Here is a 72,089-nt window from a genome sequence, read left to right on the forward strand (position 1 = left end):
GATGATTGCAGTTTCTGCTACATACTGTACATATTGCCATAATTGGACATTTATTAAAGCTTTGTATTCATCTTATATTTCTGTGTTTTGTAAGATCATGTGTCACTGAGTATTTTCTCCTTTGGTATATTGAGAGTTTTCCAGCAAATAATCTAACAGAGCTATTGGGAGACACATTGGAAACACACTTGATACATTGAATACACGACAAAAATGCTCCAGAAGAATGCTCAGCTTGCTCCAGCACCTCTGTTATTACATCATGTTCAGAACAGGTAAAAAACTTTAACTAGAAACTTTTCCAAGACTACAAGGAATATCTGATTTTAATAGTTTTTTTCAGTTGAGTAGTTTGATATCTGAATATATGCCATAGTGGCATATCTGCCATATACAGTCCATTGAGTGGGAAAGTCCCAAAAATGTAAATGTGGTGCTGGCAATGTATGGATAAATTAATTGTGGGTGCAGTACCATCTACTATGATCACTACATCGTTGACTTCCAAGTTCCTTCTCATCTTGACCCACTTCTGCCTCTGCTGCATGAGTGCCAGATACTCCTTCGTCCACCTTGCCAGAACAGGTCTGCAAGGTATTGCACTTGTTTCCATCTCTTTCTGGAGTAGAGGTCATCTTTACAAAAGAGTCCAGGCGGCAGGAGGGGTTTAGAGTTCAACTGCAGCAGGTGGTTTGGTGTTAGGGCTCTAGATAACTGGGGTCTGTTGAAACAGTTGTGATTGGTCTATGATTGAGAATGCATTCACCCTCACATAGAGCTGTCTGTAGTGTTTCATCATCTATTGTTTGTTGTTTCAAAACAAAGAGTACTTTTTTGACAAGCCTGATCAACCTTTCCCACACTCCTCCAAAGTGGGCTCCATGTGGCGGATTAAATATCCACTGTATTTGATTGGTCAGCAGTGCATCATGAATCCTTTGTTGATCTAGCTGAGTTAATGCTGCCTCCAACTCCTTCTGAGCACCAACAAAATATGTACCACAGTCAGTTTGGCAGTATAGGCCCCCTCCAACATAAAAAGCGACAGACATTATGGTTACAGATGATTGCATTATTAGCCAGGTGAGCCTGGAGAAAAGTACCAGAGGTCGTGACCTTTGATTGCTCTCCTCCAACTTGTCTGCAGGTTTGGGTGTCACATCTAATGGTGCTGTTAATGTGAGAGTCCTGTGTTATGCAGGTCACAGTGAAGTTACAGGAGTCTGAGCTGTTGGACACAGAGTCCACTGACAGTTTAACTGGAGACACTGGATCTGAGGAGGGAAACATCAGGTGTGTGGTTTTTTTTAGAAACATGACAGCAGAAACTTAATCAGTGTTTAAAATGTTAACAAACCTACCTTGAACTGTGACATTGTATTAGGGTTCGGTCACTCACAATCCCCATGAGTCTTACTCATAGGTCTTACTGTGTAAACTCCATTGTCTGAGTCTGTTAGATTCTTCAGTTTCACAGAGTAAAGTTCAACAGGGAACTCAGTCCTTCCAGTGTAAAGGGATTCGACTAATGGATCTTTACCAGATGAAAATCTCACTAAAAAGTCATATTTATTGAGGTTCCACTCAACAAAATAAAGTTCCCAAGAACATCAGCTTCTCCAAAATCTTCACAAACAAAGGTGTGGGCCCTGTAAAAAAAAAACAAAAAAAAAAACAGCAGAGACATCATACAATACACACCTCAAGATCCATCTGGCTAAAATGTATAACACGAGTGGATGAAAATTTCATTTCACTTTTTTGACCTTGTTAAACTCATAATAGTGTTATTATGTTCATAATGCAAAGGCACATCACAAATAAATGTATTTGTGCATTGTTGTGCACTGAAGCATCCATGTGCTTGGATTTAAAATCAGCTTTGTTCATTCATAAAAATCATAGTTAATTTGAAATGTTAGTCAGATGAAACACAATTCTGCTATATTCTGTAACTGACATATTTGTGTTGAGCTGCTGGACACCTTGAATAAAAAAAGGTTTGCAAGCTGAAACAAAACATCAAACTACAAACATATTAAGCAAATCTACTGTAACTCACATGGATAAATTAAGTGGATAACAATGATGATTGCTGATTCCATATTTATCTTGCAGACATTGACATACACAGTTGTGACAAAAAAATTTTGTTCGACAGATTTGGCTCCATGTCACAAGAAACTAAAACCACAAAATGATCAACTGTTATCAGATGTAACTTAGCCGATACACTACACAATTTGGATTAAAAACAATTTAAACTGCATTTTAGCTCCTGATTTCCTGTCTAAATCATGTTTGGTCCACGCAAAATGTACCAAATTATATCGAATCAATACCTTAACCTAAATCAAACTGGTAGCTAAAGAAAAGCTCCGATGTGTTTCAGTCTAATTGAGGGGAAGTAGGTGTGCCATGATATTTAGGAGGATGAGGGCTGTGAAATGCAGAACTAAAGTCTTTCTCAATCACTTTACCACATCTAGGAACTTTTGTGTTGAGCTTTCGCAACTTCATGTTTTTCTCTGAGTAGGTTTTTGCAAAGCACAATTCCTCCTGATGGCCCTGCTTCTCATGCAGGCCGTCCTCATGAACATTTGTTATGATTTCCTACGAAAAGTATTGCCCTGGAATTCGTAGGTATAGAGACAGAACACACTTAATAGCCCCCCCATCGAAGGGGGAAGCAATCCATCTCTCCCTATTGACTTTGTATTGAAGAAGGAGTCTCATTGATTCCATGCTAGCAAATAACAGAAAAATGTCTAAAAGCTGCTGTGTGGTGAAATGCTCTACCGACAAGGTGAAGAACCCATAACTAAGATTTTATATGATGATGAACCAAAAAAATGAACTTTTAAGAGGAGAGTGGAACTACAATCTTGCACATATGCTATAATACTTTTTGTACATATGTCTGTTTTATTTCAACTGTGAACTAGCCCTCTGCCTTGTGTTATCTTCTTGTTTCTGTTTAACTTTCTGAAAAGTCACCTGCTGCTGCTACAACAACACAATCTCCCCTTTGGGATTAATAAAGTACCCTGTCTGTTTGTCTGTCTTTCTGTCACAACGGGGGAAACTGTGGGAGCCTGGAACCCAGTATATTTAATGTTTACTTACAAATGCAGTGCATTTTGTCACTAAGTCATATCCAAAGTCAGTTTTAGCCTAACTACAGTTCTGTAAATTAAGCTTAAAGCATTTGACACAATGAAACTTGTGCTGTAGTAGAATGTGGACAACTCAGAAAGTTATAAAGTGTTAAGTGCACTAGCTTGCTAACAGTCAACGTGTCCTCTCTGGTAGACATAGAGTGTTAAAATAATCATATGATATGTTTAAATCCAATAGTTTTATCTAGAGACAGGCATTTTGTTAGTGTTTCAGCTCATGGTTGTATATTGTGATACCGAGTTTTCCTCTCAGGTGGTCATTGTTTTCAGAGTATGACATGTGGCGCTCTGTCTCTGAGTCTAATTTTTTATTTAGATGCAAAGCAACATAATGTTAAAAGCTACTTAAATCACATACTGTACAGGCAGGAGGTGTGGTGGTCTATCTACAAGGAGGCTGATGTTTGTGTCCAGAAGTGATTTTCCTGACTTCAAGATAGTTTGGTGCCCAAATGTAACTGTTTTAGAGCATTAACAATGTATTTCAAACAGCAAATGTGACGTTTAAAACAGCTATTGTGTCATGCTTCTTACATCTCACATCTTGTAGAACATCATATGAATAGTGCTGGAAAGTTTCTGTGGGAAAATCATACAAACCCCTTCATGAGAAAACACTGTGTCATGCTTATCGCAGCAGTCATGCATAGAGTGATCTGTAATTGCAAGAGGTGTGAAATATAGACCTATGAGAAAGAAAGTGGTTATTGTTTTGAAAATGCAGTGAGCCACTCAAATGAGTTAAAGGGAAGCAAAACATGCACTAACATAACAAATACACAGTACATACTACATTATTTGGTAGTTTTATATGAATTAACACAGTTTAATGTTTTTCCTTCATTTGTCTCCTCATGTTATGGACTTTTTGTCACAATGATGGAAATTATGCTTAAGATAAGTGAAACATGCAAAACCAGTCGGCCCGAAGTTAATAAATAAAACAGAAATATACTATGAGTATTTATTCATTATCCTTAACTGCTTATCCCTGTAGCTGAAGCTTACCTCAGCTGACATTGGGCGAGAGGCGGGGTACACCCTGGACAGGTTGCCAGACACATAGAGACAATGGGGCAATTTATAATCACCAATTAAACCTTAGTGCATGTTTTTGGACTGTGGGAGGAAGCCGGAGTACCCAGAGAGAACCCACGCTGACACGGGGAGAACATGCAAACTCCATACAGAAGTGACCGGAGTCAAACTGGCGACCCTCTTGCTGTGAGGCAAGATTCAAGATTGCTAATCACTACACTGAAGAGAAGAACTGAGTTACTTCAAAAAGAGAAGTTTATATCCGTACATCTTAAACAGGTTTCTATTCTGAGAATTTATGTGGTTTTCACAGGAAAAGCAGAACTGTGTTAAGGCTTAGACCCTGTGGTGAGTTTGTCAGAGCACAGAACACACATATCATTGCATTGTGTAGTCAGACAGGATATCTGGACAGAGACTCTACCATGTCTATCTTTGTGATACTGGGACTGCTGGTCTGCATAAAGGCACAAGGTAGGATAAGGACACTGTGTAATAAAATGTTACTAATAGATACAGTAATCATATGAGGCTTCTTTACTGTAACGATGGACTGAGCATGATAAAGTTACTTTAGATGTTATCTAATTATTAGGAATACACATGTGCTATGCAATAGAATTTACTTTTTCAGAAAGTTTAGATTTATTAGCCTTCTTTTTGTATAACCATACACAAAATTAGTTGTCACGCTGAAGGTATTTCATTCTGCACTATGAAGCCTGCTTTAAACGATGACCAAAATGTCAGAAATACAGTATGGAGATGGAATATTATTCAGTACCAACCTAATAACTATTTTGGTGAGTGTCTTCTTTTTGTGATGGTATATTGTGTATATTGTTTTCACAGGATCCAGTGTTGTGACTCCTGTGTTTGTGAAGAAGGGAGAGGATGTGCTGCTGAATGTCACGAAAGCTTATAAGGAAGTTCTTTTGGTTAACTGGAAGTTCAATGAAGCAGGAATTTTATCCTTTTTTCCTAATAGAAAACCAACAGTCTCTCCTGGTTACACTGGGAGGATTGAGTTTTCTGAGACAAATTACTCGATGAAACTGAAAAATCTACAAAAGACAGACAGTGGATTTTATACTGCACTAGTGTTTAGAGGAGCAGACCCAGAAAAAACTGAACACACCGTCACAGTTCAAGGTAAGTTTGTTAACATTTCAGACACTGAAAGAGAGTTTCTGTTATCTAAATCTAAAAACACACGTTTTTCCCTCCTCAGATCCAGTGTCTCCAGTTGAACTGTCAGTGGACTCTGTGGTCATAAACTCAGACTCCTGTAACTTCACTGTGACCTGCAGAACACAGGACTCTCACATTAACAGCACCATTAGATGTGACACCCAAACCTGCAGTCAGGATGGAGGAGAGCAGTCAAAGGTCACGACCTCTGGTGCTTTTCTCAAAGCTTACCTGGCTAATGATTCAATCATCTGTAACCATAGCAACCAGGTCAGCTGGACCGAGGACATGAAAATAATTGAACATTTCTGCCCTCAACATGCCGGTAAGACTGAAAGACAAAACGACTGTCTGATAAATAAATAAAAAATGCATGTTTGGAGCTAAACTTAGAGCATATCAGCATTTTTCAAAGAAACGAAATGTCAAAGTAATTAACTTCTAAACATGATTAAAGCCCCAAAAGAGTAAAACAGAAAATACATAAATGTTACTTAAACTAGCATAATAATAAATAAACTTAAATGACATTAATAATCACATAAACCAATTAAATTAATTTCTGCTAATGCAGTTTTACTTATTAAATAATTAATTAATTTAGATGTACTTAGACTTGAATCTTTAATCTTTCTTTGCTACTTTATTAAACCACCGCTCTCTATTTCAGAGGGAAATGTACTTTTTTTTACTCCACACAGCTTAAGATACAGATTACTATTTTTTTTAAACACATGATGATTTCACATATTATGATACTGTGCTGGATTAAACAAACACAGATATAAAGTAGTTACAGTTGAACCACTCCGGCCAACAAGATTTTTACTCTAATACTTCAAATAGATTTGCTGAAATGCTTTTGTACTTTTACAAACACTGTGTTATTGCCACATTTATTTCAGTAACAGATATGAGTTATACTGCTGTTGTGTCACAATGTGGATCTGTTGTGTCAGTTTGTAATCTTGTGTTTCAGGTTCAGAGACTGACTCTGCACATATTAATGTGTGTCTGGTGAAGACGGTGGTTTTCTCTGTCGGTCTGTTCATCATGGTGTCTGCTGTCATCACTGTTCACCTCATGGAGAAGCTCAAGAAGACAAAATAAACAAATAGTTCTCTGCCAACCAATCTTACACATATATAAATAAAACATAAGAAAACTTAAAGGTACCATGTGAAGGGTTTTTCTTTTTTTACAAGTTCTCATTGTGTTTTTGTATTGTACATGTACAATAGCTCATTCCTGCCTCATGCTATGACACTGATGGACAGCTGGTGGCAGTAACACACCAAGAAATGGAGTAATGCACCAACAAAAGTGAGACAGAAGACTACAAGCCAGCAAACAGATGTAAACAATGAAGGATTCAACTCATTAAATCATTTAAATTAAAATTAAAAGAGATGACAATGTTAGAAAATTGTTTGCAAGAAACTTATACTTTCATATGAACAAGGACAACAATGTGCAAGAATCAATATATTATATGTAATACTGAATGTATTCCTGTTTATTTACAATATCCTAACAAAGATTGTATGTTTGTTTATATAATATGTGTTTAAGTCTGTGTTAATCTTTGGATGAAATCAGTTTCTGCTACATACTGTACATACTGCCATCATTGAACATCTATTAAAGCTTTGTATTCATCTAATATTTCTGTGTTTTGTAAGAGTTTTTTCTTCTCTGGTATATTGAGAGTTATTCAGCAAATAATCAAACAGAGCTATTGTCATATGAAAACACACTTCATACAAAGAATACACAACAAAATATGTTTAGAAAAATAAAGGATTTATTGACACTTTTTATTGACAGCATCTCTGTCAATATTATGACAGAACAGGTAAAAACATTTAATAGAAACTTCTTTAAAGACTACAAGGATTAAGGCTCCAAGCCAGATCCCAGAGTGATTTCAATCGAGTCCCACTGGGAACTCGATTGAAATCACTCAGAATTTTATTTGTATTATTCCATTGAAAAAAGTAATTCTGCAGCCTTTTCCATAAATGCCATAACATAACATGGCTGTTAAAGACTGCTGCATGCATGGCAGGCGCAAAAAAAAAACATTTTAGCCCATAAAAAAAAAAATCTTACATGTGCATGTTCCCTGAATTCATCTGAATCTCTGGATATAAGCCACGCCCACTACAAGGAGCATCCTATTTAAAATGTTTTTTTCAGTTGAGTACTTTGATATCTTCAAAAAACAACTTAAAAATATGACACACTTGCTTCACTAAACACATTGCTTGTGGGAATCAAATAAATTAATTCAAGTCTTAAGAGGTATGAAGTAATTCGCATTTTAAGCAGCATACCATATTTTTAATAATCGGTGTTGTATCAGAGTGCTGCAGTTCATAGCTTCTAATCCCAAAGTCTGAAATTCACACTTCCATACTGTTAATCATTGCTCCTAGAACAATGTGGCATCATTTTGTTCATCATGCTCAGATACAATATTCATGACAACTGAAGCTTTTACATCACACTGAGATAATGGTCACTGCAGTGAGTTTCTTCTGAACTGCATATTTATAACTGGACTGTAATGAAAACATCCAGACAAGTGAAAAAGTGAGATAAAGAGTAAAAAATTATTGTAAACAATATCCCAAGATAGAGCACAGAAATAACATACTAAAATGCATCTTCATGGCGTTGCTTTCTTGGACCTAATGGCTCAATATGTGATGATATAAAAATCTAATCCTGAGTGTGATGTTTAGTAACATTTCCTCTTTTAACAGTCTTTTCGTAGCAGAACAGGTCAGAGATACTTTGCTGGAAGTGGAATTCCTGATTATTTTTTTACAGATCTGTCAACCTGAGCATACAGACTCTCTGACTGAACCGGGGATCTGGTCTCCGTGGATCCTGCAGGTCCAGTGTGAGGGCCGACCATGCAGTAGGTGGAGTTTGGAGCATCATCTGTTGGATTCTGAGTCAGAGGTTGGGCTGTGACCTGGAAAAAAAATCATATGAACATTTTCAGCAAGGCTTGTTTGCCATTTTTAAATTGTGAAGTCATCTTTATATGACAAAAGGCAACATATTTATCAACCCTTCAAAAACTACAAACTTCTGAATAATGCACCTTAAACACAATTACATAAAGAAAGTATCTACACTCATTCTCTTGGTTTGTTCTAAGACTGAAAATAGATTTCTGGTTCTCATCAAGCTGTATATTCACTGTATAAGAGGAAAGCAGAAGCAGAAATACATTTAGCTGAGCAGGAAGTCACATGTAGCTCATGTTAACTGTTGTGTGCCAAAAAGGGAAGCAACAAGAGAAGTCAAATGCATGGCCTTCAGTAAATTATATTGTCGCAATCTTGTTATTTGACACCATGATGTGTTTTATGTAATTGCATGAAGGGTTTTGAGAACACAACAGCCTTGGATCATGCATTTGCAGTTTTGCGAATTGGGACACGTTTGTTGTGTTTGTCTTGTGCTTTAGTTCACTATAATGCATCAAAATGATGGGAAAACTATAATACAACACATGCAAATGACACACATGCAGCAGAGTTTGAGTGGACTTATTGCCAGACGAGACCTCAGCAGCAGGTTTGGAAGCCTGGATCGTGGCGCTTCAGGTCCAAAGCATTACATTTGAGCACAAGAGAGAACAACAGGTAGATTTTGTGTATGACGCATGTGAGAACAAGCAGCAGAAACAGGAACAGCAGGCAGGTGCAAAAGTTGGTGTAGCAGGTCATATACAGCCAATAGAGCACACTGTTGAGGAAATGTAAAAGGATTAGTGTCATATGGATAGCCAACAAAAGTATGTTAAGTTCCAGTTTATGATTATTTAAATACATTCTGCATTCTGCCTGTTTCCTCTAATATGCTCTTGATTGTTAAATTGCTCAATATCTATTATGTTCCTCTGTGTGTCTTGCAAATTTGGGAGAGAAATGTTTTTAAAAAATGTTGGCGCTTACCTGAGGAACTTCATATACTGTATTCTCCATGTTCTCTCTATTATCTGCAGATCAGTCATAAAAAATACATGTTTATTTGCTTGAATTTACATTTTATTGTGAGAGCTTTACCCTGTCTGACCACTTAACGGCACAGCATGTACATTACATTTAGCTGCAGCTACATTAAATTGAAGTTTGGGTGCAACTCAATTCCTCCACCTTCACACATACAGTATGTGTAGGATATACTATTTTGTGATGTTTGTGACTCTTATAGGTTGTAACAAAATTGTGCTTTGGCAAACAGCGATGTATGAAGATACCTCTGACGGGGAGATGCTAAGAATGAAGGACTAAAGTACAAAGACTGCAACAATTCTGAGATTGTCTTGTTTGTCTACAATCCATTCTAGTAATAGAATATTTTTGAAATATTCAATATTAAATACAAAAACAACATAAAGAGGCTTTAAGTCACACAGATATTTGGCCAAACTTTGGCTAATGTAAATAATGATCAGCTGCAGGTTCCCATGGTGTCTATACACTATACAGTAAAGAGTATAAAGTATGAATGGTCTGTGCATGTATGGACTTACTTTTTCTTTTCTTTAGACAGTACCACACTGTCACAGGAATGATGATGACAAGCAGAACTGGTATTACAACAAGAACCACAAAATGCCTGTTGTGAGGTTTTGGAGAATCTGTAAAGAAAACAAAAGCAATATTAGAAAATGATGCTTTATGGTTTAAATCATGTAACAAAGTCGAGAGTGTGCTTCTGAAACATCACATCTTGTTGGCCTGTGCTTTTGAGAGGTTTCACCTTCTGCCTCACTAACCTGCTAGAGGCTTGTGGTGACAGCTAGATAAGTACACCAGATAAGTAGATAAGGCTTGTCATGTTTTTAGGAGGTTTCACTGATATATAAAAATCAAGATTTTAAATTGACTTTACGTCCCTTCCACACACACGCACAAATTGTGTTTCCTCTCCAATAAAATGCTTTTCATGGCAGTCTTCAGTAAAAATAAATAAATAAATGTTATTCTTGAGATGAGGACATTAACACTGCAAATGGTGCTTTTAAAAATGCCATACTCAAGTCTTCAATGCAAAAATCCTGCAGACTACTTATTCCTAAAACACAATGAAAATGTACACATACACTTTTCACTTTTTTTGTAACAAATCCAAATGTTTTAGCATTTCATTGCAAATAACTATTAATTTATCATTTTCACTGTGCTACAATCAAAACTAAGCATTAGTGTCAGTTGGTTGATTTGTTTCTTCGGACTCACTGCCATGTCGGGTGCATAAATGTTTAATTATATTGATGTCCTCAGTCTGGCTGACCTGGTTGCTATGGTTACAGATGATTGAGTCATAAGCCAGGTAAGCTTTTAGAGAAGCACCAGAGGTCGTGACCTTTGACTGCTTTCCTCCATCCTGACTGCAGGTTTGGTTGACACATCTAACAGTGCTGTTAATGTGAGAGTCCTGTGTTCTGCAGGTCACAGTGAAGTTACAGGAGTCTGAGTTTATGACCACAGAGTCCACTGACAGTTCAACTGGAGACACTGGATCTGAGGAGGGAAACATCAGGTGAGTTTTCAGTTTTAGAAACATCATTGTCTGAAATGTTCACAAACCTACCTTGAACTGTGACGTTGTATTCAGTATTTTCTGTCTTTACTCCTCTAAACACTTGTGCAGAATAAAGTCCACTGTCAGTCTTTTGTAGATTTTTCAGTTTCACCGAGTAATTTGTCTCAGAAAACTCAATCCTCCCAGTGTAATCAGGAGAGACTATTGGTGAGTTATTAGGTGAAAATGACACTAAATTTCCTGCAGCTTTGTTGAACTTCCAGAAAACAAAAATAACTTTTTCAGTACTAGCAGCTTTCGTGACATTCAGCAGCACATCATCTCCCTTCTTCAAAAACACAGGAGTCACAACACTGGATCCTGTGAAAACAACAGACACATCATACAATAATTTGGTCAATATTGGTTATTACTCCTACTACAGTATATTTATAATACACATGATCATCAAATTGAACAAACTACTTTTAGCTCATCATAGCTTATCAAGAGTTTTTAAGCTTTGTGTTGTTTCACAGTTTGCCTCAGATTAGAGCTGTGAAACTAAACTCAATGAGCAAGATGTTACTTAGAGTCTTTAATGGGGGTTTTTCCACTCTGTCTCTTCTAAAAAGAAGGTGATTTTCTTGTATTTTGCTCTCCAGCTTGGACAGAGGAGACAGACAGAAATTTAGACAGTGAGAGGATTTTTCATTTTTCACAGACTGCTTACTGAGTAGTTACAGTAAACCATGAGAGGACGACGGTTTTCATATTCATCTTGGAGAGACAGATGCATTTACACCTTTTTAACATTTGGCTTTAATGCGTATCAAACCAATTTGAGGTTTTCCTGTCCCACATATGTTATTTAAATTAAAGGATTAAAATCATATGGAAATCCAAAGCAAAATAAGAATGACAGAGGACTAAACCAAGTTTAAAGATGATGTTAAAGTAGCCTTTTTAACAGCCTACTGTACTCCGGTCTGTATACATACAGCATATTTTTGGTGCAGTTGAAGTAAAGCAAGAATGAAAAGATTCAGGTTGAAAAATAATATATTCAATAATTAATCTTGCTAAAGCTCCCAAGTTGGAAAAGTGCAATTAATATGTTTATATTCCTACTTTAAATTCTGTGTTGAGGAATTCCTCAAGTATAAGCTAAGTATAAATGGATATGTCGATTTATAAAAAGAAAAATCATGATTGCCATATTACAAAATGTAAAAAAAATGTGTTCCAATGAAGCATAACGTTTCTTATCTGGCTTCTACATTCATGATTTTTCTTTCTGCACCAGAAAGAATGGAAATTAACTGAATTTGTTTCTTTGAGCACTTTTAAATCCAAACTAAGAGTTATTGAGGCCAATTCCATAACATGCACTTGTTTCTCATGACTTGTTTAAGGGCTGTATGCTATGTAAATATGTAACTGTATTCTGTGTTTGCTGCCTCTTGGCCAGGGCTCCCTTGAAAAAGAGGTTCTTAATCTCAATGGGATATTCCCTGGTTAAATAAAGGTTAAATTAAAAAAATAAAAATACACGTATTACTGAAAGAGTCTGTTATAGTTCAACAACTTTGACCTGGGAAAATAACAAAGTCAATCAAAAACAAAAAGTATGAATAAAATTAAGTTTTTACCTTCTGCTTCACATGATCGCAGCAGTGAAGAGACAAAGAGAAGTACCATGAGCTCCATTCTGCAAAGTGTCTGATACAAGGAAATGGTCTGGTTATTTGAGAAAAGCCCCTTAGAGGAAATGTGTTACCTCACACATGTTATTGCAGTCTGGAAAATCTGTGACAATTTTACATTTTTGTTAAAAGTTCATGCTACATTTTTTAATTAGAAAGCTACACAAATTAATCCAGCATGGTGTACATATAGTCCATATAAAGCACAAGGCTCTATGTGTCAGGGCTGTTCATTTGACTATCTATAATATATTCTATCAGCTTCGACTGTTCCGTAGCCACCTGTACAAACACATGCAACAAAATACATACAGCCTTTAATAACTCATCATCAGTTTTATTAAACCATTTAGAGAGAATTGTCTCATTCAGTCTCTCCATCTGCACTTTAAACACTATAGACATTCAAGAGCTTGATGTTAATTAAGAAAATGTTACATATGCAAATTCCAACATATTCATATCAATCATACTCATCCCTGACTCATCATTTCACACATTTCCATCAGAATATCATTATTAAAGACTTCCAACAGCTCTTTCACATCCTCAGCACTCACCTCAGCTGGTCCTCGTGTCATCTACATTGAAAAAAAAAAGGGCTTTGACAAAATGTTAGTAATGTTAGTAACTTCAAATCACATTTTTACAGTAACATTGGCAACCCACAATAACCTGATGGGCATTTTTTAAACCACATGTATTTAAGAGGAAGTTGACAAGTTCTCATGTCTGAGTGTTTCCTGCCCTAGTTACCACACATCTCTGTCCCCCGTGTCTGCTCCTTGACTCTGGAAAATCGACTCATAGTTTTTCTGGTTGAGATTTAACTTCATTTAACAAAGCAGGGGGAGGACACAAACAAGAAAACTGGGCTTTTCTCACCTTCACTTCTTTTTTAGTTTAATATCTTTGTTTTTATGTTTCCTATTTTCCTAAACAACAGTGTCATCAGGATAAAGGTGTATGTTTGCTTAGTTTACCAGACAGTGCTTTAAATAGCATATTTCAGTGCATTGATATATATATAAAATACACATAGATGTCTTCTCTGAGTCTTTAACATGAGTACTTTACTCGTTTTACAACAGGAAGTGTAAAGATATCACAGTCTTGTTAAGAAGGTGGGGTGTTTTTTTTTTCTTTTCTATAAGAACTGGCAGAGCATTACTGATTGTTGTTTTAACAGTAATAAAAGCAAACAGAGCTAAAACATAAAGTCATATGACTTAAAATGTGTAGAACATACATTTACAGCTGTATGTGTAATCACATGAATTTAATAGATGTCCACTGATGGCAGTATGTATGTAGCAGAAACTGTTTTCATCCAGGATTAACACAGACTTAAACACATATTATACAAACATATATGCAATTTTTGTTAGGATATTGTAAATACACAGGAACACATTCAGTATTTAAAGTACAAATTTTCTTACAAAAAGTTTTCTAACATTGCCATTGCTTTCCAATTATTTTATTTACAAGGTGAGCACATTTATTATTGGGTATAACCAAAGGATAACCAATAAATGATTTAATGTAATTAACCCTTTATTGTTTTACATCTGTTTGCTGGCTTGTAGTCTTCTGTTTATCACTTTTGGTGCATTGTTACATTTCTTGGTGTGTTACTGTCCCCAGCCATCCATCAGTGTCATAGCATGAGGCAGGAATGAGCTATTATGCATGCACAATACAAAAACACAATGGGAACTTGTAAAAAAAAAAAAAAAAAAAAAACCTCCACAACGTACTTTTAAGTTTTCTTCGTTTTTTTTTAGATAAGTGTTTGTATATTTGTAAGATTGGCTGGTAGAGAACTATTTGTTTATTTTGTCTTCTTGAGCTTCTCCATGAGGTGAACAGTGATGACAGCAGACACCATGATGAACAGACCGACAGAGAAAACCACCGTCTTCACCAGACACACATTAATATGTGCAGAGTCAGTCTCTGAACCTGAAACACAAGATTACAACCCTACACAACAGCAGTATAACTTGGTAAATGCTATGTTCTTATAGAAAGAAAATCCCCATCCCTGTCCTCTTAACAACACTCTTGTGATATTTTTACTAAGGAACTCAGACGGGAGAACATGTCCAATTCTTTAAGAGTTGTTTTCATAGGAAACACACGTGATACATTGAATACACAATACAATATAGTGTGGGGAAATAATAATAAAGCATTTAATGACATTTTTAAGCTTGCTCCAGCATCTCTGTTATTATTATGTTCAGAACAGATAAAACATTTTAATTGCAACTTTTCCAGGACTCAAGGACTACAATTGCCTGGATTTTTATTTTATTTTAATTCCATTGAAGAAAGTCATTCTGCAGCCTTTACCATAAACGCCATAACATCGATCTGTACAGGGCTGGTACAGACTGATGCACGTACAGCAGGCACAAAAAATGACACACATCCACCAGCAGGTGACGCTATGATCGAGGTGAAAACAGTTTTCGCCCATAAAAAAAAATTCTTACAAGCAGCTGAATCTCTGGATATAGGCCACAGCCAGTAGAAGGAGCATCCTATTTAAATGTTTTCAGTTTTTTCAGTTCACTTAAATATCTAAAAATTAAAAAGATCTATATTTTTGTTTCAATAACTTGCTTCACAAAACATGTTGCTTATATAACTGAAATAAATTAATTGAAGTCTTTAGAAATGAAGTACAATACTGTATTTCTGAGATGAAGTGTAACTCTGGACCATCTTCTTTGTTTAAAATAATGCTAGCTATTAGTTATGCTAAACAAGCTTCATTTGCACATGCTCTTTAAGTTTTATATAAAAGTATTAGTATGTATAATATAGTATCTAAGTATTTTATTTAAGTATAAGACATCTGGACAGAGACTCTACCATGTCTATCTTTGTGATACTGGGACTGCTGGTCTGCATAAAGGCACAAGGTAAGATAAGGACACGGTGTAATAAAATGTTACTAATAGATACAGTTATCATATGTGAGGCTTATTTACTGTGAATAATGAACTGAGCACAATAACTTCAGATGTTATGTAATCATTAGGAATACACATGTGCTATTCATTCATAAATCATTATCCTTAACCGCTTATCCGCATTCGGGTCGCGGGGGGCTGGAGCCGATCCCAGCTGACATTGGGCGAGAGGCGGGGTACACCTGGACAGGTCTCCAGACTATCACAATGCTGACACATAGAGACAGACAATCACGCTCTCATTCACACCTACGGGCAATTCAGAGTCACCAATTAAACCTAAGTGCATGTTTTTGGACTGTGGGAGGAAGCCGGATAATTTTCTATTTTATCAGGAAGGGGAAATTAATTATCCTTTTTTGTTTGTATAACCATGCACAAAATGAACCAAGTTACCAAGTATTCAAGAAGATGTCTATGAATTTAAGAAGAAAACACCAAGAAAAGAAACTTTATTTCAGTAAATATGTCCTGCTTTGCTGTGTAGAAAAGGGGGTATCACTGTAGGCCTGAAGAGGTTTTGTGTAGTGAATTGATATGGAGTAAAATTTCTCATTTTTTTCTTCCATCAGGAATTCAGTGACCTAATCTAATAATGAAAACCTTCTCAGAAAAAAATACAGCTAAAAGAAGCCAGTGCCAGAGAAAAAGGCTGAAAGAAGAAGAAAAATATTGAATGACTTCTTCATTAAAAAAAAGAAAAAAATAATACAGATGTTACTACTAAAAAAATGAGATTATATACATATATATAAATAATTACATTTTACAACCCTTATTAAACTACAGTATGGTAAGCTAAGGTTATTTCATTCTGCACTTTGATGGTGACAGGGGCAAATATACGAAGCCTGCTTTAAATAATGACCAAAATGTCCAAATACAGTATGGAGATGGAATACTATTCAGTGCTGAATACTAAAAACTGAAACTAATCATACATTTTGTGTGTGATTTTTATCAGATTATCTGTCTACTGCTTTTATAGGATCCAGTGTTGTGACTCCTGTGTTTGTGAAGAAGGGAGAAGATGTGCTGCTGAATGTCATGAAAGCTGCTGGTCCTCAGAAAGTTATTTTGGTTACCTGGAAGTTCAATGAAGCAGGAATTTTAACATTTATACCTAATAGCACACCAGTAGTCTCTCTTGATTACACTGGGAGGATTCAGTTTTCTGAGACAAATTACCTATAAAAGTGAAAAATTCCCTCCTCAGATCCAGTGTCTCCAGTTAAACTGTCAGTGGACTCTGTGTTCATAAACTCAGACTCCTGTAACCTCAACGAAGGGGGAGGAAGCTGTCAGCAAATGATTTCAACTCAATGAGTTATTTGTCCACTCCTTAAGTTAAATTAATTTCTGCCAAAGCAGTTATTATTAAATAATTAATTAATTTAGAGGTACTTATACTTGACCATATCAATTTAATGCTACTTTATTAAACCACTGCACTCGGTTTCAGATGGAAATGTACTATTTTTTACTCCACACAGCTTTAGATACAGATTTAACAAAAACACATGATGAATTAATAAATTATGATACTGTGCTAGATTAAACAAGCACAGATATAAAGTAGTTAAAATGTACTCCACTTCCACCAACTTGCCACATTTATTTCAGTAAAAGAAATTAGTTATACTGCTGTTGTGTCACAGTGTGGATCTGTAGTGTCAGTTTGTAATCTTGTGTTTCAGGTTCAGAGACTGACTCTGCACATATTAATGTGTGTCTGGTGAAGACGGTGGTTTTCTCTGTCGGTCTGTTCATCATGGTGTCTGCTGTCATCACTGTTCACCTCATGGAGAAGCTCAAGAAGACAAAATAAACAAATAGTTCTCTGCCAATCAATCTTACAAATATATATATTTTTTAAATAAGAAAACTTAAAAGTATGTTTTGGAGGGTTTTTATTTTATTTTTTTAACAAGATTCCATTGTGTTTTTGTATTGTGCATGTACAATAGCTCATTCCTGCCTCATGCTATGACACAGATGGACAGCTGGTGGCAGTAACACACCAAGAAATAATGAGTAATGCACCAACAAAAGTGAGACAGAAGACTACAAGCCAGCAAACAGTTTGGAAACAATAAAGGATTCAACTCATTAAATCATTTAAATTAAAATTGGTTATCCTTTGATCATGCCCAATAGTCAATGTGCTCTCTCTGTAAACAAAATAAATGCAAAGCAATGACAATGTTAGAAAATTGTTTGCAAAAAACGTTCCATTTTTGTATGAACAAGGACAACAACGTGCAAGAATTAATAAATTATATGTAATACTGAATGTGTTCCTGTGTATTTGCGATATCCTAACAAAGATTGTATATAATTATATATAATATGTGTTTAAGTCTATGTTAATCTTTGGATGAAATCAGTTTCTGCTACATACTGTACATACTGCCATCATTGGAAATATGTTAAAGTGTTGAATCCATCTTATATTTCTGTGTTTTGTAAGATCATGTTTCACTGAGTTTTTTCTCCTCTGGTATATTGGGAGTTATTTAGCAAATAATCAAACAGAGCTATTGTCATATGAAAACACACTTCATACAATGAATACACAACAAAATATTTTGTGGAAAAATAAAGGATTTATTGACACTTTTAAGCTTGCTCCAGCATCTGTTATTATTATGTTCAGAACAGGTAAAAACTTTTAATAGAAACTTTTCCAAGACTACAAGGACTCTCTGATTAAGGCTCCAAGCCCGAGGGGGCGATCCCAGTACTCAACTCGATTGAAATTGCTCAGATTCTTATTTTTATTATTCCATTGAAAAAAGTAATACTGCAGCCTTTTTCTATAAACGGCATAACATTACAGGGCTGGTAAAGAAAGCTGTACGTATGGCAGGTACAAAAATAGCATTGTTAGCCCATAAAAATAAAAAAATCTTACATGCACGTATTCCATGCACTCATCTGAATCTCTGGATATAGGCCACGCCCACTACAAGGAGCATCCGATTTAATTTTTTTCAGTTGAGTACTTTGATATCTTCAAAAACAACTTAAAAAATATGACACACTTGCTTCACAAAACACATTGCTTATATGAATGAAATAAATTAATTCAAGTCTTTAGAAATGAAGCACAATGCTGTAACCTTGAAATGAAGTGTAACCCTGGACCATCTTCTTTGTTTGCAATAATGCTAGCTGTTAGTTATGCTAAACAAGCTTCATTAGCACATGCTTTTTAAGTATTATATAAAAGTATTATTATCTATAATATAGTATATAAGTATAATATTTAAGTATATGAAGAGTTACTAAGTTATTTGCATTTTAAGCAGCATACCATCTTTTTAATAATCGATTGTATCAGAGTGCTGAAGCTCATAGCTTCTCATCCCAACAACCATGTGTGAAATTCACACTTCCATACTGTAAATCATTGCTCCTAGAACAATGTGGCATCATTTTGTTCATCATGCTCAGATACAATATTCATGGCAACTGAAGCTTTTACATCACGCTGAGATAATGGTCACTGCAGTGAGTTTTATCTGAATTGCATATTTATAATTGGACTGTAATGAAAACATCCAGACAAGTGAAAAAGTGAGATAAAGGGTCAACCCAACATACCCAAGCTGTGTCTCTGTCACACATTGATCTTCAATGTATTATTAGTAGAATTATTGTAAACAATATCCCAAGATAGAGCACAGAAATAACATACTAAAACTCATCTTTGTGGCATTTGACTTGCTTGGACCTAATGGCTCAATATGTGATGATATAAAAATCTAATCCTGAGTGTGTGTGATGTTTAGTAACATTTCCTTGTTTAACAGTCTTTTCGTAGTAGAACAGGTCAGATATACATTGCAAGTGGAATTCCTGATTATTTTTTTACAGATCTGTCAACCTGAGCATACAGACTCTCTGGCTGAACCAGGGATCTGGTCTCCGTGGATCCTCCAGGTCCAGTGTGAGGGCCGACCATGCAGTAGGTGGAGTTTGGAGCATCATCTGTTGGATTCTGAGTCAGAGGTTGGGCTGTGACCTGGAAAACAAATCATATGAACATTTTCAGCAAGGCTTGTTTGCCATTTTTAAATAGTGAAGTCATCTTCATATGATTAAAGGCAACATATTTATCAACCCTTCAAAAACTACAAACTTCTGAATAATTTACCTTAAACACAATTACATAAAGAAAGTATCCACACTCATTCTCTTGGTTTGTTCTAAGACTGAAAATAGATTTCTGGTTCTCTTCAAGCTGTATTCACTGCGCAAGGGGGAAAAAATTCAGAAGCAGAAATACATTTGGCTGAGCAGGAAGTCACATGTAGCTCATGTTAACTGTTGCATGAAGGGTTTTGAGAACACAACAGCCTTGGATCATGCATTTGCAGTTTTGCGAATTGGGACACAGTTGTTGTGTTTGTCTTGTGCTTTAGTTCACTATAATGCATCAAAATGATGGAAAAACTATAATACAACACATGCAAATGACACACATGCAGCAGAGTTTGAGTGGACTTATTGCCAGACGAGACCTCAGCAGCAGGTTTGGAAGCCTGGATCGTGGCGCTTCAGGTCCAAAGCATTACATTTGAGCACAAGAGAGAACAACGGGTAGATTTTGTGCATGACGCAGGTGAGAACAAGCAGCAGAAACAGGAACAGCAGGCAGGTGCAGAAGTTGGTGTAGCAGGTCATATACAGTAAATAGAGCACACTGTTGAGGAAATGTAAAAGGATTAGTGTCATATGGATAGCCAACAAAAGTATGTTAAGTTCCAGTTTATGATTATTTTTATAATTTTTTTTGTATTCTGCCTGTTTCCTGTAATATGCTCTTAATAGTTAAATTGCTCAATATCTTAAATTATGTTCCTCTGTGTCTGGCAAATTTGGGAGAGAAATGTTTTTTAAAAAACTGTTGGCGCTTACCTGAGGAACTTCATATACTGTATCCTCCATGTTCTCTCTATTATCTGCAGATCAGTCATAAAAAATACATGTTGATTTGTTTTAATGTAAATATGATTTTGAGAGCTTTACACTTTGCATCTAAATAACTCTACCTTCACACATATGTGTCGGATATACTATTTGTGATGTTTGTGACTCTTAGAGGTTGTAACAAAAATGTGCTTTGGCAAACAGCGATGTAGGAAGATACCTCTGACGGAGAGATGCTAAGAATGAAGGACTAAAGTACAAAGACTGCAACAATTCTGAGATTGCCTTGTTTTTCTACGATCCACTCTAGTAATAGAACATTTTTTAAATATTCAATATTAAATACAAAAACAACATAAAGAGGCTTTAAGTCACACAGATATTTGGCCAAACTTTGGCTAATGTAAATAATGATCAGCTGCAGGTTCCCATGGTGTCTATACACTATACAGTAAAGAGTATAAAGTATGAATGGTCTGTGCATGTATGGACTTACTTTTTCTTTTCTTTAGACAGTACCACACTGTCACAGAAATGATGATGACAAGCGGAACTAGTATGACAACAAGAACCACATAATTGCTAGTATTGGTGTAAGGTTCTGGAGGATCTGTAAAGAACACAAAAGCAATATTAGAAAATGATGCTTTATGGTTTAAATCATGTAACAAAGTCGAGAGTGTGCTTCTGAAACATCACATCTTGTTGGCCTGTGCTTTTGAGAGGTTTCACCTTTTGCCTCACTAACCTGCTCTAGACTTGTGGTGACAGCTAGATAAGTACAACAGATAAGTAGATAAGGCTTGTCATTTTTTAGGAGGTTTCACTGATACATAAAAATCAAGATTTTAAATTGACTTTACGTCCCTTCCACACACACACACAAATTGTGTTTCCTCTCCAAGAAAATGCTTTTCATGGCAGTTTTCAGTAAAAATAAATAAATAAATAAATGAATGTTATGAATGTTATGACATCCATGAATGACATTAACACTGCAAATGGTGCTTTTAAAAATGCCATACTCAAGTCTTCGATGCAAAAATCCTGCAGACTACGTATTCCTAAAACACAATGAAAATGTACACATACACTTTTCACTTTTTTTGTAACAAATCCAAATGTTTTAGCATTTCATTGCAAATTAATTTAGCATTTTAACTGTGCTACAATCAAAACTAAGCATTTGTGTCAGTTGGTTGATTTGTTTCTTCAGACTCACCGTCATAACTGGGGCATAAATGTTCAATTATATTGATGTCCTCAGTCTGGCTGACCTGGTTGCTATGGTTACAGATGATTGAGTCATTAGCCAGGTAAGCTTTGAGAGAAGCACCAGAGGTCGTGACCTTTGACTGCTCTCCTCCATCCTGACTGCAGGTTTGGTTGACACATCTAACAGTGCTGTTAATGTGAGAGTCCTGTGTTCTGCAGGTCACAGTGAAGTTACAGGAGTCTGAGCTGTTGGACACAGAGTCCACTGACAGTTTAACTGAAGACACTCGATCTGAGGAGGAAAACAGCAGGAGTGTTTTTAGTTTTAGGTACATGATAACAGAAACTCCATCAGTTTTCGAAATGTTAACAAACCTACCTTGAACTGTGACGATGTGTTCAGTAGTTTCTGGGGTTACTCCTCTGAACACTACTGCAATATAAGGTCCACTGTCTGTCTTTTGTAGATTTTTCAGTTTCATTGAGTAATTTGTCTGAGAAAACTCAATCCTCCCAGTGTAATTAGGAGAGACTGTTGGTTTTCCTCCAGGTGGAAATATTAAAATTCCTTCTTTATTGAACTTCCATGAAACAAAACCAACTTCCTCAGGACCAGTAGCCTTCATGACATTCAGCAGCACATCCTCTCCCTTCTTCACAAACACAGGAGTCACATCACTGGATCCTGTGAAAACAAGACACATCATAAAATAACATGGTCTATATTGAATGTTACCATATTCCACCTATATTTCTAATGCATCGGATCATCAAATTAAACTACATTTAACTCATCATAGTGTATCAGGGTCTCTTTAAGCTTTGTGTGGTTTCAGTTTGCCTCAGATTAGAGCTGTGAAACTAAACTTGATGAGAGCAAGGTGTTACTCAGAGTCTTTAATGGGTGAATTCCCCACTCTGTCTCTTCTAAAAAGCAGGGGACTTTCTTTCATTTTGTTCTCTAGCTTGGACAGATGAGAGAGACAGAAAATTGGACAGTGAGTGGATTTTTCCACACACTGCTTACTGAGCTGCTACAGTAAACCATGAGAGGACGGCGGTTTTCATATTCGTCTTGGAGAGACAGATGCATTTACACCTTTAACATTTGGCTTTAATGCGTATCAAACCAATTTGAGGGTTGCCTGTCCCACATATGTTATTTAATTTAAAGGATTACAATCTTATGGAAATTCAAAGCAAAATAAGAATGACAAAGGACTAAACAAAGAACTAAATGAAAAATGTAAGATATTTGTATCCCATCATTGAGAATGATGTCTGTGAGGATGACGATCCTCTGTATGCACAAGCCAATGTGCAGGCACGGAAGTTCCTATTGTTACAGATGATGTTAAAGTAGCCTTTTTTAACAGCCTACTGTACTCCGGTCTGTATACATACAGCATATTTTTGGTGCAGTTGAAGTAAAGCAAGAATGAAAAGATTCAGGTTGAAAAATAATATATTCAATAATTAATCTTGCTAAAGCTCCCAAGTTGGAAAAGTGCAATTCATATGTTTATATTCCTACTTTAAATTTTGTTGAGGAATTCCTCAAGTATAAGCTAAGTATAAATGGATATGTCGATTTATAAAAAGAAAAATCATGATTGCCATATTACAAAATGTAAAAAAATGTGTTCCAATGAAGCATAACGTTTCTTATCTGGCTTCTACATGTATTACTGAAAGAGTCTGTTACAGTACAACAACTTTGACCTGGAAAAATAACAAAGTCAATCAAAAACAAAAAGTATGAATAAAATTAAGTTTTTACCTTGTGCTTCACATGATCGCAGCAGTGAAGAGACAAAGAGAAGTACAATGAGCTCCATTTTACAAAATGTCTGATACAAGGAAATGGTCTGGTTATTTGAGAACAGCCCCTGACAGGAAATGTGTTACCTCACACATCTTATTGCAGTCTGGAAAATCTGTGACAATTTAAAAAAAAATTTAAAAGTTCATGGTACATTTTTGAATTAGAAAGCTACACAAATTAATCCCAGCATGGTGTACATATAGTCCATATAGAGCACAAGGCTCTATGTGGCAGGGCTGTTCATTTGACTATCTATAATATATTCTATCAGCTTCAACTGTTCTACTGTAGCCACCTGTACAAACACATGCAACAAAATACATACAGCCTTTAATAACTCATAATCAGCTTTATTAAACCATTTAGAGAGAACTGTCTCATTCAGTCTCTCCATCTGCACTTTAAACACTATAGACATTCAAGAGCTTGATGTTAATTAAGAAAATGCTACATATGCAAATTCCAACATATTCATATCAATCATACTCAGCCCTGACTCATCATTTCACACATATCCATCAGAATATCATTATTAGAGACTTCCAACAGCTCTTTCACATCCTCAGCACTCACCTCAGCTGGTCGTCGTGTCATCTACATTGAAAAATAAAAAGGGCTTTGACAAAATGTTAGTAATGTTAGTAACTTCAAATCACATTTTTACAGCAACATTGGCAACCCACAATAACCTGATGGGCATTTTTTAACCACATGTATTTAAGAGGAAGTTGACAAGTTCTCATGTCTGAGTGTTTCCTGCCCTAGTTACCACACATCTCGGTCCCCCGTGTCTGCTCCTTGACTCTGGAAAATCGACTCATAGTTTTTCTCGTTGAGATTTAACTTTATTTAACAAAGCAGGGGGAGGGCACAAACAAGAAAACTGGGCTTTTCTCACCTTCACTTCTTTTTTAGTTTAATATCTTTGTTTTTATGTTTCCTATTTTCCTAAACAACAGTGTCATCAGGATAAAGGTGTATGTTTGCTTAGTTTACCAGACAGTGCTTTAAATAGCATATTTCAGTGCATTGATATATATAAAATACACATAGATGTCTTCTCTGAGTCTTTAACATGAATACTTTAATCGTTTTACAACAGGAAGTGTAAAGATATCACAGAGTGTTGTTAAGAAGGTGGGGTGTTTTTTTTCTTTTCTATAAGAACTGGCAGAGCATTACTGATTGTTGTTTTAACAGTAATAAAAGCAAACAGAGCTGAAACATAAAGTTATATGACGTAAAATGTGTAGAACATACATTTACAGCTGTATGTGTAATCACATGAATTTAATAGATGTCCAATGATGGCAGTATGTACAGTAATTTAGCAGAAACTGTTTTCATCCAGGATTAACACAGACTTAGTAAACACATATTATACAAACATATATGCAATTTTTGTTAGGATATTGTAAATACACAGGAACACATTCAGTATTTAAAGTACAAATTTTCTTACAAACAGTTTTCGAACATTGCCATTGCTTTCCAATTATTTTATTTACAAGGTGAGCACATTTATTATTGGGTTTAACCAAAGGATAACCAATAAATGATTTAATGAAATTCACCCTTTATTGTTTTACATCTGTTTGCTGGCTTGTAGTCTTCTGTTTATAACTTTTGGTGCATTGCTACATTTCTTGGTGTGTTACTGTCCCCAGCCATCCATCAGTGTCATAGCATGAGGCAGGAATAAGCTATTCTGCATGCACAATACGAAAACACAATGGGAACTTGTAAAAAAAAAAAAAAAAACCTCCACAACGTACTTTTAAGTTTTCTTAATTTTTTTTAGATAAGTGTTTAAAGTATATTTGTAAGATTGGTTGGCAGAGAACTATTTGTTTATTTTGTCTTCTTGAGCTTCTCCATGAGGTGAACAGTGATGACAGCAGACACCATGATGAACAGACCGACAGAGAAAACCACTGAAACACAAGATTACAACCCTAAACAACAGCAGTATAACTTGGTAAATGCTATGTTCTTATAGAAAGAAAATCCCCATCCCTGTCCTCTTAACAACACTCTTGTGATATTTTTACTAAGGAACTCTGACAGGGGAGAACTTGTCTAATTCCTCTTAAAGCTTTGTACTCATCTTATATTTCTGTGTTTTGTAAGATCATGGTCACTGAATATGTTCCTCTGGTATATTGGGAGTTTTTCAGCAAATAATTTAACAGAGTTGTTTTCATAGGAAACACACGTGATACATTGAATACACAATAAAATATAGTGTGGGGAAATAATAATAAAGCATTTAATGACATTTTAAGCTTGCTCCAGCATCTCTGTTATTATTATGTTCAGAACAGATAAAACATTTTAATTGCAACTTTTCCAGGACTACAAGGACCCGATTGAAATTGCCTGGATTTTTATTTTATTTTAATTCCATTGAAGAAAGTCATACTGCAGCCTTTATCATACAATGTACAGGGCTGGTACAGACTGATGCACGTACAGCAGGCACAAAAAATGACACACATCCACCAGCAGGTGGCGCTTAGCCTGGCTAACACCAGACAAATCTCAAATGAGATTTGGTCTGGAAACCAGCCATTCATTTCTCCGTAGAGGAGGTGTGGTTTACGATCCTCCGGAGCCGTTTATTGGGCGCTTAGAATGTCTATCAAAAGCGTCTGTAGGTAGCTCTTAGCCAATCAGATCAGTTATACCAGATGACGTAGTGGAGCAACAGAAATGGATGTTTGTTGTGTGTGTGTCTGTGAGAGAGTGTTGCTTGCTGCGTTGCTTCTCCAGTTCTCGCTTTCTGCAAGATTTATTTCCACGCTTTATTCCCCCTCATGTCATTCAGCCACACACATCCACTGATTTTATGGGCAATAAACAAGCTGCTGCGGGTCTCTCGGCGCCTCTGCTGTCCAGATCACCAGTGAGACCACCGGTGATCTGGCTACGAGCCGGGGTACAGCGGAGCCGCCGAGAGACCTTTCGCCTTTCAACTTTCGCTCTTAACTATTTAAAACACCATCTACAGCTAAAGAGAGTTTCGCGTCTGCAGCAGCCATGTTAGATCCGTAAGAAAACTACAAGCTTCCAAGTGCCGAGTAGTACTCGTCATCGTCTTGCCGTCCCTCCCCGCTCTGTGATTGGATCCCTAAAACAGGGCTAAGAAAGCTTCCTGGTTGCCAGACTGGATGGAGGTTTGAAATTAAATTCGAGCGCGCAAGACAGTATGGGTATACCCAGGCTAGGTGCCGCTATGATCGAGGTGAAAACGGTTTTCGCCCATAAAAAAATATTCTTACAAGCAGCTGAATCTCTGGATATAGGCCACGGCCACTACAATGAGCATCCTATTTAAATGTTTTTTCAGTTTTTTCAGTTCACTTAAATATCTAAAAATTAAAAAGATCTATATTTTTGTTTCAATAACTTGCTTCACAAAACATGTTGCTTATATAACTGAAATAAATTAATTCAAGTCTTTAGAAATGAAGTACAATACTGTATCTCTGAGATGAAGTGTAACTCTGGACCATCTTCTTTGTTTAAAATAATGCTAGCTATTAGTTATGCTAAACAAGCTTCATGAGCACATGCTCTTTAAGTTTTATATAAAAGTATTAGTATGTATAATATAGTATATAAGTATTATATGTAAGTATAAGACATCTGGACAGAGACTCTACCATGTCTATCTTTGTGATACTGGGACTGCTGGTCTGCATAAAGGCACAAGGTAGGATAAGGACACGGTGTAATAAAATGTTACTAATAGATACAGTTATCATATGTGAGGCTTATTTACTCTGAATAATGAACTGAGCACAATAACTTCAGATGTTATCTAATCATTAGGAATACACATGTGCTATTGATTCATAAATCATTATCCTTAACCGATTATCCGCATTCGGGTCGCGGGGGGCTGGAGCTGATCCCAGCTGACATTGGGCGAGAGGCGGGGTACACCTGGACAAGAAAAGAAACTTTATTTCAGTAAATATGTCCTGCTTTGTTGTGTAGAAAAGGGGGTATCACTGTAGGCCTGAAGAGGTTTTGTGTAGTGAATTGATATGGAGTAAAATTTCTCATTTATTTCTTCCATCAGGAATTCAGTGACCTAATCTAATAATGAAAACCTTCTCAGAAAAAAATACAGCTAAAAGAAGCCAGTGCCAGAGAAAAAGACTGAAAGAAGAAGAAAATATTGAATGACTTCTTCATTTAAAAAAAAGAAAAAGAAAAAAATTATACTGATGTTATTACTAAAAAAATGTATTGTAAAAGTTATAATTTGAGATTATTGCCCAACACCAAGGTGGAAGAAGGATCCTGTTTTGCAGTGGAGACAGAGTAGAAAGAAACAAAAAAATAATTACATTTTACAACCCTTATTAAACTACAGTATGGTAAGCTAAGGTTATTTCATTCTGCACTTTGATGGTGACAGGGGCAAATATGAAGCCTGCTTTAAATAATGACCAAAATGTCCAAATACAGTATGGAGATGGAATACTATTCAGTGCTGAACTAATCATACATTTTGTGTGTGATTTTTATCAGATTATCTGTCTACTGCTTTTATATGATCTAGTGTTGTGACTCCTGTGTTTGTGAAGAAGGGAGAAGATGTGCTGCTGAATGTCATGAAAGCTGCTGGTCCTCAGAAAGTTATTTTGGTTACCTGGAAGTTCAATGAAGCAGGAATTCTAACATTTAAAACTAATGGCACACCAATAGTCTCTCCTGATTACACTGAGTTTTCTGAGACAAATTACCTATAAAAGTGAAAGTTCATAAACTCAGACTCCTGTAACCTCGACGAAGGGGGAGGAAGCTGTCAGCAAATGATTTCAACTCAATGAGTTATTTGTCCAAGTTAAATTAATTTCTGCCAAAGCAGTTATTATTAAATAATGAATTAGTTTAAAGGTACTTATACTTGACCATATCAATTTAATGCTACTTTATTAAACCACTGCACTCGGTTTCAGATGGAAATTTACTATTTTTTACTCCACACAGCTTTAGAAACAGATTTAACAAAAACACATGATGAATTAATAAATTATGATACTGTGCTAGATTAAACAAGCACAGATATAAAGTAGTTAAAATGTACTCCACTTCCACCAGTTGAACCACTCCGCCCAACAAGATTTTTACTCTAATACTTCAAATAGATTTGCTGAAATGCTTTTGTACTTTTACCAAAGTGAAACCTTGAACATATGACTTTTAGTAACAGAGTGTTTTTACACTGTGTTATTGCCACATTTATTTCAGTAAAAGAAATTAGTTATACTGCTGTTGTGTCACAGTGTGGATCTGTAGTGTCAGTTTGTAATCTTGTGTTTCAGGTTCAGAGACTGACTCTGCACATATTAATGTGTGTCTGGTGAAGACGGTGGTTTTCTCTGTCGGTCTGTTCATCATGGTGTCTGCTGTCATCACTGTTCACCTCATGGAGAAGCTCAAGAAGACAAAATAAACAAATAGTTCTCTGCCAATCAATCTTACAAATATATATTTTTTTTTAATAAGAAAACTTAAAAGTACGTTTTGGAGTTTTTTTTTTTTTTCCATTCCATTGTGTTTTTGTATTGTGCATGTACAATAGCTCATTCCTGCCTCATGCTATGACACTGATGGACAGCTGGTGCAGTAACACACCAAGAAATGGAGTAATGCACCAACAAAAGTGAGACACAGAAGACTACAAGCCAGCAAACAGATGTAAACAAAGGATTCAACTCATTAAATCATTTAAATTAAAATTGATTATCCTTTGATCATGCCCAATAGTCAATGTGCTCTCCCTGTAAATAAAATAAATGCAAAGCAATGACAATGTTAGAAAATTGTTTGCAAAAAACGTTCCATTTTTGTATGAACAAGGACAACAATGTGCAAGAATTAATACATTATATGTAATACTGAATGTGTTCCTGTGTATTTACGATATCCTAACAAAGATTGTATATATTTATATATAATATGTGTTTAAGTCTGTGTTAATCTTTGGATGAAATCAGTTTCTGCTACATACTGTACATACTGCCATCATTGGAAATATGTTAAAGTGTTGTATCCATCTAACATTTCTGTGTTTTGTAAGATCATGTTTCACTGAGTTTTTTCTCCTCTGGTATATTGAGAGTTATTCAGCAAATAATCAAACAGAGCTATTGTCATATGAAAACACACTTCATACAATGAATACACAACAAAATGTGCCCTGATTAAGGCTCCAAGCCAGATCCCAGTACCAGCGGGGAACTCGATTGAAATCGCTCAGAATTTTATTTTTATTATTCAATTGAAACAAGTCATTCTGCAGCCTTTTCCATAAATGCCATGACATCAAATGGCTGTTAAAGACTGCTGCACGCATGGCAGGCACAAAAAAAACCATTTTAGCCCATAATAAAAAAAAGTTACATGTGCCATGTTCCCTGAACTCATCTGAATCTCTGGATATAGGCCACGCCCACTACAAGGAGCATCCTATTTAAATTGTTTTTTCAGTTGAGTACTTTGATATCTTCAAAAACAACTTAAAAATATGACACACTTGCTTCACTAAACACATTGCTTATGTGAATGAAATAAATTAATTCAAGTCTTAAGAGGTATGAAGTAATTCGCATTTTAAGCAGCATACCATCTTTTTGATAATCGGTGTTGTATCAGAGTGCTGCAGTTCATAGCTTCTCATCCCAAAGTCTGAAATTCACACTTCCATACAGTAAATCATTGCTCCTAGAACAATGTGGCATCATTTTGTTCATCATGCTCAGATACAATATTCATGGCAACTGAAGCTTTCAGATCACACTGAGATAATGGTCACTGCAGTGAGTTTCTTCTGAACTGCATATTTATAACTGGACTGTAATGAAAACATCAAAAAAATTATTGTAAACAATATCCCAAGATAGAGCACAGAAATAACATACTAAAACGCATCTTCATGGCGTTGCTTTCTTGGACCTAATTGCTCAGTATGTGATGATATAAAAATCTAATCCTGAGTGTGTATGATGTTTAGTAACATTTCCTCTTTTAACAGTCTTTTCGTAGCAGAACAGGTCAGAGATACTTTGCTGGAAGTGGAATTCCTGATTATTTTTTAACAGATCTGTCAACCTGAGCATACACACTCTCTGGCTGAACCGGGGATCTGGTCTCCGTGGATCCTCCAGGTCCAGTGTGAGGGCCGACCATGCAGTAGGTGGAGTTTGGAGCATCATCTGTTGGATTCTGAGTCAGAGGTTGGGCTGTGACCTGGAAAAAAAATCATATGAACATTTTCAGCAAGGTTTGTTTGCCATTTTTAAATTGTGAAGTCATCTTTATATGATAAAAGGCATACATATTTATCAACCCTTCAAAAACTACAAACTTCTGAATAATGCACCTCAAACACAATTACATAAAGAAAGTATCTACACTCATTCTCTTGGTTTGTTCTAAGACTGAAAATAGATTTCTGGTTCTCATCAAGCTATATATTCACTGTACAAGAGGATAGCAGAAGCAGAAATACATTTGGCTGAGCAGGAAGTCACATGTAGCTCAGCTTAACTGTTGTGTGCCAAAAAGGGAAGCAACAAGAGAAGTCAAATGCTTGGCCTTAAGTAAATTATATTGTCGCAATCTTGTTATTTGACACCATGATGTGTTTTATGTAATTGCATGAAGGGTTTTGAGAACACAACAGCCTTGGATCATGCATTTGCAGTTTTGCGAATTGGGACACAGTTGTTGTATTTGTCTTGTGCTTTAGTTCACTATAATGCATCAAAATGATGGGAAAACTATAATACAACACATGCAAATGACACACATGCATCAGAGTTTGAGTGGACTTATTGCCAGACGAGACCTCAGCAGCAGGTTTGGAAGCCTGGATCGTGGCGCTTCAGGTCCAAAGCATTACATTTGAGCACAAGAGAGAACAACAGGTAGATTTTGTGCATGACGCAGGTGAGAACAAGCAGCAGAAACAGGAACAGTAGGCAGGTGCAAAAGTTGGTGTAGCAGGTCATATACAGCCAATAGAGCACACTGTTGAGGAAATGTAAAAGGATTAGTGTCATATGGATAGCCAACAAAAGTATGTTAAGTTCCAGTTTATGATTATTTAAATACATTCTGCATTCTGTCTGTTTCCTCTAATATGCTCTTAATTGTTAAATTGCTCAATATCTATTATGTTCTGCTGTGTGTCTTGCAAATTTGGGAGAGAAATGTTTTTAAAAAATGTTGGCGCTTACCTGAGGAACTTCATATACTGTATTCTCCATGTTCTCTCTATTATCTGCAGATCAGTCATAAAAAATACATGTTTATTTGCTTTAATTTACATTTTATTGTGAGAGCTTTACCCTTTCTGACCACTTAACGGCACAGCATGTACATTACATTTAGCTGCAGCTACATTAAATTGAAGTTTGGGTGCAACTTAATTCCTCCACCTTCACACATATGTGTAGGATATACTATTTTGTGATGTTTGTGACTCTTAGAGGTTGTAACAAAATTGTGCTTTGGCAAACAGCGATGTATGAAGATACCTCTGATGGAGAGATGCTAAGAATGAAGAACTAAAGTACAAAGACTGCAACAATTCTGAGATTGTCTTGTTTGTCTACAATCCACTCTAGTAATAGAATATTTTTGAAATATTCAATATTAAATACAAAAACAATATAAAGAGGCTTTAAGTCACACAGATATTTGGCCCAACTTTGGCTAATGTAAATAATGATCAGCTGCAGGTTCCCATGGTGTCTGTACACTATACAGTAAAGAGTATAAAGTATGAATGGTCTGTGCATGTATGGACTTACTTTTTCTTTTCTTTAGACAGTACCACACTGTCACAGAAATGATGATGACAAGCAGAACTAGTATGACAACAGGAACAACATAATTCATGTCATGTTTTGGAGCAACTGTAAAGAAAACAAAAGCAATATTAGAAAATTATGCTTTATGGTTTAAATCTTGTAACAAAGTCGAGAGTGTGCTTCTGAAACATCACATCCTGTTGGCCTGTGCTTTTGAGAGGTTTCACCTTCTGCCTCACTAACCTGCTAGAGGCTTGTGATGACAGCTAGATAAGTACACCAGATAAGTAGATAAGGCTTGTCATTTTTTAGGAGGTTTCACTGATATATAAAAATCAAGATTTTAAATTGACTTTACGCCCCTTCCACACACACACACACACACACACACACACACACACACACACACACAAATTGTGTTTCCTCTCCAAGAAAATGCTTTTCATGGCAGTTTTCAGAAAAAATAAATAAATAAATAAATGAATGTTATGAATGTTATGACATCCATGAATGACATTAACACTGCAAATGCTGCTTTTAAAAATGCCATACTCAAGTCTTTGATGCAAAAATCCTGCAGACTACGTATTCCTAAAACACAAGAAAATGTACACATACACTTTTCACTTTTTTTGTAACAAATCCAAATGTTTTAGCATTTCATTGCAAATAAGTATTAATTTATCATTTTAACTGTGCTACAATCGAAACTAAGCATTTGTGTCAGTTGGTTGATTTGTTTCTTCAGACTCACCGTCATGCCGAGTGCATAAATCTTCAATTACATTGATGTCCTCAATCTGGCTGACCTGGTTGCTATGGTTACAGATGATTGAGTCATCAGCCAGGTAAGCTTTGAGAGAAGCACCAAAGGTCGTGACCTTTGACTGCTCTCCTCCATCCTGACTGCAGGTTTGGTTGACACATCTAACGGTGCTGTTAATGTGAGAGTCCTGTGTTCTGCAGGTCACAGTGAAGTTACAGGAGTCTGAGTTTCTGAACACAGAGTCCACTGACAGTTTAACTGGAGACACTGGATCTGAGGAGGGAAACATCAGGTGAGTTTTTAGTTTTAGAAACATCATTGTCTGAAATGTTCACAAACCTACCTTGAACTGTGACATTGTATTCAGTATATTCTTTCTTTTTTACTCTATTCACCACTGCAGTATAAAGTCCACTGTCGGTCTTTTGTAGATTTTTCAGTTTCACTGAGTAATTTGTCACAGAAAAGTTAACCCTCCCAGTGTAATCAGGAGAGACTATTGGTGAGTTATTAGGTGAAAATGACACTAAATTTCCTTCTTTGTTGAACTCCCAGGTAACAAAAAGAACTTTTTCAGTACTAGCAGCTTTCATGACATTCAGCAGCACATCCTCTCCCTTCTCCACAAACACAGGAGTCACAACACTGGATCCTGTGAAAACAACAGACACATCATACAAGAATTTGGTCAATATTGGTTATTACTCCTACTACAGTATATTTCTAATACACATGATGATCCAATTGAACAAACTACTTTTAGCCCAATCAGCTTATCAAGAGTTTTTAAGCTTTGTGTTGTTTCACAGTTTGCCTCAGATTAGAGCTGTGAAACTAAATTCGATGAGCAAGATGTTACTTAGAGTCTTTAAAGGGTTTTTTCCACTCTGTCTCTTCTAAAAAGAAGGCGATTTTCTTGTATTTTGTTCTCCAGCTTGGACAGAGGAGACAGACAGAAAATTAGACAGTGAGAGGATTTTTCACTTTTCCGCAGACTGCTTACTGAGTAGTTACAGTAAACCATGAGAGGACGACGGTTTTCATATTTGTCTTGGAGAGACAGATGCATTTACACCTTTTAACATTTGGCTTTAATGTGTCTCAAACCAGTATGAGGGTTTTCCTGTCCCACATATGTTATTTAATTTAAAGGATTAAAATCTTATGGAAATTCAAAGCAAAATAAGAACGACAAAGGACTAAACCAAGAACTAAATGTGATAAACAATGTAAGATATTTGTATCCCATCATTGAGAATGATGTCTGTGAGGATGACGATCCTCTGTATGCACAAGCCAATGTGCAGGCACGGAAGTTCCTATTGTTACAGATGATGTTAAAGTAGCCTTTTTTAACAGCCTACTGTACTCCGGTCTGTATACATACAGCATATTTTTGGTGCATTTGAAGTAAAGCAAGAATGAAAAGATTCAGGTTGAAAAATAATATATTCAATAATTAATCTTGCTAAAGCTCCCAAGTTGGAAAAGTGCAATTCATATGTTTATATTCCTACTTTAAATTCTGTGTTGAGGAATTCCTCAAGTATAAGCTAAGTATAAATGGATATGTCGATTTATAAAAAGAAAAATCATGATTGCCATATTACAAAATGTAAAAAAATGTGTTCCAATAAAGCATAACGTTTCTTATCTGGCTTCTACATGTATTACTGAAAGAGTCAGTTACAGTACAACAACTTTGACCTGGAAAAATAACAAAGTCAATCAAAAACAAAAAGTATGAATAAAATTAAGTTTTTACCTTGTGCTTCACATGATCGCAGCAGTGAAAAGACAAAGAAAAGTACCATGAGCTCCATTCTGCAAAATGTCTGATACAAGGAAATGGTCTGGTTATTTGAGAACAGCCCCTGAGAGGAAATAAGGCACCTCACACATGTTATTTGCAGTCTGGAAAATCCGTGACAATTTTAAATTTTTGTTAAAAGTTCATGGTATACCATGAACTTTTAACAAAAATTTAAAATTGTCACAGATACATTCTTGAATTAGAAAGCTACACAAATTAATCCAGCTGGTGTGCATATCTTCCATATAGAGCACAGTGTGGCTGTGTGTGGCAGGGCTGTTCATTTGACTATCTGTAATATATTCTATCAGCTTCAACTGTTCCGTAGCCACCTGTACAAACACATGCAACAAAACAGTTAGTTACCACACATCTCTGTCCCCCGTGTCTGCTCCTTGACTTTGGAAAATCCAGTACTTTAATCGTTTTACAGCAGGAAGTGTAAAGATATCACAGGAGTGTTGTTAAGAAGGTGGGGTGTTTTTTTCTCTCTTTTCTATAAAAACTGGCAGAGCATTACTGATTGTTGTTTTAACAGTAATAAAAGCAAACTGAGCTGAAACAAGGTTATATGACTTTAAATGTGTAGAACATACATTTATAGCTGTATGTGTAATCACATGTATTTAATATATGTCCAATGATGGCAGTATGTACAGTATGTAGCAGAAAGTGCTTTCATCCAAAGATTAACACAGACTTAAACACATATTATACAAACATATATACAATCTTTGTTAGTAAACCGTAAATACACAGGAACACATTCAGTATTACATATAATTTATTGATTCTTGCATGTTGTTGTCCTTTTTCATACTAAAGTACAAATTTTCTTACAAACGGTTTTCTAACAGTGTCATTGCTATGCAATTATTTTATTTACAAGGTGAGCACATTTATTATTGGGTATAATCAAAGGATAATCCATCAGTGCTTTAATGAAATTAACCCTTTATTGTTTTACATCTGTTTGCTGGCTTGTAGTCTTCTGTGTATCACTTTTGGTGCATTGCTACATTTCTTGGTGTGTGTACTGAGCTATTCTGCATGCACAATACAAAAACACAACATACTTTTAAGTTTTCTTAGTTTTTTTTTAGATAAGTGTTTGAGATATTTGTAAGATTGATTGGCAGAAAACTATTTGTTTATTTTGTCTTCTTGAGCTTCTCCATGAGGTGAACAGTGATGACAGCAGACACCATGATGAACAGACCGACAGAGAAAACCACTGTCTTCACCAGACACACATTAATATGTGCAGAGCCAGTCTCTGAACCTGAAACACAAGATTACAAACTGACACAACAGCAGTATAACTTAGTAAATGCTAAGACAGTTCTTATGGAAAGAAAATCACCATCCCTGCCTTCTTAACAACACTCTTGTGGTGTTTTTACTAAGGAACTCTGACAGGGGAGAACTTCTAATTCCTCTTAACGTTTTGAACTCATCTTATATTTCTGTGTTTTGTAAGATTCATGGTCACTGAATATGTTCCTCTGGTATATTGGGAGTTTTTCAGCAAATAATTTAACAGAGCTATTGTCATAGGAAACACACTTGATACATTGAATACACAACAAAATATAGTGTGGAAATATAAAGCATTTAATGACAGTTTTTAGCTTGCTCCAGCATCTCTGTTATTATTATGGTACAGGTAAAAACTTAATAGAAACTTTTCCAAGATTACAAGGACCATCTGATTAGGGCTTCAAGCCAGATCCCAGTATCAGCCATGCTGGGAACTCTGCAGCCTTTACCATAAACGCCATAACATCGACCTGTACAGGGCTGATACTTTCACGTACAGCAGGCATAAAAAATGACACACGTCCATCAGCAGGTGGCGCTATGATCGAGGTGAAAGCGGTTTTCGCACATAAAAATAAATAAATATCACAAGCACTTGTTCCCTGCATTCAGCTGAATCTCTGGATATAGGCCACGCCCAAAAACAACGCAAAAAATGCAAATGTCTGAATTAAAAAGATCTATATTTTTGTTTCAATTTGTTTCACAAAACATGTTGCTTATATAAATGAAAAAAATAATTAATTAATGTCTTTAGAAATGAAGCACAATACTGTATCCTTGAAATGAAGTGTAACCCTGGACCATCTTCTTTGTTTGCAATGATGCTAGCTGTTAGTTATGCTAAACAATCTTCATTAGCACAAGGAAAATTATGGGGGATATACCACAGACCAAGTGGACCACATAGAACACATTTATGATTTTTTTTTTTAAAATACTACCCCTAAATGTCAAAGATCTGTGATGTGACATAAACGTTACATTGGGCGTTTATGGTATTTGTGTTCATAAAAAAATAAAAAAACTAGAGACATTTTCTGCTTACAGAAACACAAATTTGACTTTTTCTTTGCATCTCCACAACATACATCAAAATTGTGACATTAATAGTGCTGTTTAACAACAAATTATTTTTCAGGTTTGTTTTTAGGTAAAAAAAAAATTAATAATAAATAAAAACAAATAACCATTTGCCTTTTAGTTTGCATCTCCATAACATATATCAAAATTGTGACTTTAATTTGTTCAAGAAATATGGTCAATGCAATACAGTACACCCTATTAATGGGTTACAATTGTTGAATGGGTTTAATCTTAGATTCAGAAGATTTAAAGTGTTTGTTACAAGGGTGTCACCATGGATTGTTCTGGGTTAAGTATTATATAAAAGTATTGTTATGTATAATATAGTATATAAGTATTATATTTAAGTATATTAAGAGTTATGAAGTTATTCGCTTTTTACGCAGCGTACCATCTTTTTAATAATCTGTGTTGTATCAGAGTGCTGAAGTGCATAGCTTCTCATCCCAACAACTATGTGTGAAATTCACACTTCCATACTGTAAATCATTGCTCCTAGAACAATGTGGCATCATTTTGTTCATCATGCTCAGATACAATATTCATGGCAACTGAAGCTTTTACATCACACTGAGATAATGGTCACTGCAGTGAGTTTCTTCTGAATTGCATATTTATAACTGGACTGTAATGAAAACATCCAGACAAGTGAAAAAGTGAGATGGAGAGTCAACCCAACATACCCAAGCTGTTGATCTTCATTGTAGTATTAATAGATTTATTGTAAACAATGTCCCAAGATATAGCACAGAAATAACATACTAAAATGTATTTTTGTGGCGTTTGACTTTTTTTTTGGACGTAATGGTTCAAAATGTGATGATACAAAAATCTAATCCTGCGTGTGTTTGATGTTTAGATTCCAGTCTTTTCTTTTAGTTAACAGTCTTTTCGTAGCAGAACAGGTCAGATATACATTGCAAGTGGAAATCCTGATTATTTTTTTTAACAGATCTGTCAACCTGAGCATACAGACTCTCTGGCTGAACCGGGGATCTGGTCTCCTTGGATCCTCCAGGTCCAGTGTGAGGGCCGACCATGCAGTAGGTGGAGTTTGGAGCATCATCTGTTGGATTCTGAGTCAGAGGTTGGGCTGTGATCTGGAAAACAAATCATATGAATGTTTTCAGCAAGGCTTGTTTTTTGCCATTTTTAATATTCATGTCATCTTAATATGATTAAAGGCAGCACATTTATCAACCCTTCAAAAACTACAAACTTCTGTATAATGCACCTTAAACACAATTACTTAAAGAAAGTATCTACACTCATTCTCTTGGTTTGTTCCAAGACTGAAAATAGATTTCTGGTTCTCTTCAAGCTGTTTTCACTGCGCTACAGGTTGTAACAAAAATGTGCTTTGGCAAACAGCGATGTATGAAGTTACCTCTGACAGGGAGATGCTAAGAATGAAGGACTAAAGCACAAAGACTGCAACAATTCTGAGATTTCCTTGTTTGTCTACGATCCACTCTAGTAATAGAACATTTTAAAAGATGCAATGTTAAAAACGAAAACTACATATAGAGGCTTTAAGTCTGGCTTTTGTAAATAATGATCATCTGCAGGTTCCCATAGTGTCCGTACACTATACAGTAAAGAGTGTAACGTATGAATGGTCTGTGCATGTATGGACTTACTTTTTCTTTTCTTTAGACAGTACCACACTGTCACAGAAATGATGATGATGATGATGATAATGCCAATGGCAAGCCCAATAGAAAAGATAAGAGTCACATAACCCTCATTATTGGCGTGAGATTTTGCTGGATCTGTAAGGAAAACACAAGAAATATTAGAAAAAGGTGCTTTATGGTTTAAGTCATGCAACACAGTTAACATAGAGACTACTGTAGCATCACATCTTGTTGGCTGTGCTTTTGAGAGGTTTCATTTCCTGCTTCACTAACCTGGTAGAGGCTTGTAATGATAGCTAGTTTTGCTAGCCAGTATATTAGAGCCAAACAGTAATTTAGGAAATTCGACTGATCTATGTCTATTATAGCTTTATAACCTACACCAGATAAATAGATAAGGCTTGTCACTTTTGGTTTATTTTGGAGGTGGTTTCACGGTGGACTTTATACCCCTCCCACCCACACACACACAAATTGTGTTTCCTGTCCAAGAAAATGCTTTTCATGGCAAAAATCCTGCAGACTACGTATTCCTAAAACACAATGAAAATGTACACACATTTTCACTTTTTTTGTAACAAATACAATATTTTTAGCATTTCATTGCAAACAACTATTAATTTATCATTTTTAACTGTGGTACAATCAAAACTAAGCATTAGTGTCTACTTCTACATGTATTGCTGAAAGGGTGACGCAATACAACAACCATGACCTGGAAAGCAAAGTAAATCAAAAACAAGAGATCTCAGTAAAATAAAGTTTTTACCTTGTGCTCCACATGATCGCAGCAGTAAAGAGACAAAGAGAAGTACTATGAGCTCCATTGTGGAATGTGTCTGATACAAGGAGATGTTCTGGTAATTTATACAGCCCCTGGGAGGAAATGTGTTGCCTCATACATGTTATTACATTCTGGAAAATCCACTGTGACACGTTTAAATTGTTGTTAAAAGTTTTCTTTAAACTAAATCTTTGAATTTGAAAGCTACACAAATGAATCCAGCACGGTGTACATATAGTCCATATATAGCACAGTGTGGCTCTATGTGGCAGGGCTGTTCGTTTGACTATCTATAATATATTCTATCAGCTTCGACTGTTCTACTGTATCCACCGGTATAAACACATGCAACAAAATACATACAGCCTTTAATAACTTATAATCAGCTTTATTAAACCATTTAGAGAGAACTGTCTCATTCAGTCTCTCCATCTGCACTTTAAACACTATAGACATTCAAGAGCTTGATGTTAGTTAAAATGTTACATATGCAAATTCCAACAGATTCATATCAATCATACTCATCCCTGACTCATCATTTCACACATTTCCATCAGAATATCATTATTAGAGACTTCCAACAGCTCTTTCACATCCTCAGCACTCACCTCAGCTGGTCCTCGTGTCATCTACACTGAAAAATAAAAAGGGCTTTGACAAAATGTTAGTTAGTAATGTTAGTAACTTCAAATCACATTTTTACAGTAACATTGGCAACCCACAATAACCTGATGGGTATTTATATCCATATATGTGCAGCAGCATTTAATTATTTTTTTTACAATGTTTATTTTTTTATATTTAATGGGTAAGTGCTTTTAGTGTTATTAAAAACATAAATTCCCATGATAATCTTTCTATGGTGCATAAAGTGCTAACTTTCTGTTTTGAAACAGCAACAACAAACAATCATACAGTACATTAAAATGCCCACATGCCATCAAGAGATACAGTATACAGAGCACCTCGAACACAATATGTTCAATCTGAAGTTTGTCTACATTCCAGTTGTAGTGCTACATAAGTTTACCAGACAGTGCTTTAACTAGCATATTACAGTGCATTGATATATACAATACACATAAATGTCTTCTCTGAGTCTTTAATACTTCTACAACAGGAAGTGTAAAGATATCACAGGAGTGTTGTTAAGGGGGTGTGGGTGGGTTTCTTTTCTATAAGAACTGGCAGAGCATTACTTATTGGTGTTTTTACAGTAATAAAAGAAACTGAGCTGAAATACAAAGTTATATGAAGTTGAATGTGGAACATACACTTAAAACTGTCTGTGGGTGTTAACAACATGTATTTAAGAGGAAGTTGACAAGTTCTCCCATATCTGAGTGTTTCCTGCCCAAGTAACCACACATCCTGAACTTAATTTAACTAAGCAGGGGGAGGACACAAATAAAAAACTGGGTTTTCTGCCACCTTCACTTCTTGCTTAGTTTAGTATCTTTGTTTTTATGTTCCCCACATGTCCTCATACCTAAACAACAGTGTCATCAGCATTAAGGTGTATTTTTGCTTGAATTTCCTTACCCAAGAAGGGGTACCCAAAAACATCCAAAATAAAACCCTGGGGGATATCTTTAGTTATCTCAAGAAAATCAGATTTGTGGTTCTCTATTGTCTTGAGACTATCTCTCGAGCTACCCCTTACATATGAAATATGTAATGCGGTGGAGACGATAGAGAACGTATGGATACAATGTAACCGTACGTTCTCTATCGTCTCAGGACAATCTCTACAACTTCATTGTACGATCTCTGCATGGACAAAGGGCCACAAGATCAGGATTCTGTTTTGGGACCTATGTTGTTCACTACTTATATAGATGACTTGGGTTTGGACATTCAAGCAAAAATACACCTCTATGCTGATGACACTGTCATTTATATGCATGCTCCCTCCATAGGAAGCGCTGGTAGAGCTCCAAACTGCATTTCAGTCATTACAATCTGCCCTGCTGAGTTTAAAAATGCTTTTAAATGCTCAAAAGTTTATGGCCTTCTCAAAAGTCTTACAGTTGATGTTTAACTGATGTGATCTCATTGAAAGGGTGTCCTTGTGCAAGCGGGTTGGACATCATCGGCCAATTGAAGACAACAGCATTGGTTCGTTTTTATCTATAAAGTAATACTCGGTAAACTTCTAGCTTACCGCTATACACTTTTTTTTGTCTAAGCTCTTGTAGTTACCAGCTATGCTCCTCCAAGTGGCTGCTTTTGTGAATGTACCACAGGATTTGACAGATCTGGGGGGAAATGCATTTTCCTTCTATGCAGAATAATCTTCTAAATAATCTACAGTCATACCCATTGATGAATTTAAGGGAATAATTAAGAATGTGGTGATGGAGGCAATAGCTGTTTTCCTATTTTACTGTGAATTTTTGTATATCAGATTGCGTATGTTGTATTTTTAATATGATGTCATTTTTGAACGGCTGTTGTTGTTTTATGATTAGGTTTAGGCAACAAAACTACTTGGTTAGGATTAGGAAAAGTTACCTGGTGATGTTACATACGTGATGTAGCACATGATGTGATCATATAGTCCATACCAATCATGGTGTGATCATGTGCCACGTTAATAAGTTAAAATAATTAATCATTGACTTTTGAGCTCACACAGGGCACAAGCAGCGGCTTCCTCCCCTGGCCACTTCCCTGTGCTGATTTTGTCCCTTTTTATACTGAATCATCTTGCATAGTAAAAAAGCCTCTAGAGGCAATCAGAAATATGGGTCATAATAAGCTGCTCGCACAGGCCTATAAGGCCGTTTTTTGAGTGAGAACTATCTGTTTCTTTCTGTGCAAATAAATAATCCAGCCTGTTATTTTCTTAGTTATAAAAGTGTATACAGTATATGTGAGGTGCATGTGCACTCACCACACTCAAATGTAAATAGTAGTTGCAGTTATGCAATGTGTTATGCCATCATATGAATACAGTTAAACATGTCTTATCTCAGCAAACGTATGACAGACTTCACCAGACAGAAGTCCATAGTCTTACCTATTTCCATTCTTCATCATTTGGTGCTACTAGGACCTAGGTATCTTCCAGAAGTCCAAAACAGTCTAAAAAAGAAAAGTCTCTCGGGCTGTTTTGATATGATGTTGCAATCAACATTTAACTTGGCAGTCTGCTGCATGTTTCTCTCTGTGAAACATTCCCTCCTCAACCATTTTTTCGGTTCACACATTGCTGATGCGAACACTGAGAGGAGTGTCTCTGACCCGGCCACGCTCCTCCCCTCTCTCCCTGTAGCTCTGCTCCAGACGGATCTTCTCCGGATCGGACACCTCTGGCACAGTCCCACCCCCGTTGCTCTGGTACTCATGCTGGGGGCTGGATGGTTTGAAGATGGGCGTGGTCTTAGTCTTGGCTACTTTGTCGAAGAAGGCAAAGTCTGCTACATATTTGCCTGATGGGGAAAGGGAGACTACAGGGGGAAATTCATAGCCCCAGAGAATCTCATCCGGCAGGTAGGAGGTGCGGACCTGGCATGTGGCAGAGGTCGGCTCAACTGTAGCGCTCATGATGACCAGCAGCTCGAAGTCTGCCAACTCTGGATCTGTCCAGCCCCCACCTGGTGGAAGTAAACCCACACAAATTTCAGAAAATGTATGATAACAAATGGAAAGTCCTATCAGCTTACAGTAAGTGAAGATCCAAATAAAACATAAAACTTTAACAAGCAAATGATTCATGCCATCTGAGCTCACTCACCACAAAAATAGGAAATATATGGGAAGTACACACATTACCAATCTGTCACATGATCTTCTTTTTCACCACTGTTGGGTTTTTTGTTTTTTGTTTTACTTATGATTATTGGAATTTTGCAAAATGTCATCATACATATGATAACATAATTCCAGAGCCCACAATGATAACAGAACTTATACATTATACTTATACTTATACACTACCATGACCCAGCAAATATCCTGCCATCATTATCAAACGTACCCTTGGCTGCCCAGGCTCGCAGGGGGCTGCTGTCGTCGATGAGGTGGTAGAAGGTGAGGGGCAGGATGAGGAAGGGGCTGTCGCTGGACATGTCCACTTGGAAGGGAACGTTCCTCTGGTCCAGACGAACCGTCTCCCCTTCTTTAGTGAGAGATGTCTGGAGCAGTTTTCCTGTCACCTGAGGGGGAACAATTTATTGCTCATACACATGAAATCTACACATAATTAGTGGAATTGGTAGGAATGGTTGTCACGCTAACCTGACACCCAATTAGAAGACTCTTGCGCATGTTGGCCACCCTGATCATCAGGCAGGGTCGGCCTTCGTGGGTCGACACCACAGCGTGCTGGCTAAACTTCACCGTCTCACCTCGCTTCTTTGGCCGAGCAACCTGAGCAGAGAATGCTCAATCAGTTCTGGTTTCAGTCTGAAAATCTTTGATAAGGCTCATGTAAGAGTCTTGCACTGCCCTTTTTTCCCTCAATTTTAAGGTATAGAGAAGATACTTATCTAATGACACTGGTATCCATTGGTACCAACCATGTTCTTGCTAGAATAATCACAGACTCAGGAAACGTTACAACCACAAAACTAGAGCATCCAAAAGATGTACAGCTTTTCTACTTTCATTGACAATAAGGGGGTTTCTCTGCAGTTTAGAGAACAGAAGTTGGCAGGAAATCACAGCATGGATTTTTCTATGTTGTTCCAAAGGTCTTGGTGTATTGATGTAATATTTTTGAGGGTTTTTGGCCATTTTGATCCATTCTCTAATTAATAAAATTGTCCAATTTAGTATCAAATGTGTGTAGAATGGTATCAACTCAAAAATTGCTGCAACAACTCATTGGCCTGCTATCTCCCCCTAAAGATCCACTGCCCACAACCCCCAATTCTAAACAAAAGGAGGCCGAATGAAAAAGCAGGAGCACGTCTGCTTTTCTAAATGAGTAAGAAACAAATTCTCTTTTACATTCTGTAGCAATGTGTCTGACTATAAGAAGTGCTTGGATGTTGGTATGCAGATGTTATCTCACTCTGCAGCTGGATGTGTTATGACTACCTTGGCCAGGAAGGTACCAGTGATGAAGATCTCCATCAGCATTGTGATGACGAGCTGGACGATGAGGAGGATGATGGCAGCTGGGCATTCCTCAGTGATGCAGCGGAAACCATAACCAATGGTTGTCTGGGTCTCCAGGGAGAAGAGGAAAGCCCCCGTCAGGGTCTGCATCTGCATCACACAGGGCGTGTGGTTTGATGGAGGGTCGAACTCTGCAGGGATGAAAAGGCAACAAAAGTTGGAGTTATTCTACTGTCTTATATTATCGTAACAGTTACAGTTCTCATGCTGTTGTTGTTGTTTTGATGTTTTTTTTACATGTCATGCTGGTCGTTTTAGTATCTCAAAAACGAAGTGTCTGTCTGAAAAATATCGTATTGATATACATCATTACACAGGACATTATTTAACTTTTAGTCTCACACTTAGTTGAGCAAAAGTTTTAGCAAACGTATTAGAGGAAGTGGGCAGGAGCAGATGTTCCTTTGAAGATATGAAATAATTTCCTGTCATCACTTATTTTATCACGGTTAGTTTCCACTCAAGCAGATGTATAATAAACACTGATAGAAATACTGGATGAATGTATTTTACTCTTACTGTACTAATTGATTGATTGAAATTATGTTATTGTTATTGTTATTATTATTAAGTAACATTCATTTGAATTAAATAAAACATATTAAAGATATGGTTGCTTTAAATCCACTGTTGTTTTTTGTTTCCATCCACCCCTTGTGACACTGCCTCCAGCCACAAACCATCACCACCATTAGTCATAGCCTCACTTTGTTTGAACTGTTTTCACACTTTAGTCGGTATGAAGTAGCCTACACCAGAGGTGCTTTCCGACTTTTTGTGCACATGAACAAAGGTAAGGTCAGGTAACAAGAAATCTAGTGTAAAAGGCACTGACAACTTCTTTTTATTTTTTATATTTATATTTATTTTATTAAATTAGATATTATTGGCAAAAAAGGTGACAATGTTTTTTTGTTTTTTTTTAAACATATCTCAACAGTCAAAAACTTTAAGATGACTGCATGGGGGTGGTTTGATCAAATATAACTGATAACTGATATAATTAATAATGTCTAGTTTCAGTTTTGTTGCTGAGGTTTGGTAGCCAAAAACAGACAAGTGGTTTTAGTTTGTTATTTGTTCTGGAAACAGCTGTGTGTCTGCTCCCTCTAGAATTCTGACAGATTTTCTCTCTACCAATCACAGATGTTTATCTAATATGACTTGACATGACGACTGGCGTTCAGCAACTTCTTTAACTCATTGATCAAACTGTCAATCTAGGCACTGCTGATCAAAGCCTTCCCACCTCAAATGTTTTGATAAACATATTTAAGTGTAGCTTGCACCGTCCCAACCTGCATGTTTTGCTCAATGCTACGTCACACGTTTCATTGCTCTTATTGGTTGGGGGTCATATTTCATTGCACTGATTGGTTGTAAATCTATTTGCATTGCATTTTGGTCTGTGTTCGTCATTAAGGCTCCTTGGGAATAAAAAATGAACTGAGAGGTTCCAGACTAATATACATTTTCAAATTGGTATGGCAATGCCAGAAGAGAGGCTTTCACATATTTGTGAGATTTCTGAGGGGGGTGAAAATAATTTAGTTTATGCTGCTCAAAGCATTAAAAAATAAAAACCGAACAGCAGTTACTGAAGATTCGGGGTAATGCTTGCTTTAGGTTGTTGCTTCAACTGGACATAAAAAAAATGTTTACAGCAAGGCCTGTGGATCATATTTTTATTAGATGATACAACCCTAATTCCAAAAAAGTTGGAACACAAACAGAAAGCAATGATCTGCAAATCCTTTGCAACCTTCATTCAACTGAATGCAGTACAAAGAAAAAATATTTCATGTTCAACTGGAAAACTTATTCAAACTCTTCAAACTGTACATTAAATGACCTGTTAACCTACAGTATGACCTGTAAACCTATGACCTCCCCACCACTCTCACCAAGTAGATCTCCGTGCACCAGGGCCATCAGATACCACAGTACCCCAAATAGAAACCAGGTCCCCGCAAACGTTGCCGTGAACAGGAAGAACTTGTAGCGCCACTGCATGTCCAGAAAAGTTGTCCAGAGGTCACGCATGTACAGAGCACTTCGCCCGCTGACATGCTCGATGCGCACGTTGCTACGCCCATCTTTGGACAGGACCCGCCTCCTCTTCCTCAGAGTCCCGCCACCACCAGATGCGCCACCACCCAGTAAGGGTTTTAAAACGTCTGTCTGCGTTTGGGAGTGGCACACCTTCTGAGGCGAGGAGCTACGAGAGGAAGGGGGTGTGGCAGATGTCATCTGATGGATAAAAAAATAGAGATTTTAATTAGTTAGTGAAATCATTCATCTTGTTAACAGGCCAGTGCTGTTTATCAGCTCATTTGAGATACGTTGGGATGGACTGCAGTGTCTTTACTGTCTTACTGAAAGTGGTTCAAACTTAGAAACTGTCCATGATGACTGCAGGTTTCAGTATCGTCCCCTGCAGTCAGCTGCTCTCATTCTCACGGGGAATTCAACTCAAATGAGGCTGATAATACTTGAAACTAAACCTGTGATTGATTACATTCAAAATGAAATAGAGCAACTCGCAGACACGTGAAGACCCAACCATCCATTAGAATAATAAAGCAGGAGGCTACAGTTTTAATTAGCAAAACAAGTCAAAAGGAACCTGAAATGCCACACATACACACGCAAATGTTTTTTATTTTTCTGGCTAATTTTTCAGTTGAAACTTGATGGACCTGTTGTGGGAGTTTCCTGTCGATGCCACATTTGACTCATCCTTCTGAAGAAGGGGTATGTGGTCTTCAGTCTCATTAATTGGATGAGTAATACAATGAGTTCAGACTTGAGTTTAGAAACGCTAAAAAGCTTTGTTCTAGCAGGCATTTTTCCTGGAAACAGAGATTAGATTTCGCCAAGTTTTTTTCCTAAATACTCAATCCTAGTGCATCGTCCTTAGAGGACCATCCAGAAGAAATAAAAACCCTGTGTGGGTGCTCTATGTGCGCAGTTCTCAGTCTTTTAGATTTTATGACTTTGGATGTGTTTCTGAACTCTGCAGATATTAGGAATTATTCTTACTGGCATCTAATTAGTAATTTAAAGACAGAAAAATCTAAATCCCTGGGTCAAGAACAACCACCAGTGGATTCTAGCAGCCTGAGAGAACTGTCAATCAAGGCAAACATACCTAGAACATAGCTCCCTTCAATTATTAGGGTCTCAGTATGTTTTAAACAAATGCCTCCTACAATACTTTGTCACATAGAATGAATGAAACTTTAAAATCCTGCCTCTTCTCACCTCTGTACACCTGACACATTGATGCATGAAGTGGGCGTGCTTGTTATATTTCTGGTTTTGGAAATTTTCTACCCTTCTTCACTAGGGAGTATCATGGGGGATTTCAGAGGCTGATAAATTTGATTGCAACACGGTGCTCTTAGAAAAGGGCAGCATTTTACTACTAGTTACTAAGAGATAATCTTATCATAGGAAAAAGGTCACGCTGTGAGAAATGTGGGGGTTTTCTATGATTTCTGAACATGCTAACAGCTGTTAGAGGAACAAGAGGCATTTCTTCATTGGTTTCAACATCTTTAGCTGTAAAATGTAGCAACTGCCAGTTACATAAACCACAGTTTCTTTAGAATAAACAGCTAATGACAGTTATCTATTTCAGGTATGGTACAGTCTAAAGAGGCTAAAGAGATGTTTTTCAGCAAACAATGACAACTTTATGGGGCTTATAATATTTTTGTATGTCAGTAGCTCTTTATCTAAGAATCTATATTGCCGTTGCCTGTGAACCTCCAGTTTGAGAACCAAACTTTCAAACGGAAACCAAACAGTCACAGTGAAACACTGAGGTGACACACAGAAGGAAACTGTGTGTGTGTGTGACCTGAATAATACAAGTGGCCTGTTTTCTATTGAAATATATCATTAAAGTCCCAGTAATATGAAAAATACATTCCCTAGTTTTAATCCTGTGTCCCTGTGTTAATTGTTCATTTGTCTCTCATTGTCAAAATATCTGTATAAGAGGATGATTACATCAATTTCCCTGACTCATCTCTTCCTGTTAAACCCAGTAAGTGTTTGGTGACTCATTATGCACTCAGGGGGGTTCCCAAAAATGAATCCAATTATATGAGACTCTGGGTGACGAGCTAACCACACTGTTCATATAAAATCCACTGGGGTGTGTCTTAGTATCTATCAGGGCAAAAATGGAGAGAGATGGGAATTGAGGTGTGTTGCATATCAGTGGTTGAAAACTTTGTTTTCACTTCCAAAACAAAGTGGCTGAGATACATTTCAAGGAAGGCTTTGCAGGTTTTTTTCATGAAACTCTTGACTTTGTTGCAGAGGAGTGCAGAATGTAATGGTTTTAACAGGATCTAGTTATTCCAATTTTTGGCTATATTTTAAATGAGACAGAAATATCAAATTTTGAAGCTTTGTATTGGTTACTTTTTCTAACAGAAACTTTCATAACCTATGATCTGTTCAAGGTACTATAATATAATAATACAATAATATAATGCCTGTTTGTACAGTGTCTTTCTACAATAAATTGTGTATTTTTGGTATTATTTTAAAGAAAACAAATGTTTCGATTCTATTGGACATGTGCAGTGTGAGTGTTGTCATTTTCATTGTCAGGGAGAGCCCGATGGCATGATAACCAAGAGGGCCTTAGTATTAACTTGCCTGTGATTGCTAAGGATCAAACAAGAGCTAAAATAAAGATTTTTGTTGTGCAATCACAGGGAAAATGAACTGCACTATTCCCACAGTAATATAGGTGTTTTTAGTGCTGTGTGGATGAATGTGTGCCGTTGTCAGTCGTCCCCTGTCACACACAGACAAACAGTTACTGTATCTCCACACAACTGACACGCTCACTTACGTCAAACAAATCATGAAGGCCGGTAGGAAGATGATAACCCACAAGAGAGGAAGATAAGGAAAGAGAAAAGAATTAGAATGAAGATGCACTGCATTAACCCTCCACACAGAGTCTCATTTGTCAGCTGGAAGAGAGGGGAGAAACTTGAATGAATCAATTAAGGTAAAAAAAGAAATCTTTACCAGACGTTTATCTTGATAAAGTTTTTTAAGGCTTTAGTGTTGATTCTAACCAGAGAGGCCTTTAGTGGACAAAGAGTGAACTTCTGACTGGTAACTGGAGCTGGCGGTAAGAGTTTGGGAGGAAAAGGGCCAAACTTTGGCTTTCTGGACACAGGGGTCCTTTTGCAATCTTTCTCTCAGGTGTATGTTCCTGCTTTATACTCTGGATCCTCACAAGGTCTCTCTGTTTCTCTTTCTCACACACATTAAGGCAAAACATAAAACTCCACCTGAAGTTGTTATTAGTGTTCTATGTGGCCAAAGGTATAGGGACATCCTGGCATATTCGGTTGTTGAATATCTGCTCGTACGGAGTAAAAGGGCATTTGTTTACTCTGCGCCTTATGGAATATGCTACAGAAATACTGGAAACTAACTGATTTAATTTCTTTGAGCACTATTAAATCCAAACTGAGAGTTATTGAGGCCAATTCCACAATATGCACCTGTTTCTCATAACATATTTAAGGTCTGTGTCTTATGTAAATATGTAACTGTATTTTGAGTTTGCTGCCTCTTGGCCAGGGCTCCCTTGAAAAAGAGGTTCTTAATCTCAGTGGGATATTTCCTGGTTAAATAAAGGTTAAATAAAAAATATATATATATATCTTATTCTAGCCTCTTCTCTTATGGTTCCAAGATTTTGGAACCTGGCTGCAGGGATTTGCTGTCCTTCAGCCACATAATCTGATGATTGGCAATAAGAAATGGCTTCAGATTCTTTGTGATACTCAATTTACAGTCTGCGGGCCAAATCTGGCCGTGATAGGGTAGCTTTTCTTACTCGCAAGGAAAATACATTTTTCCACAATGGGATTTTGTTTTGTACTTTGAATGTAAATAAGAACCAAAATACAGCTTGTTTTTGTTTGATTTAGGCAGGTGTGGAAATGTTAATAGTTTATTTTTATCAATTAACAATATCCAAAGTGAGCGAACAGAAGAAAAATCTAAATCAAATTAATTATTGGTGTGACCACCCTTTGCCTTCAAATCAGCATCAATTCTTCTAGGCATTTTTCCACACCTGCCTAATACTTTTGCACAGTACTGTACACTATGTATATCTACAGTACTGTGTAGTGCCAGGGGAGGATCCCTCTGACCCCCCGGAGAGGTCAGGCTCGGATTTATCCTGGATTCTGTTGGGGGTTTTTCCTAAAAACTTATTTTATACAAAGATTTATTTTTTTTTAACCTTGTGTCAATGTTTGTGCCAAGTTCATTTAGTTAATAAGTTAAGTAAATAACTTATTTAGAAACTACGATTTGATCTGGCCAGTATACCACTAGAAGAATTTAAACTAGCACAAGTTTGCTGTCAGATTCTTACTAAAAGTAGGCAACAAAAGTGCAATCAGCAAAATATACAGTGCTTCAAGAAGCAAAAGTACTGTAACTCATATTATTATACATTATATTATTCAATTCTAATACTACCAATAAATGCTTCAGCAGCATTTAAATACAGGTGTGTGGTCCCAAGGTCATGAGATGGTGAATAGGGAAAGATCTTCTCTCTATCTTTTTTTATTTGGGGGAAATATTGTCAAAGTGAAAGGGAAAATCTCTCTCTTGGTTAAAAATATGACAAAGTGCAAGATGACACCTTTTTTATGAGGTCACAGGCCAAAATAAATAAATAAATGTATTTTGAAATTGATGATTTGCCACTATTTAGGTCTGGCTTATAGTTTGTGTTTCAGTTTATCTGTAATGTGTTGGACGGGGTTGAGATCACTGTTCTGTGCAGACGAGTCAAGTACATCCACAACAACAACATTTTTAAACTTTTCTTAATGGACTTCCCTTTGTGCACTGGGTCAAAAACACTAATCGGACTTTAAAACTATAAAAAGAGACATACAACAGGGCTGTCCGTATACTTTTGGCCACTTAGTGTAAATCAAAATAGCTGCCATGCAGAGTGCTGATCTTATGTTACCTAACCAGTCAGCTTTAATTACATCACACTTTTGTGATTATGCAAGAGTGAGCCCCTCGAAAGCTTCATTATCACAATGACACCATTGAAAACTTCACTCTTTCAACTCTGCAGCAGCCTCTCACCCAATCTTCTCCTGACACACACAGGAAAAAAGAAACACGCGGATTCCACTACAGGCACATATCAGATAACTAATAGAGCAAATGGGAGTAAAATGAGAGTGAAATTAGGGAAATATTTTTGACCAACCTCTCCAGTAGGATGTATTCCATCTCCATCACTTTACTGTACCGCCCTGCCTCAGTGAGCCGGATCCAAAAACTGAATCAAAACTTTTTCTTTTGCCAAACAAAGGGGCGCTGAATGTTTTCCTGATCTCTCTCTCCCTCTCTCTTTTTCTACTTTCCTCTTTCTCTCTCCTTCCTTCTCTCTCTCCTCTGTGTACACAGGAATGCTTTGTTAGCAGCTGAGATAAAAGAAACAAAAGACACCATTGACAAAAACGACTCTGTGCCCATCCGTGTGTGTGTGTGTGTGTGTGTGTGTGTGTGTGTGTGTGTGAGTGGGATTGCAATTACATGCGTATTTCTGCGTGTGTGTGATTGTGGGTGTACATGTATGACTTTGTATGCATGTATGTGCGGTTTTCTTGCGTGCAATTATTTGAAAAAGAGTGTACAGTTATATATGTGAGATGAGTGAAAGGAAAAACGGAGGAGAGGAAGGAAGGAAGGAAGGGAGAGAGAGAGAGAGAAAGAGATCTGTGACAAAAGGCCCTCGTTAGTATTCTGGAGTGAGGAGTAATCCCCCTTCATCTCTCCCCCTCACACACACACACACACACACACACACACACATCCATTTCGTATTCTCTCCTTCTTTTATTTCAAATAATTTCACTTAATCAACAATGGAAATGAATTGCACAAGCTGACAAAATAAAATGTGATTAATTATATTAAAAAAAAGAAAGAATAACTTCCCAGTTTGTCACTCTATGTGTAAACATTTTGTTTAACAGAAAATAAATCCATCTCTTTCATTCCCGCTCTTTTTTCCTACAGGTCATGTGTCAAATTCCATTAATATTTGTTCCTCATATCAGAGCTAACACCGTCCCCATGCTGGACTCTGGTAGTGATGGTGATGTAGTGGAGGTAAACTTGCATAAATACACATTACAACTTTGTTGAATAGGACACTAATATGAGATGAGAGAGTACAAGTTATGCATCTAATCTGGAGACTGAAATTTAAACATAATTAGGTCCAGTTATTATTTTTTCATTGTGCTCCACGTACATCTTGGAAAAAGAAAATAAATGTTTTGTTTAGTTTTGGTCCTAGTTTTCAGTTTTTCCTTACTGTACTGCAGCGAAGTGCACAGAAGCGCTAAACCAAGTGAGAAATAAAAACCTAATTTGTCTGGCTGATTTCAACTCAACTCTTCCTTTTTTTTAATCAATAATTGTTAAAGATTTATTTTATTTGTTGCATTTAGAGAATAAATCATGTTTGTGTATTCCACAACTACAGGATAAACAAATTTACAGTTGTTGTTGTTGTTGTTGTTGTTGTTGTTGTTGTTGTTGTTGTTGTCAAATCTGAGCTATAAAATCAGACGCTCTGATTGGATGTGAATGAAGACAGACAGATACTTTAATTTTTATTTCTGTGCATCCAGTGAAACAAAGTTAGTGGTCGTCATGAAGAAAATCACCAGTATCTGCCCTTTTCCTTGGCAGAATTTCATGTTGTTTACATTATCTTGATTCTACATAATGTCAATTAGTTTCCTTGTTATAGATTTTCCTAGAAAATATGAAGATTATACTTCCACAATTAAACCCCTGTAGGTCAAGGAAATGTGGCTTTTGTGAGCTTATAGGTGATGACATAATAATGTAAAACTTAAATTAGACATTTTTTTATTTGTTTGTTTTTTGTTTCTTTTAACCGGTCATATATAACAATGAAATTTACAAGTAAATGCATAAATCAGTTCATAAATGAAATATACTATAACATACTATAAATCAACAATTCACTTAATGTTATAAATCTGTACTAAAACATGCACATTTCTTTTATGGATGAGTCATTATCCAGGTAAAAACCAAGAAACTTACCTTAACTGAATAAATTAAGTTTTCATTTCTTGATTTGAAAGATACATTTAATGTTTTACTTGCCATGCAAAATTGATTTTTTTGGATATTTTTCATTGCACTCTGCTGACAAATGCATTTGCTTACCTTTACAGTGAGGGTTGCAGGTGCAGAGAGGAGTTAGCAGCCCGGAGCCTCAGCCTTTGGTCCACATGTCTGCTTTGTTGTCATACGCATGCTCACACAACACAACTGGGACTGTAACTCTTCAGGAAGAGTAAATTCAGGAGCCTGCGTCCGACAACACTGATACAACACTGAGGAGAATTATGGAGGCGGTCACTGGCTCATCTGGCTCCTGTTTCTGACCCAAAGTCCAGTCTCACTGCTCGCAAATTCTTCCCAAAGAGACAGGACTTGGCTTTATAAGAGGCATCTCTCTCACTTTTACTCTTTCCCTCTGTCTCTCTCTCCCTCACTCCTGAATTCCTGTTGTGTACTCCTCACGTCTGTGTAATTGCTGTAATAATTGATTGCCACTCCCCCTCAGTCTCAATTTGGAATCAGAATAACACAAGGGTCCAAAAATGCATCATACTGTGGCCTTGGAAAGTAGGCTGAAAAACTGAGGTTTAATAAACAATTTTTGTCTTTTACCATTGTTTGTTGAATTTTGTTGTTCCATCATCGCTCCCAACTCAATGCACGATGCTAAAAAAACACACACACACACATAGGCACATGTTTGGGGCCTCACATGCACAAACTCACTCTGGCACACGTGCACACAGCAACAAACGGCCTCAACAGACCAACCCCCTGCTGCACACACACACACAAGCACTCTTCTTTTGGGGGGCACCACAGAGCCCCCTATTCAGAGTTTCTGTGCCCAGCGTTTGCTGTGTCCAAGAGCGTCTGTACGGAGCGTCCTGTTAAGCTCCAACACATAAAGACGGACGTCCGTGAGGTGAATACGGCCCCTTATTCTGCCTCAGAAAAGGGTGACAAAGCATTATTTAATTGAAAGAGGGAGAGGTGGAGGGAGTTGGTCAAATGTGCAAAGTTCAGAAAAGGCCTTTTTGTTAAATATTTTGTGGTATATTTGTGTTGAAAAATGGCAAAAAATACAATTTCCAGGATGTAAGAAAACATTGAGGTGATATTAGTGCAGATCGAAGCAGCATCCTTAAAGATGAAAAGGATTCAAGTTCCCGCTCAAGAGCACCGCAGCAGAGTGTTATAATGTGTGTGGGTGGGTGTTAACATGAGAAACTGTCATTTTAGGGCTTACATATCACTAGCTGGAAACAGGGTGGATGCTTACTGCAAATTATGCTGTTAAAAATTATACTTAGGAGGGGTCCCAGTAGCTCAGATCAGTAGCGTGCACAACATAAAGTCCTCACTGCTGCAGCCCGGGTCCAAGTCTGTTGCAAGGCTTCCCCTCTGTCTCTGCTTTCATCTCTGTCTCTCTCTAAATAAAGCATTAAATGCCTTCTAGAGTGCTTGGCGGCCTTATCAGTGCAGGAGTCACTAGGGCTGACTCCTGTTGATGCATTATTATTATTGTATTGTTGTTGCATATTTGAAATAAATCATTCAAATCAAAATAAAAAATGAAATGCCTAAAAAGCATATAATATAATATAATATAATATAATATAATATAATATAATATAATATAATATAATATAATATAATATAATATAATATAATATAATATAATATACTGTAAGGATATAATGGAGCAACGCCTGTAAGCTAGTTCATGCAGGCAACTCAAGCTGTGCTGCCATACACATGACATGCCCCACTCCTCATACATCCTCCGACAGAACACACCCTCTATCCAATCTGGCGCTCTATTTAAGATGAGAGTAATCCTCAACTCTCCCTCTGCATGCCAATGCTGCTGCTGTTGCTGTATCTGTATTGCCACTTGCTTTCTCAGCATCCACCTGTAGGCTCTGATGGGGGATTTTACCTCAATACCTCATGTAACTGAGGTTGGAGCCTAGACGCCAAATCCAATATGTTCTGCTGTTGCAATAAACATATACTGCATAACGTGAGTTGTCTGACTGAAAAATATATATACAGTACTGTGCAAAACTTTTAGGCAGATGTGGAAAAAAGCTGTAAAATAAGAATGCTTTCAAAAATAGAAATTTTAATAATTTATTTTTACCAAAATCCAAAGTGAGTGAACAGAAAAAAAATCTTAATCAATATTTGGTGTGACCACCCTTTGCCTTCAAACCAGCATCAGTTCTTCAGGCATGTTTCCACACCCACCTAAATCTTTTTACAGTAAAGTATATAAGTTGCAACACTGCAGCTGGTTGCAGTATGAGGAAATTACCCCCCACGGCGGAAGCAGAAGGCTGGATGCAGCTTTACAAGAAGACAACCCACACAGATACTAAGTATTCACACCACTGTGAATTAGTTGAACTGGGCCTTAAAAAAGGTGAACCATAGCGATCACCACACTGCACCTTAAAAAACCCCAATGGTGCGACATGTAGCGTGTTTCTATAGTTGTTTTCAGCTATGTATGTATTATGCTCTATTTTAAACTGTAATAAAATGTCACAACTGCCACTGGCTTCATGAGCTTTTGAAGAAGGAAACAGAGAGCAGCGGCAAAAAAGATAAAGAGGAACAACGTGACAACAACAGAATGAGAACAGCGAATGAGAAACCGCTCTCTCTCTCTTTCTGAGCACTCTTGTGCCGTAGATTCAACACACTTAGATGAAGTGATAACAGCCCCAAGTAAAGGGGAAGTCTAGTCTTTTTTTATTTTTTTGTGAAATATCCTGACTTTTTATTTGTGAAGTGACATACTACAAACTTTTCGCTACACTTCCTATAATGCCTTCTCGCACACAGCCTGTTCTGTAGAACTGAGAAGTGGCATGGTTACCAAACAGGCCACAGAAGTGTGGTTTATAACCTAGTGACCCATATTTACCAGGGTGTACACTTCAATGTCTTCTTGCAGTTTCGACTGAAAGTCTACATTGTGCATTACCACCGCGTCTGTATTTTTTTAGTAATTAATAAATTAGGAAAGGAAGAGGTGACATTGTATAAGTAGCGACATCTTCCACAATAATAATAATAATAATAATAATAATAATAATAATAATAATAACTTATTTGTATAGCACCTTTGAAAACAAGGTTACAATGTGCTTGATAATAAAAGAAAGGCATTTAAAAACCAAAATAAAAAAGATTCAAAAGAAGTGGAAGGTCAAAAAAAGGTAATATGATAAAAGTGAGTCTTCAGAAGAGATTTAAAATATGACACTGAGTTTGCCCGCCTCAGATCTCCAGATAGGGAGAAAGGCCCAGTTGCCTTTTGTGACCAGTCTGGATTTAGGAACTACTAATCTCAGGCAGCGATCAGACTCATAGGGAGTAACCAAATCACTAATGTAAGCAGGAGCCTGACCAATGGTGGCTTTAAAAACAAGCAATAAAATCTTAAAATAATTTCTAAAACTCACAGGTGAGCAGTGGAGGACAGGTGTGATGTGCTCTCAAAAAGATGAACACTGGGGTGATGATACATACAGGAGACCCGGGTTTGTGTCCTGCAACAGACTTAAAGTGTAAAACAAAAGCTTATGTTATGAGTCATTTTTATATAATGTATGTGTCCCTTAAATCCCATGTAACATAAGGTATTTAATCCAAAAAAATATTTTTATTTGTCAAGTTATAGGTAATTTTAAGGCATTTGATAGCAACTATGATGCTTGTACTTAAATTTAACCATATACTTTTCATTTTCTAGACCTAAACATATCTTCAGCACCTAAACCAAACAGCAACCAGCGATTTAACAGGCTCTTAATGGCCTTCTTGACCTGCCAGGAGTGTGAGCAGGCCCCTCTTGAGCCAAACCCATGATGATGATGATGATGATGATGATGATGAAGCCTGTTTAATTGAGTAATAACATTCGCAACAGATGATTCATGCGGACTGACTGCAACTGTTTGTTCTGCACCAGTTTCTTGTTAATCACAGGGACACGGGTCATTTTATGGGGAAACTGGATTAAACAATGTACTTTTAACCTGTAGGTCATTTCCTCGTATTCCCCCATGACTAATATGCCACATCACACTTTATTTTTTTTTCTTTTCAAGTCAAGTTCAAGCCACTTTAAACTCATGATGACCCATTGTACCTTTTATTCCACTACATTTATTTGACAAGTTTAGTTACTAGTTACTTTATGAGATTCAGATTATATTCACAAAATACATTAAGATGTATAATTATCAGTTAGGATAAGATCTTAAGGAAAACACTTAATTCATTATAAAGGCATTTAATAAGCTGTAAGATACTGAAATCTAAGTAATTACTACCACTCTTATTTTATTCAGTTGACATGTTTTAGGGGCGATTTCAAGTGAGACTAGGTTTTGAGATCAAAAATTTACAGTAAAAACACAGATTTCATTACATATTTAGTATCTTTAGAGCCGTCATTACTGTATATGATCATTCTGTGACTTTTAAGGAGATGACTGACCTACAGTGAGTCGTCACGTGGCGCCTAACATGATTTGAACATGATCAACGTGTGATGTTTCAGGGAAGTCGAACAAAACCTCAAGCAACTCAGGCAATGTTCCCACAGTGTTTGTGTGCAATGTCTGATTCTGAGTTGCTTTATCACATATCACACATCAAGTTTTGATGAGAAAATGTGACCTGCAGCTCAGACCACTTCCTCTCTAACAGATATCTCACTGTATGGTGTGTGGGTGTGGGTGTGGGTGTGTGGGTGTGTGTGTGTGTGTGTGTGTGTTTGTGTGTTCCTGTACTTCCTACAAAGTGTGACACGTTTTTTAACCAACAGAGTGAGAACATTGTTGTGAAGTGAGGACATTTCGGCTGGTCCTGACTTCTTTAAAGGCTTGTTTGAGAGTTCAGACTTTGTTTTAGGGTTAAAGTTACAATCAGGTTTAAGTTAGGGTTAGGGTTAAGGTTGGGTAAGAGGCTAGGGAATTCACTATTCCAATGACCCTCACAAATGCCCTCACAAAGATAGATGTACAAGGGTGTGTGTGAGTGTGAGTGTGTGTGTGTGTGTGTGTCTGTGTGTGTGTGTCTATGTGTGTGTGTGTGTGTGTGTGTGTCAGGGTCAGTAAGTGCTTCTGGCTCATGCCACTGGTGGTGTTGGTGGACTTACCTCCGTTTCATTCATCCTTAGAAACTCTCTTTCTCCTTCTCTCCAGCCTTTTCTCAAACTCTCTCGTCTCTTGCATATTTATTTGCTGTTTTGCTCGCTGTTTCACTTCCTTCCTGTAACAGCCTCTGTGTCCCCTTCGAGGTGAAAACACAGACGGGGAGGGGGGTCAGAGAGAGTTTAGAGACCTGTTGCAATTTTCCAGTAATCACAGACTCAGGAATCAATCTTTGTTCCCGTGGTGAAACAGATCCCTTACTGCAGCAAAAGTAATAACACCACACTGTGAAATTACTTCACTACAGTTAAAGTCCTGCATTCAAAACTAACTGAAGTAAAAGAAAAAAGTATCAGCATCAAAATGTACTTAAAGTAAAACTACTCTTTATGCAGATTGTTTTATATATTCCAGATTATTAGATTGTTGTTATTGATGCATTTATGTAATCTTGACCTGAAAAGTAACTAAAGCTGTCAGCTAAATGTAGTGGAGTAAAAAATGTATAAAGTTACATAAAATGTAAATACTCAGGTAAAGTACTTTAAAACAGTACTTTAGTAAATGCACTTAGTTACATTTCATCACTGCTTTGTTTCATTCATTCTGTTAACCATCCAGTATGTCATTAACAATTACCTTTTCTCTATTATAGCTTTTTAAAAAGTGAATAAACAATAATACTACTACTAATAATAATAATTAATAATACTAATAATAAAGTATATGGAATAAACATGTAATAAACCTTCAAATAACAACTACACATTCATACACTTAATATCTATTGAGGTGTATTGCAAAGTTCTAGTGACTCTGGCAAACAGAGCTACTGTAAACATTACATGTGAATAAAAATGCGACTACAAATATGATTACCGTGCAGGTCCTGGTCAGGGATTAGATAGATAAAGAGAGGTGTCTGTCTGCCCCCTGGCTTTTGTTCATATAATGCACAGAAAAAAAACTTTCTGCTTCATTTGTTGCAAATTTGAATTCAGCCAGCAGGTGGCAACACAGAACTAGTTTTAAGACTTACTCTGTGTGCATTTCTGTGTCTGTCTGGTTCTGACATTTACTCAAGTGTTGCACTTAAGTACAATTTTGAGGCATGTGTACTATAATTGAGTATTTCCATTTTATGTAACTTTATATTTCTACACCACTACATTTAGCTTACAGCTTTAGTTCCTTTTTAGGTCGACATTTAACATAAAAACATGATACATTTAAAGTGATTAGACTTTTATGTTAATTAAACTTCAGGACATTACAGGATATTAAGCAACTAAATGAGAATGAATCTTTACAAATAAAATGCTGCTTACATAAACACATCAATACAAATAATATAATAATATATTTGGAATACATAAAACAATCTGAGTGGGTCCATTCCGCATAACACATACTTTTACTTTTGATACTTTAAGTACATTTTGATACTTTTTTTTCTATCAAAATGTACTTAAAGTATCAACAGTGTGTTTGTGTGTGTGTGTGTGTGTGTGTGTGTGTGTGTGTGTGTGTGTGTGTGTGTGTGTGTGTGTGTGTGTTCTTGTACTTCCTACAAAGTGAGGACTGGGACACGTTTTTTAACCAACAGAGTGAGAACATTTCGGCTGGTCCTGACTTCTTTAAAGGCTTGTTTGAGAGTTCAGACTTTGTTTTAGGGTTAAAGTTACAATCAGTCTCAAGACAGCTGTTCTCGTGTGACCACGGCCTCAGTCTGCTCATCTGAAAGGAGACGCACGATTACAGGGTCAGGTTTGTGGTGAGAACAATAAATACAAACACAGTGTGGAGTGAGCACATCCAAACAACTTTTACAGGTGCAGGATGAAAACAAACATTTAGTCTAAGGCAACAATCAGACAAAAGATCTGCAGACAGAAGTTGCCTAATTTTTGCATAACTACACAAAATAAAAGACGAAACAAGATTGTGTAAATGTGTGTAAGGACCTTTAAATGAAAATCAATCACTTGCACGTTTTCCAACCAATTTGCTTTTTTTCCAGAATTTTCCGGAAACATTTGTACTTTAAATTGCCTATTTTAACTGCGTAGGGTGTCAAAATACAGATATTTCTGTCCTTTGCAGATCAAGAAGGAAAATGCATATGTAATCAAATAATCTATGCTTAAAGGTGGACAAGATGCATTTCACATGTTTATTTTACTTTGTGTCTTGAATACATGAACGATGCATGAGTCCAAAAGGCTGCTGCAGCAACTATAGGTGCTCTTTTTATTGTCAAATGAATATTTAGGATCAAATCCTCAAACTGAACATAGAGTACTAAATCATAAGGTTGATCTGATGGTACTGAATCTGCAGTTTTTGCACTGGAGCTGATGACACCTGTGATATACAGCATGTTACTTCCTGTTTAAAAGGTTACTGACAAATCATGAAGGTCACATAAATATCCATGGTGTAGACAGTTCAGGTTCTGTTGCAGACAGGTTAGTGCTGAGTTATTAACCTAATAAACAGGGTTTATATGGGCCTGCTTTCATAATGAACTGAATTAAACAGCAACAGACTGAACTAGAGCAGAAACTGCAATTCGAATGATTATTAAATCATTTACAGTCATCATAAAAACTTTGTTCTGAATTGAATTAAACGATCAGATTCAGCAAAATATGGTGTATTTTCTGCCTCTTGTTAAATGTCACATACTGAGTGATGGACTCATGTTAAACAAAAACACATAGGTGAGGTCGATGCTATGCAAACTCCCTTCACCACATTTAGGAATTATTTCTTTCTGGAGAGGCTTGGTCTCTCTTGGGAGAGCATTCGAGGTTAGAGAGGCTCTGGGCGATTCTGGCGCTACATGTGATTATGAGTTCAAAATGCTGCAGAGCAGAAAAGCACAGCAGAGCCGCAGGCGACTGTCAATTACTCTCTGTTACTCAGAATAATCTCTGTGAGCCTGTAGGGATGTGTTTCCAACCAATGCATCCTTTGAATTTGTACAGTATATACAGTATTTTTAAGCATGTGCTGAGGAAAATGGAAAAAAAACAAATGAATAATCTCTCAAGATCTCACTTGCGTTCCTTAAATATATAAAAATTCTCTCAAATTTGGGATGAAAATACAACTTTAAACTGCAACCTCTTTAAATTCTATTATTTTATTTATTTTAATTATTATTTTTAAAATAATTATTATTGGGTTGTTTTTTTTATTTTCTAGTTTTTAGCACTTGTGGAATTTAATAATTGCACATTTACTGTAGGTGTTACTTTGGTTAAAGGAAGCAAATTAATAAACCTCTCAAGTTCTCTCATAAATTTCTTAAATATATAAAAATTATGTATATATAAAATTAGGTGTGAAAATAAAATTTTCAGAGCTTTAAATTGCAACTTCTTTCAATTCTATTATTTCATTTATTTTAATCATTATTTTTAAAATAACTTTTTTTTTTTCTTATTTTTTGAAATATTTTTTTCATTAGGTGTTAGTGCGCTTAAAATAAGCAAATGAATAAACCTTTCAGGTTCTCACTTACATTCCTTGAATATAATGTACGATTGTCATTTTAATAATCCTATAGGAGCATACTAACATTTAGCATGTTACCTGAAAGAAAAGTGCAGGCTGAAGTGTTAAACAAATGGACTATTTTACCTGCTGCTGGCATTAAATAAAGCACCAGGAGATCAGAAAAGTCATTATGACTCATTGTCTGTGAATCATGAATGGCTGTCGTGAATCTTAATAATAATCCATCCAATAGTTGTCGACATATTCAAGCTGGAGTCACAGACCAACAGGTCGTCCCATCGACCAACCAACACTGCCACCCCTGGAGCCACAAAGCTAGAAATAGATTTAAAAGCTCAATGCATAGGCCTGTAATCGCAGCATCAGGTTGTGCAACACAAAAAGATGACCCAGTTTGTTTCTGCACAATAAGGTTAAATTACTGTCTGGTAATAAGCATTGTGTCTGAATGCACACACACCTGCACAGAAACAAGTGATGAAAATGGCTGCTGGGTCGGTTTGCAGCTTTCAAACTGCAGGAAAGAATGTAAAACTGCTGTTTGATTCCTTGGTATGTAGCTGGAGCTGCAGTAATAGCCACAAAATATGATTGTGTGTGTGAGAGAGCAGCACAAAGTGAAGGAAACTCAAAGACTATGAGTAGCACAAAACTTTAAAAAATGCAGCTGTCTGGACTGTTTGAAGGACAAACTTTTACCTGAGACTAAATGAGCTTTTGTACAACGTGCAGCAAAATAACACTTGATCTGCACAGAAACAGAAGCTTGTATCTGATTATCTATTTTTTTTGTTCATCGAAGCAGCACTCTTTCAACTCTAATTTGTTTGCAGGGTGAGAGCAGCGCTCCAGGATAAAAGGCCGGACCTCTGAGTGAATACAAATCAGCAGTTACATAACAGTTTGTAACCAGAACACTGGCTGCTCTGTGCTGCACACACACACACACACACATACACACACACACGCACACATATAAAATACACGCAAACACACATGCACGGTACATTTACTGTACTTCAAGACTATCTTAGGTGCTTGTTATCAAAGCATTTGATAGTATCAGAGTATTTCCATCTGTTACCACTTTATACCTCAATCCATCAGCCAGCATCAATAGTAATGATACATAATATAATGGTATAATTTGGCATTGTTATATTTACTAAGTTCTACTTTCAGATCATAATTCCCACTTTGATGGATGACCAGAGCACATACCTAATGAAATAATAATACATTTAAATAAATAAATAATAAAAATGTAATAATATAAAGATACTGAAGTAAATTAACAAAAACATTTCAGAATAAATACAAGTATTTTTTTTAAATTATTAATTTATTTTTTATTTGTCTTCTATTTCTATTTTCATGATTTATTTACTTATTTTTAACAATTATTTTAATGTATTATTATTATTATGATTAATATTACTATGGTTGTTAATATTATTATTATTATTATTATTTATTCTTTTATTTTGCTACTCCTATTCCTTGTTACAAATGGAATGACCCACCATCCTCAGGCCTGAGGACAAACTGTCTGTTTTACTGTCTGTAAAAATTGTAAAATCATAAGTTAAGGATGAAAATACCTTTTTTTCCCAGAGCTTTAAACTGCATCTTACAGCCATTTTAAAATTATTATTATTGAGTTTTTTGTTAGTATTTGTTCACCTGTGGAATCTAATAATTGCATGTCTACCGTAGGTGTTAGTGAGGTTAAAGTCTGGTATGTCTTGTTGGCTTCTGTGTCGCTGCTCACACAAGCACTACACACATTCCTCACTGAGAGTCAAGCTCAGCCAAATTGAGCTGTAAATACAGCGTTTGTCTGCTTACTCTGTGGAGAAAGAAGTAGTCAGATCCTCTGCTTAAGTAAAAGCATCAACACTGTGAAAATACTTAACTTCAAGTAAAAACCCTGCAGTCAAACTTTAGTAAAAATCAGTGTTTTACTATCATATATGATGTGTTTGGATGCTGCTGCTGCATTAATATATATGTTGCATGTTACATCTGTACATATTTAAGGTTGTGCCTAATTTAACTCCTTTATTGGGCAGTTTAATCTACAGCAATGTATCATATTCTGTAAGTCCTTGTGAGAAGAGAGGTAAGAAAATTTTCTCTGTGAAAAATAAAAGACCTATTTCAGCAAAATAATCAGTAATTAATCTGTGTACCTATGTGTCACATTAAATCATACATAGTACAGTTTCACTGAGGTGAAATCCTGTCAGTTCCTTCAATTTGTGCCATAACAACCATGTAATAATACATATTTTATATATGTATATGATGAGACAAATAATGTGGAGTGAAAAGTGCAATATTTGTGAGAAGTACAAAGTTGCATAACATTTAAAAAGTAAATACCTTTCATTTGTGCTTAAGTAAAGGACTTGAATAAATGATTAACTGGGTTTAAAGGAACCAGATGTCTAAACTTAAGCTTCCTGCTGTGATTACTAGTTGAACAGCGGCAGCCATAAATCCTTACTGTTGAGTTTTTTTCCTGTCGTAAATATCAGCTGTGTCTTTCTTCTTCCAACCAAAGAGAGAGAGAGAGAGAATACCTCAACAATAAGAATGATGACACTCAGATTATTTGTTGTGTGGAAGACTTAGTGTTTGAATGATGGAGATAAATTGATTCTTTGTTAAGAAATGTGAATATTCCTGTACTAATTATAGAGAATTTTGTCATGGAAACAAAAAAGGAGAGATATTTTGAAATAAAGTCAATGTTTAATTTAAATAAAATAAAAAAAATTGTTTCCCATATTCCCTGTAATACGCTGTATGATGCTTTTACAATACATATAAGGAAGTTTTACAACCTTTTTTTTTTTTTTTTTTTGCTTTTCCCCTACTTTTATTAACAAATTACACATCTGTTTTCCAGGAACCTGTTTAACAAAAACATATCACATTCAGTAAGTTATTATCAGAGAAATAATCGGCTCGTGAGTCATACGATGATGGTTTTTTCTTTTGGTCTCCTCCAGGGTGATTGCATCAGCAGCAAAAGCAACACGACCACGTTGTGTGTGAAAAAATGCGGTATGATGCATTCATGTACTGTCGGAAATGTAAAACTTAATACGCTTTAACTGTCACGTAGGCTGCATTATGGGGAGAAATGACACTTACTGGAAGACTTCAAAGATTATAGTTGGAAGAAGAAGAAGAAGTACATTAGTTTGTTTCAGAGGTGTGAGATAACAACTATGTATTTTAAGTTTTAGTTTTGTATGTTTCCATTATTTGTCATCCCATCATTTTGTATATAAGTTCTTCATTTGAAGAAACAGCTTTAAAAAACAAATACTATAGAGGTTTTTAAAACATAAAATAATAATAAATAACCCTGCATGAGGGCAAGCATTCCTGATTTGAGTTATAAAAGAAAATGTCAGTCTTCTAAAGGATATATTGATCATTTGAATTATTTAAATTCCATCTAAATTTGTGACAGTTTCTTGAGCTGAAGTTATTTTACTCAGATGTTTCTGAGTAATCATAATTATGCAATGCAAGTTCATACGTGTTTTTCTATTTTATACTGTTTCCACTGATGACTATTGAGCATTTTTTGGTTCAAATTTAGGGAACAATCATGCCTTTTATCTAATTCAGGGGTAGGCAACCTGTTGCTCTGGAGAAAAAGTAGACATGAATAACGGTTATTTGAGAATATTTTAATTTTACTTTACCATTGTTGAAGCCTAGATCTAAAGTGATTCTTACATTAAAGAAAAAACAACGTAGTCAACTAAAATGTGCAAATAGCATACAGGTACATCTGAAAAAAAATAGAATATCATATAAAAAGTTCAATATTTTTTGTCAATTATTTCAGAAAGTGAAACTTGTAGGCCCTATATTATATAGATTTGTTACACATAAAGTGAAATATTTCAAGCCTGTATTTCTAGTAATTTTGATGATTATGGCTTACAGATAATAAAAACACAAAACTCAGTGTCTCAGAAAATTAGAATATTATATAAGATCAATAAAAAAAGGACATTTTAAACACAAATGTCAGCCTTCTGAAAAGTGTGTTCATTTCTATACACTCAATACTTGGTTAGGCTCCTTTTGCATGAATTACTGCATTAATATGACGTGGCATTGAGGTGATCAGCCTGATAGCAGCCTTCAGGTCACCTGTGTCTGGTGTCTCTCACCTTCCTCTTGACAACAGCCCATAGACTCCTATGGGGTTCAGGTCAGCCCAGTTTGCTGGCTAGTCAAGCACAGTAACACCATGGTCATTGAAACAGCTTTTGGTACCTTTGCCAGTGTGGGCAGGTGCCAAGTCCTGCTGGAAAATTATATCAGCATCTCCAAAGAGCTTGTGGAAGCATGAAGAGCTCTAAAATGTTCTGGTAGATGGCTACTATGTTGACTGTGGACTTCAGAAAACACAGTGGACCAACACCAGCAGAGGACATGGCCCCAGACCACCACTGACTGTGGACTCCAATATTGAACTTGTTCACAATATTTCAATTTTCTTTTTTATTAAAAAAAAAAAATAATTAATTCTAATTCTAGTTTTCTGAGACACTGAGTTGAAAAACAGCCTTGAAATATTCCACTCTATGCATAATGAATCTATATATTGTATAGAGTTGTATGAGTTTCTGAAATGATTGACAAAAAATATTTCATTATATTCAAATTTTTTTAGATGTACCATCTGGCCATGCGCTATATAATCTGAATTCTGCTACACCTAAATAATGGTTGTGCGTTTACCTAGTCAGGATCGCTATATTCCAAATCCAACAAAAGAAAAGTCTGAGAGAAAAAATACATATTAAGTAGACAGCCTTATTTGCGTCGAGTAGAGTAACAGATAGCAGTACAGAATCTTTTTCTTTTGGCCAAAAATAAAAGTAAAAGCTGTTGACCCCTGATCTAATTATCTCAAATGTAATTTTATTTCATCTTAATTTATTCTGTTTTTATTGTTTGTTTGTTTTTATGTCATTCTAATGCTCTTCTTTGCCTTAAGTACTTTAAATTGCCTCTGTGTTTGAGGTGTGCTGTATAAATAAAGCAGCCTTGTCTTGAAAAGAAAACAACCTCGTGTTTATGTTGTCATAGTTTCCGTCTAGACACTTTCCTGAGTCTTGGCTTGGTTTTTTGAGGGGAAGCTCCTGAACGCATCATCGGTTGGAGTGAATGTGACTCTGAGCGCATCAGAAGCGCAGCGAACAACGCCTGCGCTCCGACCAATCAGAGCCTCTGCCGGGCTGTGACGTGAGGGGATGTGGCAGTGAATGGGTGGGGGTGTAAACCTAAAACCGACCTCTCCATCAGGAAACCCGGACAAACCTGAGAGACTCATTTTAACACGGAACAACCTGCCACATTGTGATCCGCATCACATTTCATCATGTTCAGCGTATCCGAGATCGTGTCTGGGTGAGTACATTCATAATTCATACAATATTTCAAAGATATCCTCTGTTATGTATGTAGATTAGAATAAATTATACTCTCGTGTACGGTTATTTTTCGATCTTAAATTCATCAACAGGTTTCCATCACTCATTTTAAACTTGAACTTACATATGGATGCTGTTATACTTTGATTAAATACACACGAATATGGATATATTTCCCCTAAATCCTCCTATAAATAAGAAAGTATAGCCTATAATTAAACTGAGCTGAGAAGCGCGCGGATGACATGTCAAGGTGTCACGTCATGAGGATGCTGCTGCTTTTATTTTTATTTCTCATGGACCACGAGGAACAGATGGCTGCTGGGGGTTATTTGATGGGGAAAACGTGCTCCTCTGTAATCCGTTAATAACGTAATAAAAGCGCGGAACAATTTGCTCACCGGTGTGGACGGAAAAACCCCACTTGGCTCGTGCGCGCCGCCGTGACGTCATTTCTAGAAACCCACTGACCCCACAGAGGTGGCTTCCGTCCTGCTGCTGAGTAATAACCACAGTGGCACACAATGAGCCACAAAACTCTCATTTTAGGGGGCAAAATATTCATGAGACAAACCTCAGAAAACACAAACTGGGTGGTTTAAGTAAATGATGATAGTGATACAATTATGTTTTATATAGGATCTTTTATTTTTATATGATATCTTTGTTATAAAACAGCATTAAATATATACAGAAACAAAAAATGAGCTTACTGCAGTGGTTTTTTCAATATTCATGACACTTGTGGGCACTAGGAAAATTGTAGTATATATAATTGCATTTTATTCAATTGTTTTAAAATATCAAAAGAAAAGAAAAATGAATGTATGTCATTATAACTGTGTTATTCTGCACAAAAGATTTGTTTGAGTTGTCCCAACTTCTAGCCATGATTGTGTTGATCCCATAGAGCTGTATGACTTTATATATTGCAGTGAAATACAAGGCCACAGTGAGTAAAACGTAAAAATAGGAAGAAAAAAAACACCCTCAAACGACTTGTTGGGGTTCAGAGGGTTAAAGGGATCATTTGGATTTATTAAAGCGGGGTTGTATGATGTACTTATCCACAGTCAGTGTCTTACCTGAAGTAGAGAGCAAATGCAGCAGCAAACAAAACAGTTTCACTTCTGAGGATGAATAAAGTTAACTGGTCCAGGTTGGATTGGAAGAGTCAAAGGCAAAGAGAGGTAGTGAATACATAAATATCTAACTATGTGCCTGAGAAATACTGTAGATTGTATTTCTCAAGGTGTGTTAAGATCCCACTTAATGACCTGAACATGACACATTGTTTGCACAAAAAAGCCACTCAAACCTTTAAACACCAGAAACACAACAGGCCATACTTACTTTGTGTGTGTGTGTGTGTGTGTGTGTGTGTGCGTGCGTGCGTGCGTGCATGCATGTGCTTAGTTTGATATTACTCAGAGCCAGGAAAGACCTTTATTTCAATTCCGTGACTGTACAGGATGCCCCCACCCCAAAAAAATGATATTGCAGTTGATTTCCTTGTAATAGTAACGCAACATGACTGTGCACATGGAAAGGGGAAATGAGGACATCACTGTGTTTATATTGTGTTGCACTGTCTATAAAAGAGCTTCATGTCTCTTATAATGAATATTGTTCCATTATAATATAGTTCGGTATATGTTGACAAATCTTTGGTGTTAAATAATAACAGTAATTATAATATTATTGCATTTTAAATAGTAAAAAGTAAGAAAAAGGCATTAATATCTCAACTAGATCCAACTCTTTTGGTCGTGGTGTGTTTGAACATAATATAAGGTAAACTTTGCTGATACAAGAGCTAAAGTGACTGACCTTTCTTTGTCCTGTTCTCTCAGTGAAAGCTACGAGGAGTGTCGGACCACAGCCGACTGGCTGCTGTCCAGCACGCAGGTGCGGCCGACTGTGGGAATCGTGTGCGGTTCAGGTCTGGGGGGGCTGGCTGAGATGCTCAAGGACCCTCAGGTCTTCAAATACAGCGACATTCCCAACTTCCCCCGGAGCACAGGTATGCACAGCCTGCAACTGTTATTAACGTATGAGTGTGTGTGCATGCTTGTGAGCTCTATGTGAACGCACTGGGTGGCTAACAAAGTGTGTGTGTGTATGTGTGTGTTGCAGTGCATGGTCATGCTGGCCAGCTGGTGTTTGGAACACTAAAAGGGAAGCCGTGTGTTTGCATGCAGGGCAGATTCCACCTGTACGAGGGCTACCCCATCCAGAAGGTGAGCAAAGATTTTTAAAAAGCACCAGCTGTTATAGGTTGTTAACTACATTGTAAAAAAAAAAAAAATCTTGAGGCTTTTTCTTGTTTGTTTGTTTTTACATGAACTGCAAATTACATTTAAAAAAAGTAAATTACTTTTATGACAAATATTAGCCAAAAAGTTGAAATGGAACATTAAAGAATTTTCTTTTTTACATTATTATTCATTTGCATAATGGTCTTGAATGTGAAATAACAGTGAATTCATAGAAAAATAAAACAATAAAATACACATCATATTGCTGAAATTGAGGCAAATTTGTGGTTTTTTTACAGTAATACTTTAAATTGAATGTAAATTAAAATAAACAAATGAAAAACCACATCCTAAAAAGGAAGTTGTCAAACCCATACTGTCATATTTAAGTTTTAAAAAAACATAAATGATTCTACTAATGCTTTTTTAATACAGATATTACTTTATTATCCATATATCAAAAGAAATTATCTGTATAATAACATATTTTTTTACTGTTATTTAACCGTACGGTTTTTTTTTTTACAGTGTAGTCAATACCAAAATGTAGAAGTAGCCGACTCCAGCTCTGAAACATAAGTTTGGTTGATCCTCTGCTGTAGGCTGTTATTTATTCAGCTGGTGTCTGGACACAGTCTCTGAGTCTGGGATATCAGGATATGTGTTGCATGAGAAGCCACCTGTTCTTTCTTGTTCAGGATAACAACCTCAGATAGATTATCCAACACAGTAAACACGGAACTATCTTAGTGCCTGAAGTGTTGTCACATCAGTGTTGTTATGTAATCCGCTCTGCATGCTGTCAACCATTTAAAGAAAATATTTTGAGGAAGACACATTTCACATTTCTGTCCCCTTATCTTTGTTCGTGCAGCAGGGATGAAAATGTTTCTTATATTTTTGCAACTTTTTTCATGATGCCTGGGGTTATTTGGAAATTGTGTGAGCTATTTATAAGAAATTGTGTATATCTTAATAGGAAGTTAAGGATGTGGCTGTATTGTAAAACTCAGGCCCACCCTCAAAAATTATGCTGAAATGTTTACTTTTATTTATTCTTTATTTAAAAGGTCAGCTATTGAATGATATTGCACATACAATACCGATGTTTATATAATGTATAATAATGTTAAATATTCTTTTAATAATGCTATTTGTTTAAAATTAAAAGCAAAAAAAATCACCATATTGGCCACTATATTGGAAATTTGCTGGATTTTTCCCCTCTAACCTCAGTCTCACAAATCCCAGCATCAGTTGGATGCTTGATACTAGCAGTCCTTTTCATATATATAAATAAATGTTATAATTGTGCATGCAAGAGTTTCTCATCATTTTTCACTTCATGTTCTCCAGATCACATTGCCCATGCGCGTCTTCAAGCTGATGGGCGTGGAGACGATCATCCTGACCAACGCAGCCGGAGGCCTCAACCAGGACTACAAAGTGGGAGACGTCATGATCCTCAAGGAC

General features: G+C 36.4%; 4 protein-coding genes and 1 long non-coding RNA gene across 6 annotated transcripts in view; 2 read left to right on the forward strand and 3 right to left on the reverse strand.

Annotated features, from left to right (window-relative positions):
• Positions 1-4,600: 4,600 nt before the first annotated feature.
• LOC131980824 (T-lymphocyte surface antigen Ly-9-like) lies at positions 4,601-7,064 on the forward strand. Its single transcript, XM_059345129.1, has 4 exons — positions 4,601-4,691; positions 5,070-5,369; positions 5,449-5,733; positions 6,388-7,064. Exons 1-4 carry the CDS (start codon positions 4,643-4,645, stop codon positions 6,516-6,518), a joined length of 765 nt encoding a protein of 254 aa, XP_059201112.1. The 5' UTR covers positions 4,601-4,642; the 3' UTR covers positions 6,519-7,064.
• An 11,179-nt stretch (positions 7,065-18,243) lies between these two features.
• On the reverse strand, positions 18,244-23,636 carry LOC131979774 (SLAM family member 9-like). Its single transcript, XM_059343789.1, has 5 exons — positions 23,579-23,636; positions 22,178-22,483; positions 21,806-22,090; positions 21,080-21,193; positions 18,244-19,675 (listed from the first exon to the last, which is right to left on the reverse strand). The coding sequence occupies exons 1-5, from the start codon at positions 23,634-23,636 to the stop codon at positions 19,638-19,640; spliced, it is 801 nt and encodes a 266-aa protein (XP_059199772.1). The 3' UTR covers positions 18,244-19,637.
• Positions 23,637-37,830: 14,194 nt separating this feature from the next.
• LOC131980575 (uncharacterized) lies at positions 37,831-39,480 on the reverse strand. Its single transcript, XR_009395231.1, has 2 exons — positions 39,083-39,480; positions 37,831-38,542 (listed from the first exon to the last, which is right to left on the reverse strand). It is a non-coding gene; the product is annotated as an uncharacterized LOC131980575 (long non-coding RNA).
• Positions 39,481-40,230: 750 nt separating this feature from the next.
• LOC131980574 (ATP-sensitive inward rectifier potassium channel 10-like) lies at positions 40,231-54,591 on the reverse strand. 2 transcript variants are annotated; one of them, XM_059344828.1, is made up of 6 exons: positions 54,291-54,591; positions 46,895-47,240; positions 44,910-45,121; positions 44,106-44,237; positions 43,846-44,023; positions 40,231-43,462 (listed from the first exon to the last, which is right to left on the reverse strand). In XM_059344828.1, the coding sequence occupies exons 2-6, from the start codon at positions 47,238-47,240 to the stop codon at positions 43,068-43,070; spliced, it is 1,263 nt and encodes a 420-aa protein (XP_059200811.1). In that variant the 5' UTR covers positions 54,291-54,591; the 3' UTR covers positions 40,231-43,067. The 2 variants fall into 2 exon arrangements, with proteins under 2 accessions (XP_059200811.1, XP_059200812.1); XM_059344829.1 differs by lacking the exon at positions 54,291-54,591 and adding an exon at positions 52,285-52,399 and having other exon boundaries at positions 46,895-47,208.
• A 13,604-nt stretch (positions 54,592-68,195) lies between these two features.
• The window catches only part of pnp5b (purine nucleoside phosphorylase 5b), a 7,421-nt gene continuing 3,527 nt past the window's right edge, over positions 68,196-72,089 (forward strand). Inside the window, exons 1-4 of the mRNA XM_059343715.1 lie at positions 68,196-68,335; positions 70,212-70,381; positions 70,495-70,598; positions 71,973-72,089. The exon at positions 71,973-72,089 is cut by the window's right edge and continues 59 nt beyond it. Of these exons, the coding sequence (XP_059199698.1) occupies positions 68,307-68,335; positions 70,212-70,381; positions 70,495-70,598; positions 71,973-72,089 (420 nt within the window). The 5' untranslated portion in view covers positions 68,196-68,306. The remainder of the gene's footprint in view (positions 68,336-70,211; positions 70,382-70,494; positions 70,599-71,972) is intronic.

This window comes from Centropristis striata, chromosome 11 (genome assembly GCF_030273125.1).
Source record: "Centropristis striata isolate RG_2023a ecotype Rhode Island chromosome 11, C.striata_1.0, whole genome shotgun sequence".
NCBI classification, from domain to species: Eukaryota; Metazoa; Chordata; class Actinopteri; order Perciformes; family Serranidae; genus Centropristis; species Centropristis striata.

Coding starts and splice junctions, on each gene's coding strand:
- LOC131979774 (XM_059343789.1), bottom strand. CDS start 23,636: ATGGAGCTCATTGTACTTCTCTTTGTCTCTTCACTGCTGCGATCATGT. Junction 22,484..23,578: donor GCGATCATGTGAAGCACAAG/GTAAAAACTTAA, acceptor TTGTTTTCACAG/GATCCAGTGATGTGACTCCT. Junction 22,091..22,177: donor ACACATCGTCACAGTTCAAG/GTAGGTTTGTTA, acceptor TTTCCTCCTCAG/ATCGAGTGTCTTCAGTTAAA.
- LOC131980824 (XM_059345129.1), top strand. CDS start 4,643: ATGTCTATCTTTGTGATACTGGGACTGCTGGTCTGCATAAAGGCACAA. Junction 4,692..5,069: donor GGTCTGCATAAAGGCACAAG/GTAGGATAAGGA, acceptor TTGTTTTCACAG/GATCCAGTGTTGTGACTCCT. Junction 5,370..5,448: donor ACACACCGTCACAGTTCAAG/GTAAGTTTGTTA, acceptor TTCCCTCCTCAG/ATCCAGTGTCTCCAGTTGAA.
- LOC131980574 (XM_059344828.1), bottom strand. CDS start 47,240: ATGACATCTGCCACACCCCCTTCCTCTCGTAGCTCCTCGCCTCAGAAG. Junction 45,122..46,894: donor GGTGCACGGAGATCTACTTG/GTGAGAGTGGTG, acceptor TCATCCCTGCAG/AGTTCGACCCTCCATCAAAC. Junction 44,238..44,909: donor CTGGTACCTTCCTGGCCAAG/GTAGTCATAACA, acceptor TTCTCTGCTCAG/GTTGCTCGGCCAAAGAAGCG.